Source organism: Hemiscyllium ocellatum, chromosome 33 (genome assembly GCF_020745735.1).
Source record: "Hemiscyllium ocellatum isolate sHemOce1 chromosome 33, sHemOce1.pat.X.cur, whole genome shotgun sequence".
Lineage (NCBI taxonomy): Eukaryota > Metazoa > Chordata > Chondrichthyes > Orectolobiformes > Hemiscylliidae > Hemiscyllium > Hemiscyllium ocellatum.
In genome coordinates this window covers 1,306,071-1,368,340 of record NC_083433.1, presented here as the reverse complement: position 1 = coordinate 1,368,340, position 62,270 = coordinate 1,306,071, and the positions used below count along the sequence as shown (strand labels likewise).

Sequence of the window (62,270 nt, the reverse complement as noted above, 5' to 3'; positions counted from 1 at the left end):
TTATGACCTATATTTCTGGGACATTACATACATTAATGATCTATAAGCTGTACATTATAATCCCTGGCGCCTGTTACTGACCGTGTAACGCCCCCCTCTGTGATATATGACCCTATCTTTACATTTTCTATACGATCAGTGAACCCTCGCACCTTCTCGGTTTTCCGCTAGGCCCTGGCCCCGCCTCCACCGTGACCTCACACGCACGATGCGGATTGACGTCATCACGGCACCCACCTTCACCGTGACCTCACACGCACGGTGCGGATTGATGTCATCGCGGCGCCCCGCCCCCCGGAAGTTAGTGACTGGGAAATGAGCTCCTGGGGAGAAAGTGTCTCTCCCTGAGCTGCAGGTCCCCATAGACCAGCGCCTGGACCCTTGCTCTCCCTGAAACCTCTCCCCTGGATCTTGCAGCGCACGATCCCAAAGTTTCCACAAGGAGACAACCTCCTCAGGCACAATTTTGAAGAAAACCATTTGTTCCCCGCAGCAGCTGGAGTTAGGAATGAACTGCCTGAGAGGGCTGCAGATAGATTCAATCAAAGTTATCAAGGCGGGATAGAATGATTAACTTAATGTAAATAATGTACCAGCATGTGCTTAAAAGGGAGGGGAATGGTAGCAATTGAATGCTCCATTCAATGGGCTGAATGGCCTCCTGTGCTGTCACATTTCTGTGATTCTGCCTCTGATCCAAGCTGATACCAGCAGTAATACTGAAGGAGCATCGCACAGCTCCAGGGTCTGTACTGCATTGTGAAGGGTCGGTGCTGAGGGAGTGCTGCACTGCCAGAGGGACAGTGCTGAGGGAGTGCTGCACTGCCAGAGGGACAGTGCTGAGGGAGTGCTGCACTGCCAGAGGGACAGTGCTGAGGGAGTGCTGCACTGCCAGAGGGACAGTGCTGAGGGAGTGCCGCACAGTCAGTGATTGTTATTTGAAGGCCATGTTCTTAGTCCTCTTACGTGGGAACAGTAATTTGGAGAATCATGGAACTCTTTTGATTGATTGGCCTCTCCAAAGATCTGTGAGATCTTGCTACGCGTAACTTTCCTGCTCTTTTTTGCATTACAAAAGCAGACAAAGGAACATCACCATAGGGTTGCTGTCTGGAGGAGGCTTCACCCGAGGATGATCATGTCCCAGTCAAGGGGAGGATTTGAGGAGAGGCCTTCACAGTTCCCTCAACCGATGTGTGAAGTGGACCCACGCCGCTGGTTCCTTTGTGCCGTAGACCCACCACCAGCCACATCCTTCATTACATTTCAATCTCATTTAATGGAATGTCTGAGAACTAAATTGAATTAGAAATGCACGTTGTTGTTAAATTCAGGTCTCGGTTTCCCTGCCATTGCTCGTTCATTTTAAAATATTCATGGAATAATACAATCCCTACAGTGTGGAAGCTGACCATTCGGCCCATCGAGTTCACACCAGACCCACCCGCTTAACCTATTCCTGTAACCCTGCATTTCCACATCCCTGGACACTGTGGACACTTTCCCATGGCAAGTCCATCTTTATTCATTCATTGTTAGACCGGGAAAAGTGGACGCTTCAAGGTCAAATCAAAAATATCGCCGCTTCGAGGGGTCGATATATATCATTGTGCAACTGAAATGGCGAAGCCCCGCTTTTAGTGGCGGTGCCGCTTTAAGAGGCTGGCTCCAGTGATGTCATCGATGGGCGTTCCATGCTTTGTGACGCCCGGTTGCCGCAGGAACCGATGGCCAATGGGAAGCCGCGGATCTGTTTGTGGCGCCGCCCCCGGAATGAAGCCGGAAGCGGCGGTGGAGCAGCATGTCCGCCTTGTACCTGAGCACCGGCACCATGGCCAGGTACCGGGGAGTGGGGTTACTGGGAGGTGAGGAGGACCGGGGGGAGGGGGAGGGGCATCGGGGGAGGGGGGTGAGGGGCATCGGGGGGAGGGGGCATCGGGGAAGGGGGTGAGGGGCATCGGGGAAGGGGGTGAGGGGCATCGGGGAAGGGGGTGAGGGGCATCGGGGGGGGGAGGGGCGGGAGGGGGGCTGAGGGGCATCGGGGGAGGGGGGTGAGGGGCATCAGGGGGAGGGGGGCATCGGGGAAGGGGGTGAGGGGCATCGGGGGGAGGGGGGGAGGGGGGCTGAGGGGCATCGGGGGAGGGGGGTGAGGGGCATCGGGGGAGGGGGGCTGAGGGGGGGCATCGGGGAAGGGGGGTGAGGGGCATCGGGGGGAGGGGGGCTGAGGGGCATCGGGGGGAGGGGGGCTGAGGGGCATCGGGGAGGGGGGTGAGGGGCATCGGGGGAGGGGGGCTGAGGGGCATCGGGGGGAGGGGGGGCTGAGGGGGGGGGGGGCATCGGGGAAGGGGGTGAGGGGCATCGGGGGAAGGGGGTGTGAGGGGCATCGGGGAGGTGGGGCATCGGGGGGAGGGGGTGTGAGGCATCGGGGGGAGGGGGCTGAGGGGGAGAGTGAGGGTGTTGAGGGAGGCGGATATGGGGTGGACTGAGGGGGAGCTGCAGGGGCGGGTGGGGGTTAAGGTGAAAGAGGGTGGGGTGGGGGAGGTGTGAGAGCCGCGGGAAGCGGATTGCCCCGGGATTGGGGAGTCAGCGTTTCCGGGGATTAGATCCTTGAGCAGCTCCTTCCCCGCCCTCAGCCCGTCCATTCGGCCCGAGCCGGGGCTGGAGGAGTCCGGGCGACAAGGTCCGAGGGTAGGAACGGGGCCGACAGGAGGGAGGGAGGGGGGGGAGACTGCCGGAGGGGCTGGGGTCTACCTCCCGAGGAGCTCTTTAACTGACCGGGGAAAGTGCCCCTAACCCAGTCCAGCTGAACCTCAGAGCTCCCCTTCTCTCAGGAGCTGAGCGTCTCTAATGGTGAACTTTTAAAATCAGAGTCCGATGTGTTCTAGAAAGATTTAAAGTCTGTTCGGTATCTCTCTGGACAAGTCCTGGATTCACTGAATCCGCGCAGTGTTGGGAACAGGCCATTCGGGCCATCAAGTCCTCACCGACCCTCGGAAGGGCATCCCACCCAGATCCACGCTCTCCCTGTATTTCCCATGACTAACACACCTCTCCTGTACAATGTGCCAGCCCCAGGCAGCTGGCGGAGGGTGGACTCGAACCCGCGACCCTAGAGCTGTGAGGCTGCAGCGCTAAAATAGCAAAAGCTTCAATCGGACTGGACAGCTCCCTCTGTTCCTGGCACCACAGATGCTGCCAGACTTGCTGAGTTAGTCTAGCGCCTTCTGTTTTGTTACTGGAGGGGTGGTGTTTACAGTGAACCATCAGCGAGGGTGAAACAAAACAACTGACAGGGCCTCTGAGAGTTTGAGGCCGGCGGCGCTGGTATTTGCAGCAGTTTTTCTTTGGGACTAAGATCCTGAGAGCTGACAGCTGCTGTAAGGGCTAATCTGCTTTCAGCTGCCTGCTCCAATCCATCAGCCTGACAGAGAGAGAGAGAGATTGTCCATCTTGGTACCTCTCCCCTGGGCAGGACAGGCTGCTGCATTTACAGCAGCTGCTCTGACCGACCAGCCACCACGAAGCCCATCAATCCTCACACTGAGAACAATGAGGCTCCTCCAGCATCTGGTCTTTATTAAAAGAATGATAGGAAAATAGCACAGCTTTTTTTTCTGTCTCATCTTGAGCATACTGTCACTCCAATGCACTAGTGCTGGTACTGCCTCTGGTCACTCTCACTGTGTATCCCCCATCCTCTGCGGCAGGTTCACAAATTGCCACCAATGAAAATATCAGGGAGTTTGAAACCAATGTCTTTGTCCCTGAAACTAAGCCCATTAGCTAGCGACTGACTCCAGCCCTTCCCCAGCTCAGGTACTTTGAGAAAGTCCAGCTCAGAGTCCACGAGACACATCAGGGAGAGGGAGAATGACCTGGGAGCTGTGTTTCAGGAGGCAGTCCCCGGCCGTTAGACTAACTATCCCACATTGGGTGAGTGGGAAGGGACAGGAGGGTGTGACTCTGAGTGAGGCAGGTAGAGGGATCCAGGAGGCAGTGCTGAGGGAGCCTCAGTCCTGCAGCATGTCCAACAGGTTGGAATTCTTACCCCCTGTGTGTGTGTGAGAGTGGGGGGATATAGGGAGGATGAACAAACTGACCACAGCATTGTGGGACAGGGAGGGAGGAGAAAAGAGAAGTGTAGTTGTAATTGTGGATAGTACGGTCAGGGCTCCCTGTGGCCAGGATTGAGAGTCCCCAGGGTATGGACAGCCTGATGCCTGAGTTCACGATATTTACACTGAAAGATCTGTTTACGTACTGTATGACTCTACGACTCTATCACATCTGGGCTGCAGAGGAACTCAGAGTGGGAGGGGAAAGATCCAGTCATTGTGGTCCATGTAGGACCCAGTGATACAGGTAGAAAGGGGAACGATGTTCTGCTGAGGGAATAGGAGCCACTAGGAGCCAAATTAAAGAGCAAAAACAATAAGGCGATAGTCTCTGAATTACTCCCTGAGCTGTGAGCATAGAGATAAAGAGAAGTGAAAGCAATAATTATAAAGAAGAATAATTGGAATGTGAGAAGATGACAGTCTCTTCAAAACCCAAATACTATGAAGGCACATTCTGTTAACACTGTATCTGAATATTTGTACTTTTCAGTTTCATAGAAAACTTTCTTTCCCCCCGAGTATGTCAGTTGGCCATTACAATGCTGTCAAAGAGTAAATGTTCAGTTGTGTTGGCCCAATGAATAACTGCTCTTTGGCATTCCATCAATAGATTTTTCTATCTTTAGAGATAATTGAAGTTATGTTTAAAAAAAGAACATCTCTCTCATCTTTTAGGAATCTAAAACACAACCTGGCATAGATAGAGGATTGGCTGACTGGCAGAAGGCAGAGAATGGGGAAAAATAAGTCTTTCTCGGGATGGCAGCCAGTACCTAGTGAAGTTCCACAGAGATCTGCATTGGGATCACAACTATTCACATACAGGATGATCTGGATAAAGGACCCCAGGGTATTGTTGCTGGATTTGCAGATGGCACAAAGATAGGTGGAGGGACAGGTAGTGCAAAGGACTTGGACAGGCTACCAGAGTGGGCAGGGACATGGCAGATGGAATACAATAATGGGCTTGTATTATGAGGAATGTTTGAGGATTCTGGGTTTGTACTGGATGGAGTTGATGTGGATGTGGGTGTGGAGTGGGTGTGGGTGTGGAGTGGGTGTGGAGTGGGTGTGGATGTGGGTGTGGGAGTGGGTGTGGAGTGGGTGTGGGAGTGGGTGTGGAGTGGGTGTGGAGTGGGTGTGGTGTGGGTGTGGATGTGGGTGTGGATGTGGGTGTGGAGTGGGTGTGGTGTGGATGTGGGTGTGGAGTGGGTGTGGATGTGGGTGTGGAGTGGGTGTGGGTGTGGATGTGGAGTGGGTGTGGGAGTGGGTGTGGAGTGGGTGTGGAGTGGGTGTGGAGTGGGTGTGGTGTGGGTGTGGATGTGGGTGTGGAGTGGGTGTGGATGTGGGTGTGGAGTGGGTGTGGGTGTGGGTGTGGAGTGGGTGTGGATGTGGGTGTGGAGTGGGTGTGGAGTGAGTGTGGAGTGGGTGTGGAGTGAGTGTGGAGTGGGTGTGGAGTGGGTGTGGATGTGGAGTGGGTGTGGAGTGAGTGTGGAGTGGGTGTGGAGTGGGTGTGGGTGTGGAGTGGGTGTGGAGTGGGTGTGGAGTGAGTGTGGAGTGGGTGTGGAGTGGGTGTGGAGTGAGTGTGGTGTGAGTGTGGAGTGGGTGTGGAGTGGGTGTGGAGTGAGTGTGGAGTGGGTGTGGAGTGGGTGTGGAGTGAGTGTGGAGTGGGTGTGGAGTGGGTGTGGAGTGGGTGTGGAGTGAGTGTGGAGTGAGTGTGGTGTGAGTGTGGAGTGGGTGTGGAGTGGGTGTGGGTGTGGAGTGAGTGTGGAGTGGGTGTGGAGGGGGTGTGGGTGTGGAGTGGGTGTGGGTGTGGAGTGGGTGTGGAGTGAGTGTGGAGTGGGTGTGGAGTGGGTGTGGAGTGAGTGTGGTGTGAGTGTGGGTGTGGATGTGGGTGTGGAGTGAGTGTGGTGTGGGTGTGGGTGTGGATGTGGAGTGGGTGTGGGAGTGGGTGTGGAGTGGGTGTGGGAGTGGGTGTGGGTGTGGGTGTGGAGTGGGTGTGGTGTGGGTGTGGATGTGGGTGTGGAGTGGATGTGGATGTGGGTGTGGAGTGGGTGTGGAGTGAGTGTGGAGTGGGTGTGGATGTGGGTGTGGATGTGGGTGTGGAGTGGGTGTGGAGTGGGTGTGGAGTGAGTGTGGAGTGGGTGTGGATGTGGGTGTGGAGTGAGTGTGGAGTGGGTGTGGAGTGGATGTGGAGTGGGTGTGGATGTGGATGTGGAGTGGGTGTGGAGTGAGTGTGGAGTGGGTGTGGAGTGGGTGTGGGAGTGGGTGTGGGTGTGGAGTGGGTGTGGGTGTGGAGTGGGTGTTGTGTGGGTGTGGAGTGAGTGTGGAGTGGGTGTGGAGTGGGTGTGGAGTGAGTGTGGTGTGAGTGTGGAGTGAGTGTGGAGTGGGTGTGGAGTGGGTGTGGAGTGGGTGTGGAGTGAGTGTGGTGTGGGTGTGGAGTGGGTGTGGAGTGGGTGTGGAGTGGGTGTGGAGTGAGTGTGGAGTGGGTGTGGAGTGGGTGTGGAGTGGGTGTGGGTGTGGAGTGGGTGTGGGTGTGGGTGTGGGTGTGGAGTGGGTGTGGAGTGGGTGTGGAGTGGGTGTGGAGTGAGTGTGGAGTGGGTGTGGAGTGGGTGTGGTGTGAGTGTGGGTGTGGATGTGGGTGTGGAGTGAGTGTGGTGTGGGTGTGGAGTGGGTGTGGAGTGGGTGTGGAGTGAGTGTGGAGTGGGTGTGGAGTGGGTGTGGAGTGGGTGTGGAGTGAGTGTGGAGTGGGTGTGGAGTGGGTGTGGAGTGAGTGTGGAGTGAGTGTGGGTGTGGATGTGGGTGTGGAATGAGTGTGGTGTGGGTGTGGAGTGGGTGTGGAGTGAGTGTGGAGTGGGTGTGGAGTGGGTGTGGAGTGAGTGTGGAGTGAGTGTGGGTGTGGATGTGGGTGTGGAGTGGGTGTGGAGTGGGTGTGGAGTGGGTGTGGAGTGGGTGTGGAGTGAGTGTGGAGTGAGTGTGGAGTGGGTGTGGAGTGAGTGTGGAGTGAGTGTGGAGTGGGTGTGGAGTGAGTGTGGAGTGAGTGTGGAGTGAGTGTGGAGTGGGTGTGGAGTGGGTGTGGAGTGGGTGTGGAGTGGGTGTGGAGTGGGTGTGGAGTGAGTGTGGAGTGAGTGTGGAGTGGGTGTGGAGTGGGTGTGGAGTGGGTGTGGAGTGGGTGTGGAGTGAGTGTGGAGTGAGTGTGGGTGTGGATGTGGGTGTGGAGTGGGTGTGGAGTGGGTGTGGAGTGTGTGTGGAGTGTGTGTGGAGTGAGTGTGGAGTGAGTGTGGAGTGTGTGTGGAGTGAGTGTGGAGTGGGTGTGGAGTGAGTGTGGAGTGAGTGTGGAGTGAGTGTGGAGTGGGTGTGGATGTGGATGTGGAGTGAGTGTGGAGTGGGTGTGGAGTGAGTGTGGAGTGAGTGTGGAGTGGGTGTGGAGTGAGTGTGGAGTGAGTGTGGAGTGGGTGTGGAGTGGGTGTGGGTGTGGAGTGGGTGTGGAGTGGGTGTGGAGTGAGTGTGGAGTGAGTGTGGAGTGGGTGTGGAGTGGGTGTGGAGTGGGTGTGGAGTGAGTGTGGAGTGAGTGTGGAGTGGGTGTGTGGAGTGGGTGTGGAGTGAGTGTGGAGTGGGTGTGGAGTGAGTGTGGAGTGGGTGTGGAGTGGGTGTGGAGTGAGTGTGGGTGTGGATGTGGGTGTGGAGTGGGTGTGGAGTGGGTGTGGAGTGGGTGTGGAGCGGGTGTGGAGTGTGTGTGGAGTGAGTGTGGAGTGTGTGTGGAGTGAGTGTGGAGTGGGTGTGGAGTGGGTGTGGAGTGAGTGTGGAGTGAGTGTGGAGTGGGTGTGGATGTGGATGTGGAGTGTGTGTGGAGTGAGTGTGGAGTGGGTGTGGAGTGGGTGTGGATGTGGATGTGGAGTGAGTGTGGAGTGAGTGCGGAGTGAGTGCAGAGTGAGTGCGGAGTGAGTGTGGAGTGAGTGCGGAGTGAGTGTGGAGTGGGTGCGGAGTGAGTGTGGAGTGGGTGTGGAGTGAGTGTGGAGTGAGTGCGGAGTGAGTGCGGAGTGAGTGCGGAGTGAGTGTGGAGTGGGTGTGGAGTGGGTGTGGGTGTGGTGTGAGTGTGGTGTGAGTGTGGAGTGAGTGCGGAGTGAGTGCGGAGTGAGTGTGGAGTGGGTGTGGTGTGAGTGTGGTGTGAGTGTGGAGTGAGTGTGGAGTGAGTGTGGAGTGGGTGTGGAGTGAGTGTGGAGTGAGTGCGGAGTGAGTGCGGAGTGAGTGCGGAGTGAGTGTGGAGTGGGTGTGGAGTGGGTGTGGGTGTGGTGTGAGTGTGGTGTGAGTGTGGAGTGAGTGTGGAGTGAGTGTGGAGTGAGTGTGGAGTGAGTGTGGAGTGGGTGTGGAGTGAGTGTGGAGTGGGTGTGGAGTGGGTGTGGAGTGAGTGTGGAGTGAGTGTGGAGTGGGTGTGGAGTGGGTGTGGAGTGAGTGTGGAGTGAGTGTGGATGTGGAGAAGATGTTTCCACGAGTCAGAGAATCTCGGCCCCGAGGGCACAGCCTCGGGAGGAAGGAATGTTCCTTCAGAACTGAGATGAGGAGGAATTTCTTCAACTAGAAGGTGGTTAATCTGTTAAACCCATTACTGCAGAGGGCTGGGGAGGCCAAGTCATTGAGTGTATTTGAGACAGAGATAGATAGATGCTTGATTGTTAAAGCAATCAAGTATTACAGGGAGAAGGTTGGAGAATAGGTTTTGATAAGGCTTTGCCATGCTTGATTGACTCAGAGGGCCGAATGGTCTGTTCCAGCTCCTATGTTTTATGGTCTTACTGTCTAATGGTCATGGCCTGAGTTTGAGCCAGGCAATTGGAATGCTGACTGCTATATTTCACTGTGAGCTAATCTGTCAGTTGTGTACAATCTCTCTCAGGAAGACTGCATTTGCAAAATCTTACGTCTCTACCCTGCCTCAGCTCAATGACTGCTATAACCCTCATCCATTGTCATTAATGCATCCACACTTGACTATTCCCACACTGTCCTGACCAACCCAATTTCACCCTCCTGAAATTTCAGTTGATCTATAATCCTGTGACCAATTCATCCCTCCTCACCTATCACTCCAGTGCTCACTAACATCAGCTCTTAGCCAATTATCTCCTCTCTGTTTCTAACTCCTCCATGTTCCTGTGCCTGGAACCATCTCTGAGCCTCTGGCCCTTCACCAACCTGGAGTTTAATTATTCACCATGGCACATCCTTCCTGTAGCAGTTTCAGCTTTAGGTTCTGGAATTCCCTCCCTAACCCTCCCCACTGTTCCCCCCACTGCCACCTCCTCTCTTCCCCATTCTGCTCCTGTCATCACCAAGATTGCAGCCACCTTCCCCACCTTCCCCACCTTCCCCACCTTCCCCTCCTTCCCCACCTTCCCCACCTTCCCCACCTTCCCCTCCTTCCCCACCTTCCCCACCTTCCCCACCTTCCCCTCCTTCCCCTCCTTCCCCACCTTCCCCACCTTCCCCACCTTCCCCTCCTTCCCCACCTTCCCCACCTTCCCCTCCTTCCCCACCTTCCCCACCTTCCCCACCTTCCCCTCCTTCCCCACCTTCCCCACCTTCCCCACCTTCCCCACCTTCCCCACCTTCCCCTCCTTCCCCACCTTCCCCTCCTTCCCCACCTTCCCCACCTTCCCCACCTTCCCCTCCTTCCCCACCTTCCCCACCTTCCCCTCCTTCCCCACCTTCCCCACCTTCCCCACCTTCCCCTCCTTCCCCACCTTCCCCACCTTCCCCTCCTTCCCCACCTTCCCCACCTTCCCCACCTTCCCCACCTTCCCCTCCTTCCCCACCTTCCCCTCCTTCCCCACCTTCCCCACCTTCCCCTCCTTCCCCACCTTCCCCACCTTCCCCACCTTCCCCTCCTTCCCCACCTGGAACATTGCTCAGACGCAGATTTTCTTGTCGATTTAAACTCCAGTGGAAGTGCTTCAGGACATTTACTGTGTGTAGGTTCCATCTAAATGCAAGTTCTTATTGGCATACTCTTGGTTTCTATGGGTTTTTGTACAAGCTAACGTGGCAGTAACTATGGTAACCCTCTGATACAGGAGGCAATGTAATGGTAGCAATCTGGCCAAGAGTTTGAATGAGCAGTGGGTGTTTTCCTTTGTTCATTTGTGGGATGTGGGTATTCCTGGCTGGTCCAGCATTTATTGCCCTGTCCCTAGTTGCCCCCTTGAGAAGGTGGGAATGAGCTGCCTTCTTGAACCGCTGCAGTCCATGTGGCAAGTGGCTTGGAAACTTGCAGGGACTGGTGTTGCCATGTATCTGCTGCTCCTGTCACTCCCATGTTACGCTCCACTCACAGAATTTTTATACCTTCTTACTTGATCTGTTTAATTGTCCATCAGTATTCATTGTATACCCAGAACAATTATTTACAGAATATTTATGGCACATTAACTAACTGTATTCTTTCTCCCTCTGGGTCCCAGGATTGACAATTCTTCCGTGTATTCCACAACACTCCCGGGGAGGTAACGTATCACCCTCCCTTTTCGCTGGAGCTTGGGGCACCGGCTGGGACTGACAATGGCAGGGGTGGGTGGGAGGTGTGGACAGGAGGAGGGGGAAATGAAGATAGAGGGGGTGTAGGGGTAGGGTGGGGGTGGAGGGGTGGGGTGGGGTGGGGGTGGGGCTGGGGGTGAGGATGGAGAGGGTGAAGAGGTAGGGAGGGGGGTGTGAGGGTGGAGTGGGGTGTGTCCCCCTCACCCCCTCGAGCTGCTTGCTGAGCTAGCTGGGAGTCTCTGCATGTCCAATAACAGCCCGTGTCTCTGTGCCAACCTGCAGTGTGATGGATGAAGATGGACAGAGCCTGCGCCGTCAGAAACTTGACAATCAGGTAGGAGCCTGGTGGCATCTGAGTGTCCCAGCTACCCCTCACTGAGACCTTTAATATTTACTCACTAGCTCCACAGCTCTTCAGATGGTGGCTGCAGAACACAGAGGAGTAAGGTCAATGTACAAAGGTGCAAAAGGAACTTTACACTCCATCTAACCTCGTCCCTTTCTAAGGGGTGTTTGATGGGGACAGCGTAGAGGAAGCTTCGCTCTGTAACTAATCCTGTGCTGTCCCTGTCCTGGGAGTGTTTGATGGGGGTCAGTGTAGAGGGAGTTTTACTCTGTATCTAACCCCGTGCAGCCCCATCATGGGAGTGTTTGATGGGACAGTGTAGAGGAAGCTTTACTCTGTATCTAACCCTGTGCTGTCTCTGTCCTGGGAGTGTTTGATGGGGGTCAGTGTAGAGGGAGTTTTACTCTGTATCTAACCTCGTGCAGTCCCTGTACTGGGAGTGTTTGATAGGGACAGTGTAGAGGAAGCTTTACTCTGTGTCTAACCTTGTGCTGTCCCTGTCTGGGAAGTGTTTGATGGGGGGTGCATAGAAGGAGCTTTACTCTGTATCTAACCCTGTGCTGGAAGTGTTTGATGGGAACAGTGTAGAGGGAGCTTTACTCTGTATCTAACCCCATGCTGTCCCTGTGCTGGGAGTGTTTGATGGGGACAGTATAGAGAGAGCTTTACTCTGTATCTAACCTTGAGCTGTCCCTATCTGGGAAGTGTTTGATAGGGGATGTGTAGAGGGAGCTTTACTCTGTATCTAATCCTGTGCTGTCCCTGTCCTGGGACTGTTTGATGGGGACAGTGTAGAGGGAGCTTTACTCTGTATCTAACCTTGTGCTGTCCCTGTCTGGGAAGTGTTTGATGGGGATGTATAGAGGGAGCTTTATTCTGTATCTAACCCTGTGCAGCCCCTGTCCTGGGACTGTTTGAGGGGGGAAAGTGCAGAGTGATCTTTACCCTGTATGGTAGGAGGTTAATGTGATTTGAGAGTATTTGCTTCTGGAATGCGGGATAAATTGTTTATTTTTCTCCCAGTGGAATCTTCTCAAACAGAAGCAGAGACGGAAGCGACAGGACATCCTGATGGTGCAGGCAAATCCAGAGGCGAAGGTGAAGCCCAGGCAGCCCCGGAAAGCTGAGGAGCAGGTCTCATTGTTCAAAACGCACAGCATCAGTCTGCTGTCAGGTACCTGGCCCTACCTCCTACAGGCATTTCCCTGATTGTGGAATGCTGTGTTCAGGTAGAGGACCCCACATTCCCAGATGATCTCAGATCGCTCAGGGTGTAAGATAAATCTGTTGGTTACTTCTAGGCTTCAGTGGGAGTGTTAGGGAAATGGATCGAGCAGTAGGATTTGATGGGGAGGAAGGTTACTTCCTGAAGTGATTACAAGTGGACTAGTGAAGTAAAGGAGGAAGGGCTTAATTAGGGGAGAGTCAGGGGGTGAAGCACATGTTATAATTCATAATTACTGGAATGATTTCTCTGGAAAACTGAGACCAGGGAACTGAGGGCTTTAAAGTCAGATTGCTGGCTGTTTTTGGCTAGTCCTGAGCAGCTGACTGTGTGATTAATAGACAGAAGGAGTGAGAGAAAAGGGGGTAGGGATTGCTGGTGACTGTGCGTCTCTCTAACACTCTCCTTTTCTCTGCCTCAAACCTGCCTCATGAAGATCTCTCCTGCAAGATTCCAGCGGAGGAAATTGCCATCTCTCATCTACAGTTAGAGTCCCTCGACAATGGGGATGGCTCGTTTCTTGACAGAGACATTTGCGAAGTGGCTAAAATCAACAGGGAACAAACGTGGGATCTGGGAAAAGGTAAAGGAGGAGGGAGACGGTGCAGTTGGGTCACAGAGACAAGACAAATGAGGGGAGATGATGGTAATAATATAATCCAGAGCTCCTGGGGACATGGATCCAAATTCCATGTATAGCTGGTGAAATGACTATTAATAAAATTAGGAGTTAAAAAATGATTCTATGGTGGCCAAAGCAAAAAACAGAAGTTGTTGGAAAAGCTCAACAGGTCTGGCAGCATTTGTGGAGAGAAATCAGAGTTAATATTTCAGGTTGAATGACCTTGTAAAAACCCATTTGGTTTGTGTTGAATGTTTAAAACACAATGTTGTTATTGGGAACTTGGGGACCAAAGTGGAGAAAAATGCATTTTAGCTTCAGATCTGTGAAATTTAGACTTTCTGAAAGAGCTCATAAAGTTATTTTGAAATTTATTTTTAAAAAAGTGTTTCCAGGAAATCACGTGACTCCAGATTAATCACATGACTCCAGATTAATGAGTAACTTACCGGGAGGGGGGGTCTCCCAGAAACAGGTTCATTCAGAGAGAAGAGGTCCTTTAAAAGCAGAGGTGTTGTTAATAGAAGTCCAAGTAGTCAGGGCTGTGGGGGGTGGGGTGCGGTACAGCCTTCAGTAACTTCACTGGGGAGGTGTCAGAGTGGAAGAGATCCTACAAAGCAGGTAAAGCCATGAGAGTGAGGAATTCTTCTGAAGTAGTAAGTCAGCTGAGTTATCAGCTGGTTTAAAGGTCTCAGGATGAAACATTAAGTAAAGAAGAAGCATCAGGTGAGGACAAACATTTGCTGAATAGAATCCAATATCATCAAAGGCAGCTGAGTGAGTAAAGACAGGTGATGCTTCTCTGAGGTTTGAGAGTATTTATACTGAGGTTATTGTTTTGGTAAACAGACTGAATTTTTCTTTCTGATATTTGTAATAAGACCATTTCAAATCATTCTTGTATAGTGTAATATAGTTGGTGCTTTTGTTTTGTGTAATAAACATTTATTTTTTCTTTTGTTAAAAGTACATTGATAGTCTCTTGTGAATATGTTCAGTGACTGACTTCCACAGTGAACAAATAGCAAAAATAAAAATCAGCTCTATTAAGCCAGATTTCACTCTGAGGTTTGACTTATTCAGTCTTACCATCAGCTGGTAGCATAGTAGATTCATTAATGTCATTGACAATCGGAGACCCTACCTGGTCTAACTCCACACCCAAACCGATGGAGATGATTAGATTCCCTACTGTGTGGAAACAGGCCCTTCAGCCCAAAAAGTCCAAACTGACCCCCTCCGAAGAATAACCCACTCAGACCCATTCCCCTACCCCATATTTACCCCTGACTTATGCCCTTGACACTATAGGCAATTTAACATGACCAATTCACTTGACCTGCACACCTTTGGATTGTGGGAGGAAATCGGAGCACCCGGAGGAAACCATCACAGACACAGGGAGAGTGTGCAAACTCCACACAGACAGTTGCCTGAGGCTGGAATCGAATCTGGGACCCTGGTGTTGTGCGGCAGCAGTGTTAACCACTGAGCTATCCGTGAGTTTTAACTGCCTTCTGAAATGCCGAGCAAGCCCTACTGTTAATATCGTCCATTACAAAGTCTAAATAAAAGAAAATCCCAGGCAAACAACCTGACATCAACTGAGGCATCAGAAACAACCCCAGCAGAAACAGCCCAGCCAACCCTGCAAAGTCCTCTCCACTAACCTCTGTGAGGTAGTGCCAACCCTGAGAGAACTGTCTCACTGACTAGTCAAGCAACAGCCTTTAAGGTATAATTCTGTGAGTATGACTGTCCCAGACCCCTGGATATGTCCTGTCCCATCAGCAGGACAGACCCAGCAGGGCTGGAGGCACCATGGGATACACTCAGGAGGGAGCTGCCCTGGGCTTCAGGTCAAACATGGGCAAGGGAACCTCCTGCTGATGCTCTGTGCTCCTCCATGTTGAAGAACACTTGCAGGAAGCACTGAGGGTGGCAAGGCCACAAATTCCCCTTGGGTGGAGGGTTTTCAAGGTCCACCTCCAAGAGTGACTCAGAAGCAGGGTAGCTGATTGAGCTGGCCAGATTCTAAGGACATGACTGCGAGACCTGGTCTGGAGGGGGAGATAAAGGAACCAACAAGAGGGAAAACCATACCTCACCTCATCCATACCAATCTGCAGATTCATCTGTCCATGACAATGTTGGTGAGAGTGATCACCGCACGGTCTTTGTGGAGACAAAATTCTGCCTTCATATTGAGAATACCCTCCATCATCTTGTATGGCACTATCACTGTGCTAAATGGGACAGGCTTTGAACAGATCTAGCAGCTCAAGACTGGGCATCGATGAGGTGCTGTGGGCCATCAACAGCAGCAGAACTGTACTCCAGCACAATCTGCAACCTCATGGCCCAGCATATTCCCCACTCAACCGTTACCACCAAACCAAGGTATGAACCCTGGTTCAATGGAGAATGCAGGAGGGCATGCCAGGAGCAGCATCAGGCATCCCTGAAGATGAGGTGTCAACCTGGTGAAGCCCCCAAACAGGACTGAAGCATTCACAGCAATTTTCACCAGGAGGTGCTGAGTAGATGATCCATCTCGGCCTCTTTCACTGGTCCCCAGTGATACAGATACCAGTCTTACATCTCAATTCATTCCATGTGATATCATATAACAGTTGGAGATACTGGATACTAAAAAGGCAATCAGCCGTGACAACATTCTGGCAATAGTACCGGAGACCTGTGTTCCAGAACTTGCCGCTCCCCTAGCCAAGCTGTTCCAGGACAGTTACAACACTGGCATTTACACAACAATGTGGAAAATTGCCCAGGTATGTCCTGTACATAAAAAGCAGGACAAATTCAATCCGGTCAATGACCACCCCATCAGCCTACTCTCGATCATCAGTAAAGGTGACGGATGGTGGCATCAATAGTGCTATCAAGCAGCACCTGCTCAGCAATAACCTGCTCAGTGATGCCCAGTTTGGGTTCTGCCAGGGTCACTCAGCTCCTGACCTCATTACAGCCTTGGGTCAAACATGGACAAAGAGCTGTATTCCAGAGGGGAGGGGAGAGGGACAGCCTTGACATCAAGGCCGCATTCGACCAAGTGTGGCATCAAAGAGCCTGAGCAAAAATTGGGACCAATGGGTATTGGGGAGCAAACTCCAGTTGTTGGAGTCATACCTGGCACATTGGTTGTGGATGTTGGAGGTCAGTCCATGGCATCTCTGCAGGAGTTCCTCAGGATGGTGTCCTGGGCCTAATCGTCTTCACCTGCTTCATCAATGACCTTCCCTCCATCATCAGGTCAGAATACGGGATGTTTGCTGATGATAATGCACAATGTTCAGCACCATTGTGACTCCTCAGATACTGAAACAGTCCATGTTTAAATGCAACAAGATCAGGACAATATCCAGGCATGGGCTGACAAGTGCAAGTAACATTTGTGGCACAGAAATGCCAGGCTATGACCATCTCTAACAAGAGAGAATCTAACCACCACTTGTTCTCCAATGACATTACCATCACTGAATTCGACAGAGTCAACTTACTGGGGGTTATCTTTGACCAGAAATTCACCTGGACTCCCCACATAAACACAGTAGTTACAAGAGCAGGTCAGAGGTTAGGGAATGCTGCACCTCCTGATACCCCAAAGCCTCTTGACCATCTACAAAAAACAAGTCAGGAGTGTGATGGAATACTGCCCATTTGCCGTGGCTAGATACAGCTCCAACTGCAGTCCAGAAGCTTGGCATCAGGCAAGACAAAGCCACCCACTTGATTGGCACCACATCTGCAAACATCCACACTCCCTCCCCCACTGACACTCAGCTGCAGCAGTGTGGACCATCTACAAGATGCACTGCAGAAACTCACCAAAGATCCTCAAACAGCACCTTCCAAACCCACGACCACTTCCATCTAGAAGGATAAAGCCAGCAGATACATGGGAACACCACCCGCTGCAAGTTCCCCACCAAGCCCCTCACAGTCCCGACTTGGAAATATATCCCGATTCTTCCATGGGGGCGCCGGGTCAAAATCCTGGAATCGCTTCCTGAACGACATTGTGGATTTTCCTGAACCAAATACCTTGTCAAAGACAATCTGGGATGGGCGATAAATTCCAGCCAACACCCTCCACTGAAGGACTAAAATCAAATGACAGCTGCTTTGGGGTGACACCATGTGGTACTGAGTTCAACAAGTGCTGCTGTATTAGATGTGATTCAGATGGGTTCTTGGTCATTCCCAGGAGAGAGTGGGCTGTCTGGTTTAGTTAGAGTGAGGTTTGCTCATTGACTGCAGTAAGTGTCAGTTTTGTTTATTCCAAAGTGGTTCTGACTGGTCCCAGGGCAGGCTGTAACTCCAGATTCCTGATGAAGGGCTTTTGCCCGAAATGTCGATTTCGCTGCTCCTTGGATGCTGCCTGAACTGCTGTGCTCTTCCAGCACCACTGATCCAGAGGCTGTAACTCTGGAGAGGCACAGAACCTCTCCCAGGAAACTGGGCAGAATGGTTGGAACAGTCTGGAAGCTCAGATCTGATACAAAGGTTCAGATGTGTGGGATCTTGCCCTCTATTGAGAGACTCTCGGGCTCTGAGAACAGCTAAATGTAGAAGGAATGAACAATTCTCAGGATGTCATAGACTCTGGAATCTACAGCCCAGAAAAAGTTCCTTCAGCCCATTGAGTCTGTGCCTGTCAAAACACAACCACTTTCTCATCCCATTTCACAGCGAGCGGCCCATTGCCTTCTATACCTTGGCATTGTAAGGGTACATTAAATACTTCTGAAATGTGACGACGGTTTCTGGCTCTCCCACCCTCACAGGCAGTGATTCTCAATTCCCCACCACCCTCAGGCTTACCCTTGGATTCTAGAGTTATTGTGCTGCAGTGTCACAGCCTCTGGATCAGGAGGACTGGATTCAAGTCCCACCTGCTCCAGGGCTGTTTAATGACATTCTGAACAGGGTGATTGGAAAGTACCTTTTGCTTGATTGTGGGGACAGGTTTTATCCTGGGATGTGAGGAACTGTGTAGGAATAGCAGGAACATTCTAAACAGAGGAAATGGTCAGAAATATTAATCTTCTCTCACCGTCCCTCAACTGCGTTTCATTTTGGTTGTTGCGTCTGTCCCTCTTTCCTGACCTAATGCTGCTGTTCACAGATATCCTGGAAGTGGACGTGGAGGAACTGGACGGGGATGGGACAGAGAATCTGAGTACTTGCTTGGAATTCAGAGAAACAACAACAAGGACCAAGAGAGCTGAGAGAGTGGGGAAAGGTCAGAGAGCGTCCGAACTAAATAACAAAAAGGAGGAATGATGATGAGTTCCTTCAAACAGTGGCTTCAGCTATAGCTTAAAATATAGACGTTTATATCAGAATTACTCAGCATAAAATAGTAACTTCTTAACTTCGATTAAATGGGCATTTAACAGTAGAATTTGTATTAAAACATCATGTGTTGTGAAAAAAATGAAATCCATCACAGGACCACTCTGAGCTGTTCAAAATTTTAAGATTCAAAAATTTAGAAATTAATTTATGAAATTAAATAGATGGCAAGGAATGGTGAAACCTTTCCTTTCATTGAGACAGTGAGGCATGTGTTCAAAATCCAGGATATCATTCACTGACACCTGTCCAAGAATCTGGAGAGGAATAGCACTGGGAGGGAACCCAGAGTGATCCGAGTCCCAGAGTGATCCGAGTCCCAGAGTGATCCGAGTCCCAGAGTGATCTTAGTCCCAGAGTGTCTGAGTCACTGAGTGATCAATCAGCCCATCCCTCTCTGACCCTTGAATTGTTTGTTAGTCTTTCTCACCTTTCTCTCTTTGTATTTCTATCTGTGCCCCAGTTTTCTGCCTCTGTCTCTCTCTCTCAGTCTCTCTCTCTCAGTCTCTCTCTCTCAGTCTCTCCCTCTCTGTCTCTCTCTCTGACTCTCTCTGTCTCTCTCTGTCTGTGTGTCTCTGACTCTCTCTCTCTGTCTCTGTGTATTTCTGTCTGTGTGTCTCTGTCTGACTCTCTCTCGCTGTCTGTCTCTCTGTCTCTCGCTGTCTATCTGTCTCTGTGTGTCTCTGTCTGACTCTCACACTCTCTCTATCTCTGTCTGTGGCTCTGTCTGACTCTCTGTCTCTGTCTAACTCTCTCGCTGTCTCCCTGTCTGTCAGTCTCTCTCTGTGTCTATCTCTGTCTGTGTGTCTCTGTCTGACTCTCTTGCTCTCTCTCTCTCTCTCTCTCTGTCTCTCTCTCTCTGTCTATCTCTCCCTGTCTCTCTCTCTCTCTCTCTGTCTATCTCTCTCTCTCTCTCTCACTGTCTGTCTCTCTCTGTCTCTCTCTTTCTGTCTATCTCTCTCTGTCTCTCTCTCTCACTGTCTGTCTGACTCTTTCTCTCTCGCTTTCTCTCTCTATTATTTGCTGATGCTGTTTTCTTCACTACGTACAGAAATGTTGGATGCCAATCCGAGAGAGCTCGATCAGACGGTCAAACTGCAAACTCCTTTGAAGGTGAAATCCCAACCAGGAGCAAATCGAGAGAAAAGGCCGAGATGGAAAGAAGGTGAGAGAAGGTTCCGGATCCAAGTGTGGGCCAGCTGGCAGCATTGACTGAATAATCGACTCTCCAGTCAGATCACAGCAACATGGCCCCTCGCGCCTGAGAGATCCACCTTTCAGTAAGATCATGGCTGACCTGGTTATGACCCTACTCCACAATCCAGCTGCACCCTCTGACCTTTCACTCTGTTATTGGTCAGAAAGTCTTTCTCACTTAGCCTGGAAAATATTCCCTGCTGTGGATTCCACTGCTCCCTGAGAAAGAGATTCCGTTTTAATTAAATTCTACTCAAAGTTATGGTGAATACCTCACTGATGGAGCTGCACAATCCCTCTGTACCTTCCAGCTTTGATTAGTGAGTCAGTAAGTTAGGAACAGGGATCCTGTGAGCATTAACTTGGAAAGGCTTCACCTGCCCCACACCAGAGGCTGTGATTCATGGCCCTAAACGTGACCCTCCAGCCAGGGACCCGATCCCAATCTCACTTGGTGCCCTCCCTCACAGGGTCAGATCCAGAAAAGGGTGCACCCTCACCTCCCAGTCTCTGTAATTAACACCTCACTCTCTGCCATTCCCATGGTCTTCAGGGAGATTCAACAACAGGAACATTCTCATCCAACCTCCCCTTTCAGCTGCGTTTCCCCCAATCTCACACCCAACCACCCCTCCCCTTCTGTGCAAGAATTGGTTGACCTATTTTTCTGATCAACCCGTTTGGTGATGTTATTACACACCTGTGGAGCATGTGGGACATGGACCCCAGCCTCCAGGTCCAGGGGTGGGGTCACTACTGCTGTAGGAGAAAGTGAGGACTGCAAATGCTGGAGATCAGAGCTGAAAATGTGTTGCTGGAAAAGCGCAGCAGGTCAGGCAGGGTCCAAGGAGCAGGAGAATCGACGTTTCGGGCATGAGCCCTTCTTCAGGAAGAAGGTCTCATTCCTGAAGAAGGGCTCATGTCCGAAACATCGATTCTCCTGCTCCTTGGATGCTGCCTGACCTGCTGCGCTTTTCCAGCAACACATTTTCAGCTCACTACTGCTGTAAGTCACATGCCCTTTCACTTGCTCCCATCTCACCAGCCAAGGGCAGAAACATTCCCTGTTCAAAGTGAAACGGTGACAGTTTGTGGTTTACTCTATTTACTGCAGACTCTCCCTTTTATTGTTGTTGCTTTTGGAAAGCAATTATTGATCATGATTCAGTTTTTCACATTTATACTTCTGGACAAAACTTTTGTTTTTTTGTGTCATCATTTTTTTTTGTTTAATCTCCTCTTTCGCACCTCATCCTGTCAGACTAAATTCATTGTATTTAATTTGTACACTTGTTTTATTTGTACACTTGTTTTATTTGTACACTTGTTGGATACAAACTAAGGCTCCACTTGTCCCCTATCGATAGGAACTGACTAAATGTGTGGTGGGTGGGTTAGGGGGTGTTTCTCTGTAAATAATTGTTGATACTTTTCTGAAAGATTGGCTCCAGTTCCATCCTTCACTATCCTGATTTCCTGGGGTGGAATCTTGCACACTTCCTCTTTGCTTCTGCCTCCTCTATCTGCATCTTTCTGCTTCTTTAAGCCTGTTACATCCTGAATGTTTCTTTTTATTAAACATTAAATCTGTTTCTTTTTCCACCTGCTGAACATTCCCAGCATTTTCCCAACAGTTTGTGGTTTCAATCTTCACAGGTTTTGGCTTTTGTTCCGCTTGGTCCCAATATTAAATTGTATTTTTTCCTGCTACCTCTGTCTCATTGCTCTGTGCTTCAGCATTCCCAGTGACAGAAACTCCGATTCCGGACTCTAACTCTGGCACAAACTCTTCACCGCTTGTTACCTCCCGGATGGTGAAGAAGAAGAAACCAAAAAGGACAGGTCAGTGACCGGGAACAAATGTTCCTCACCCTGTACCCAACTCAAACAGCAGTACGTTCCCCACACTTCCCTCCTGATCACCCCAACTTCTCAAATCACCAAGGAACAGGCTTCCCCACCCTCTCCCCCTCTCCCCCTCCCCCTTCACTTCCCCACCCTCTCCCCCCCACCCTCTCCCTCTCCCCTTCACCTCCCCCACCCTCTCCCCCTCCCCTTCACTTATCCCCTCCCCTCCCCTTCCCCACCCCTCCTCCCCCCTCCCTCCCTCCCCTCCGCCTCCCCCTCCCTCTCCCCCCCCTCTCTCTCCCTGGGGCACAGGCCCCACACACGCACTGACTCTCACTGGAGTCCATTCTCCGTGTGCGATGTTTTTGGTGGTGGTGTGCGTTCCTGCTTTCCCCTGTTTATCCAGACTCGGTGTCTCTGGGTAAAGTTGATGTCTTGAGATCAGAAGCAGGGTCCTGTCTGATTTCTCTGGGATCACACAGCCAGGTGGCTCCCTTTATCTCAGTAACAGAGTGGGATCACTCACAAAGCAGGGACCGGGGGCAGACAAAGGTGAAAGGGAGGAAGGACTGGATTGAAGTGGTCCTGAAGGAGGGAGTGTGAACCCACTGAGAGCTTACCCTGGTGTTGGTTTGTGACCTTGTGGTCAGTTATTTTTGAGACTGACCGTTTCTGCTGGTGCCCCATTGGGAGGTTAGGACTGAATCCGATTGGGAGGAAGGGAAACACGGGAGTGTGTTTGTGTGGCTGGCCTGCAGAGTTGACCTTCACAGCGCTGTGTCTCTCTGCAGGAGTCAATGACTGCACTGTCCAGGAAGAGCTGCAGGAGGTTGAGGAGAGGGTTGAGATTTTTACGGTGGAGGAATCGAGTGAAGACCAGGAGGAGGAGCTCACTGCCCTGACAGTCTCAGCAAAACGGAACAGAGGAACCAAGATAAGAGGTGCGAGGGATGCTACGTGTACGTAGTGGTGACGTTCCCCTCTCCTGATCTCCCTGACCCCACCCTCCACCCCCTGACTCAATCTTTTACTCCCGAGCTCTCCTTTCATCCCCACCCCACCACTCTCCAAGCCCTGAACCTACTCCCTGGATGGATTTACTAAGTTCAGTAAATACTGTCCTAACTGATCCAGTATTTCTCTGTACATCACTCCTCTCATCCTAGAGCTCCGTCTGGTGGACCTTTGCTGCACTCCCTCCATCACCAGAACATCCTTGCTCAGATGAAGAGATTAAAACTGCACATAGTTAGCGAGTTTTGAGAAGATTTGTAGCTCAGGTTGAGGTTCTGGGTGTAGATTTGCTCGCTGAGCCGGAAGGTTCATTTCCAGACGTTTCGTCACCCTACTAGGTAACATCTTCAGTGGACCTCAGGTGAAGCACTGCTCATAATTCCTGCTTTCTATTTATATGTTTGGGTTTCTTTGGGTTGGTGGTGTCATTTCCTGTGATGAAGTCACTTCCTGTTCCTTTTCTCAGGGGGTGGTAGATGTGTTTGTTGATAGACTTCCAGTTGGAATATCATGTGTCTAGGAACAGCCAATGGGGAACTCCAAACCAGCGTCTACAGGAAAACAACACCTACGGACCAAATATTGAAGTACAGAAGCAATCATCACAACACCCACAAACGAAGCTGCATCAGAACATTATTTCAACAAGCCACCACAAAACGTCTGGAAATGAACCTTCCAGCTCAGTGAGCAAACCTACATCCAAAACTGTACACAGTTCCCCAGGGATGGTCTCACCAAGGGCCTGGACCGTTGTAGCAAGATGTCCCTACATTTTGCAATCAGACTTGGAGAAGACTGTTCCCTGATCTGAAATTGTTCTTCAAAAAGGACAACTGATACCACCAAACCCGCTCCCCCCCACACTGACACAGATCCTAAACAGTACTTCCCCACCCCCAGAAACAGCCCCTCAATCCCCACCCCCTTCCCCTCCCTGGTACAGAGTGTGAGCACACCCTCCTGTCCTGACCCAGACCCTGGACTGGGGAGTGATCTCAGTTTCACACAATAGTTGGCCCTTGGCCCTTGTTTATTGATTGAAAGCTGCTCCATGTTTTACTTGAATGTTGTGAGCTCAGTGTGGGAAACACTGACCAAGATATCTATTCAGCACCTGCTGCCCAACATGGCCTGGAGATTTTAACATGAATCCCAGTTTTCATTAATCCCCAGCGCTCAGGAACTTCAGAGAGCAAACCCACCCACAGGAGCAGGTAATGACAGGGACTTAGTGAAAGGGACACATCTCCAGGACTGTGTTAGGGAGGGTGAGCGAGGGGTGAGGGTGATGGAGGGTGTGAGGGTGAGGAAGGACAGTGTGAGGGAGGGTGGGAGGGTGTGAGGGTGGAAGGGTTAGGGAGGGTGAGGGTGAGGGTGATGGAGGGTGTGAGGGTGAGGAGGGACAGTGTGAGGGAGGGTGGGAGGGTGTGAGGGTGGAAGGATTAGGGAGGGTGAGGGTGAGGGTGATGGAGGGTGTGAGGGTGAGGAGGGACAGTGTGAGGGAGGGTGGGAGGGTGTGAGGGTGGAAGGATTAGGGAGGGTGAGGGTGAGGGTGATGGAGGGTGTGAGGGTGAGGAGGGACAGTGTGAGGGAGGGTGGGAGGGTGTGAGGGTGGAAGAGTTAGGGAGGGTGAGGGTGAGGGTGGGGGATGCAGTGAGTGAGGGAATTCCTGACCTTTTACTAGTTACAAACACGGTGACTAAGACTGAAATGTTGGCTCTGTCCTGAAATATCAGAAAACAGTAAATATCAATTATCCGTTCAGCTCATTCACAAAAGACGCTCAGTGAGGATGAGACTGAGGATGAAAAGGAGACGGATGAGGATGGGAAAGAGACAGAGGAAACTGGAAGTGTCTGTCCATGGATTCATGGCTGTGAACAGCCAGACCCATCTTCAGGGAAAACTGTGAGTGAGTTTTCATCTTCCTCACGTGTCCTGTCTCTTACTTGATTATAAATGTAGAAAATATATGACCTTGATTATTTATATAGAAAATAGGGCTAGGAGGAGGCCATTCAGCCTCCCACGCCCACACAGCAGTTTACTGCAGTCACCGTTAATCTGCTTTAGTGCTGTTTCCCTCTGCTACTCCTTGATATCGGTGAGATGTCAGAACCTGTTAATCTGAGTTTTAAACAGACTCAGTGACTGAGGCTCCATACTCTCTGGGCAGAGAACTCCAACAATCTGTCCCTCTCGAAGTGAAGTCATTCCCCGTCATACCCTTACTAACTGGCCTGCTGCTGTTCTGAAGTGGGTACACTGACTGTTTTGCAGAGTCTATAGAGTTTAGAAAGACAACCAGCAACATTACACAATCTCCAGAGATCCCTCTTGCTGACGATAGATCGTCAGGTCCAGGGGTTTAACTACATTTAATTCCAATCATTTCTCTATGAATGCTTTTTTATTAATTAATATCATGCAGTCTTTTTGTTCACACTGGATTTTAGATTTTCTGTTATTTCTTGCAGGTTTTTAGTGCTTTTCAGACACAAAATATTCGTTCAGTTTCTCTGCCATTTCTTTCTAGAGTTGGGAGAACTTACACTGAGCCCACATTTGCTTGTTTTCCTCTAAACATAGGCTTCTCACATTCACACAAAACACTCTACACTTCTCATTAATTCTGGTGAATGATTTGAAATGTTGAGTGGGGGTTGAGCCCTGGGGGAAGGCTGGAGAAATGCAGGTTAATAATCTGAACTCTGGAAAGCCCCATCGCACTCTATTTCACTGCAGCTTGCTCTATGTGGAAGCAGTTTGTTCACTTTTCTCCACTAGTCCCGGGCTTGGGCTGTTTGTTTAATGTTTGCCAGTAACACCTTGTCCCTCCTTATTCAGGAAAATCCCAGAAGTGAAAGTGTCTCAGTTAAAGTGGGAAACCTGGAGGAATTTGCTTTCAGACCTGCTCCACAAGGAACGGTTATAAAATGTCGGATCACCAGAGACAAGAAGGGGATGGACAAGGGGATGTTTCCAACCTATTACCTGCACATGGAGAGAGAGGATGAGAAAAAGGTACCTGGTTCAATTCGACACCCAGAGTCATCAGCAGGAGGCTATCCCCTTCAGATCCCACCATAACCTCCACCGGACTGGGGTCAAATGGGCTGCATAGGAGGATCCCAGTGAGCCCTACCAGATTGGGCTCCCCAAACCTGATATCATCCAAACCTGTGACTAAAGGAGATGATAGTTTCACTCATCTGCTCCATTCTGGGAGTTTTCCAGTTTTATTTCCAAATTTGTTTGGATGTTGTATCTGTCTTTGAGCCTGCCTCTGAAAACCTTCCACAATTCAGGCAGCTCATTGGTCGCCAGGCAATGGAGGATGTGAGGTGACCTTTACTGGGGAAGCTGGGAAGGTGGGGAGTGTCGGGCCCCGGGGTAGAGGGTGGGGGGATATTGAGCCCATTTTGGGGGTAAGCATCAAATCCACAGATGTGGCAGATGAACCCAGAGGGGTGGTGGGTGATGGAGATCAAGGCCAGAGGAGTAGGGGTGGGGGTGAGTGGATCTTTCCCAGAGGGAGGAGGTGTCTAACATCCTGCTCCATCACAGCCACCTCCACCTAGAACAGGGATCAGACTTGGGTTTGTGTTCTCTGTTGCCTCTGGGTGAGTTGCTGAGTCACCCAGTGAGGGAAGGGTGGGTGATACTCCCAACGTTATCCAGGAAGGACATATACTCTGGATTGATCGGTGGGGGAGGTGTGTGATGTTGAGAGGGGGTGGTGGAAGGTTCAAATTCTTAATTCAGGCCCAGGTCAAATTCTGAGCATTGAACTATCTATCATGTGATGGGTTTTTTAGGTATTCTTGATGGCTGGGCGAAAACGCAAAAAGAGCAAAACATCGAATTATCTCATTTCGACTGACCCAACAAACCTGTCCCGCACAGGAGAGAGCTTCATCGGAAAGTTGAGGTGAGCTTCAGCTGTTGTCCCTTCCCCGGGATCAGGAGTTGGGAAGTTTCTGACGGTCTTTGCAGTGATTGTAACGAGGTCAGGCTGAAGAATTGTTTCTGGAAGATTCCCCACCCCCAAGGTTGGACTGATGAGTCTGTCATTGCCTGGCTTATCCTTCGATCATTTTGAACAAATGCACAATGTTTTCAATTCTCGAGTCCTCTGGCACCAAGGCTGAAAGTTTATACCTAACGTCTCCACTCCCTTCCTGCAACGGGCAGGTAATCCAGAGTCAAGTCTAATGCACAAGGGTCAGGGGTTCAATCCCCTCCTAATGTCATAAATGATTAAATAAATAACATCCTAAAAAAAAGGGGGAATACTGAGTTTAATGAGAAAGAGGTATTGAAAGAAGTTAATATTAGTAGTGAAATAGTATTGGAAGACGAACAGAATTGAAGGCAGATAAATCCCCAGGGTCTGTTATGCTTCATTCCAAAGTACTTAAGGAAGTGGCCAGAGAAATAGCAGAGGGGTGAGTAATCACCTTCCAAAATTCTATAGATCGTGGAAGGGTTCCTATGATTTGGAGAATGCCTAATGTAACCCCACTATTTAAGAAAGAAGGCAGAGAGAAAACAATTGTAGATCGGTTAGCTTGACATTGGTACTGGAAAAAAATGCTCGAGTTCATTAGAATGATATAATAGCAGAACAATTGGGAAAATAGTGACAAGATCAGAAAGAATCAGCATGGATTTAACAAGGGGAAGCCATGCTTTACAAATCTGCTGAAATCATTTGAGGGTGTGACTAGTGGAGTGGATAAGGGGGAGCCAATAGATGTGATCTACTTGGATTTTCAAAATACTTTTGATAAGGACCCACATAAGAGATTCCCACATAAGATTAAAGTGGATGGGATTGGAGGTCATGTATTGAAATGTGTAGACAACTGGCTGGCAGAGAGAGAAAAAACAGAGTAGGAATAAATGGGTCTTTTTCCAAAAGGCAGGCAGTGACTAGTGGGGGTACTGCAGGGATCATTGCTTGGGCCGTGGCTATTCACAATATCTATTAATGACTTTGATAAGGAAACCACATGTCATATCTGCAACTTTGCAAATGATACAAAGCTGGATGAGAGGGTGATTTGACAGCAAGATGCAGAGCTGCATCAGAGAGATGTGGGCAAGCTAAGTAGGCAAAATATCATCTGAATGGAGATATCTTGGGAAAGGGGGAGGTGCAACAAAACCTGGGTATCCTCACACACCAGTCACTGAAAGTAAACATGCAGGGGCAGCAGGTGATGAAGCCGAATTGTATGTTGGTTTCATCATGACAGGATTTAAGTACAAGAGCCAGGAAGTCTTGCTACAACTGCGCAGAGCCTTGATGAGACCACACCTGGAATACTGTGTGCAGGTTTGGCCTCCTTCTCTGAAAATGATATTCTGGGTAATGGGGCCGTATGATGACTTTACCAGACTGGGATGGCAGGAGTGACATTTGGAGAGAGACTGGATTGTTAGGATGATATTCTCGGGTTTAGAAGAAGCTAGAAAATTCTAACAGGGTAGACGCAGGAAGGATGTTCCTGAAGAGCAGGGAATCCAGAACCAAGGTCACAGTCAAAGGAGATGGGATTGGCTCTTCCTGACTGAGTTGAGGAGGAATGTCTTGGCCCAGAGAGTGGGAACCCTGTGGAATTCTCGACCACAGACAGTGGCTGATGCAAAAACATTAAATATTTTCAAGAAGGAGGTCGATGTGTTTCTCGGGGATAAAAGGATCAAAGGAAATGGAGGAGAAAGCAGGAACAGAGACTGAGTTGGATGATCATATTGACTGTTTGAACAGGAATGAAGGCTGAATGGCCTTCTCCTGCTAATTTCTAAGTTCAGGGTTCAGAAGTCTGCTGTTCTTACCCAGTCTCACCTCCATGTGGCTCCAGATCTACTGCAATAAGACAATAGACAATAGCTGCAGGAGTAGGCCATTCAGCCCTTCGAGCCTGCACCACCATTCAATATGATCATGGCTGATCATTCCTAATCAGTATAAGGTTGACTCTTCTCTGAAACTACTCCGTCCAAGGGCAGTTAGGGATGGATAACAGTGCTGGCCTTGTCAGAGACACTCATATCCTGGAAAAGCTTCCTTCAATTTCCTTGGATACATTTAATCCGATCTGGTGCCTTACTAACTCTAGGTGCAGGCAGGTTACTCGATGCATCTTCCTCATCAATTTAAATCCTTCTAGTCCTCCTCTGGCCCTATGGCTTTGGTGTCTCCTTCCTCAGTAAAAGCAGATACAATGTTCTCATGTAACATCTCCATCCACCCCCTACCTCCGGGTGAAAGTCCACCCTCTTTGGTCCCAAATCTGCCCTGTCTTTTTTTTTAATCCCCCTTTCACTGTTTCTGTGCTTTTAGAACACTTTGGAACTAACCTTAGTGTTAGCTGCCAACCTCCATTCATAATCCCTCTTTGCTTCTATTTTTTTAAATTTCTCCTCTGAACTTTCTGTTTTTCATCTGTATTTTTGACCTGACATTTGTTGTGAGCACATTTTCTTCGGTATCTTAATTTTTGCTTCTTGTGTCACCCCGAAGTGGATTTATTTGTCTTACATTTCCATTTTGAGGGAATATACCTCAACTGTTCCTGAGCTCTCTACTCTTTGAAGGTAGTTCATGGTTCAGTTATGGTTTATCCTGTGGAAGTAGGGTCTGGCAGAGCCTCCTTTCTCATTGGACGGATACATCCTGCTGCAGAAAACATTCCTGAACTCACTCTAGGAACTCTTAATCCCCACTGCCTTTTCCACTGCGGCTTTCCCAGACTATCGCCTATCCCTGGGGTCTGTAGTCTAGACCCACAGACTGAAACCTATTCCTGGGATCTGAATTAATCTGATAGACTTTCTCCAAACTGCTTCCCATGCATTAACATCCTTCTGTAAGTACAGCAATCAGAACAGTATACAATACTCCAGATGTGGTCACAACAGTACCCTGTATAAATGAAGAATTGTCTCCCTAATGTTGAGTCTAATTCCCCCTACTACAATACACAACATTCACTTAGGTTCTCTGGTTACTTCCTACACCTACACACAAATGTTTTGGGATTTATTCACCATGACACCAAGATCCCTCTGTATCTCAGAGCCGTGAAACCTCTCAGCATTCAGATAATATACCTTTCTTATTTGATGATTATCAGATGAAAGTATTTCCTCATCATATGTTACAATGTACCAACCAAAACTGCTGGAAGATACCTCCTTAACTCTCTCAGATTGCAGTCTATTCCCAAACTGAGCAGAGTCTCGCTATAATCCAAACATTCTCCTGTTGCTCATTGGCAGGTCCAATGTCCTTGGGACTAAGTTCACTGTGTTTGATAATGGAGTCAATCCAGAGAAGACGCCCATGGTGCCAGAGAATGTGACTCTTCGGGAAGAGATAGTAGCTGTATGTTATGTAAGTAACTCATTCTCATCAGTTCTCACATCTCAAAGACTGGGAGGAACAAGCTGACGAACAGAATACAATCATTCCACTATTCTTTCAGATGGAAATAATGTTTGTGATTGGAGAGTTGTCAGTACATAAAGCAGGTGAATACAGAGCTCGCTCACTCCAATATCAGCTTTTCAGACATTTCCAGGCACTATTTAACAAAGCGAGGTTCTTACTCTGGGAGTTTTACACAGTGCGGATTTATAAAACAGTGTGTTTTTAAACATTGGAGGAATGTTTTGAAGGATGTTTCGTGGACATGATGTACATGATTCCTGGCAACTGCATCATGAAGTTGGACAAGAAAGGAGCAGTGACAATTGATGGTTTGACATTGAGAAGGTAAACTGTGGTGTCTGTGGGGACTATGCTGGGAGAAGTACGGTTCTCAGTAATGTCTGAATCATGTTGACTTGGCTAAAGGAAACTCAAATAAACAGAAAATACAAAAGTTGCTGGAAAACTCAGCAGGTCTGGCAGCATCTGTGGAGAGAAAGCAGCGTTAATATTTCAGGTCCGGTGATTGCAGGGGAAGGTGCCATGAGGCTGGGGGGATGTGTTGGGAGGGAAGGAGGAGTGGACCAGGGTATCCTGGAGGGATGATCCCTGTGAAAGGCTATCAGGGGAGGGAGGGGAGGGAGGGGAGGGGAAAACGTGTCTGGTGGTGGTGTCTGACTGGAAGTGGCGGAATTGTTAGTTAATGATCCTCTGGGTGTGGATGCCGGTGAGCTGTGGGTGAGAACAGGGGAGACCCTATCACTGTTGTGAGAGGGAGTGAGGGCCCAAATGTGGGAGATGGACTCTGCAAGGGTCTCAGTTCCTCTCTCTGTGTCCCCACCGCAATGAATTTGGCCAAGACATGACATTGAGCTCTTCTTCCGGTACCTTCGGGCCTGTGAGCATTCCATTGGACAAGAGGCGTTTCTTTGTCACAGAGACCCCTTCACCCACCTTCAGCGCTCTCCCTCCCCCAGAGCCCTCCCTCTGGCCTTTGCCTGCACTTGGCCTGTTCATGAAGAACTGTCAACGTGACAGTGTTCACCTCAATTTCACTGCCGCCCCCCCCCCCCCCCAACTCATTTAAATCTATCTCCCTCTGAACTGACTGCACTCCATGCTTTCAGATCTAACCCTGACTTTATAAAGGAACCTGTTGACAAGGGTGACACACTGACCACTACATTACAGCTCCAGCTCTCAGGTACCTGCTGCTATCTCTCCCAGAACCATGACCCCATGCCATTTTAACAACGACACTCACTGACCTCATTTCATCTGGCGATCTCCCCCTCCCCACTACTGTGCCTCAAAGATCATAGCTTCCAAAGCCCACACACACTTCCACCTCCTTCCCAAAATCCACAAACAGACTGCCCAGGTAGATCCATTGTTTCTGCCTGACAGAACTGATCTCTTCCTACCTTGATTTGATTTTTTACTCCCCTTGTCCAGTCCCTTCCCATTTACATCTGCGATTCTTCTGATACTTCACATTAGTTTCAGAATTTCCAGTTTGTGGACTTAAGCTGCCTCCTCTTCACCATGAACATGCTGTCCCTTTACATGTCCAAACCCCCCACCCCAACAAGACAATGGTCCCAAGGCTCTCAGCTTCTTCCTGGAAAAAATACCTCAATGGTCCCAATCCACTACCACCCTCCTCTGCCTGACCAAGCTCATCCTCACCTTGAACACCTTCTCCTTTAACTCTTCTCATTTCCTTCAGGTCAAAGGTATGGCCATGGGTACCTACATGAGCCCCAGTTATGCCTGTCCCCCTGGGTACGTGGAACGTTCCTTGTTCCAGTCCTACTCCGGCCTTCACACACAACTCTTTCTCTGGTATATCAATGACATCATCAGTGTTGCTTCCCTCTCTCATCTGGATTTGTTAAGATTTTGCATCCAATTTCCACCCTGTTACCTGCCCTTCCTCGATATCTCTGTTTCCAGTTCTGGGGGGGAGTCTTGGACACTAATCTCCAACACGAACTCACTGACTCCCACAGTTACCTTGACTGGACATCCTCACACTCAGCTTCCTGTAAAGACTCTACAGGCAGGTCTTCCAGAACACGACAGTTACGTTCCTGTGCTATACAAATATTGCACAATACAAACTGCACTTAAATTGTTGGTGATCTAATTGTGTTATAGCCAACACACACTTTAAAAGTTTGTGCTTTAGAAATAGCTTTCCCTATTCACCCAATCTTGTTTCAGCCAATTCGTGCTAACCAAAAGAGACACACTATCGCAGTATTCCACTCTCCGAGTTCCTCTGTCTGTCATGTATGTTCCGATGATGATATATTGATAATATCATGGGTGCTGCTTCTGAAGTGGAATTGGAACTTTCACCTGCTCCACCTGACTCCTCCTCTCCTCGACATCTGTCTCTATTTCTGGGAATAGACTGGCCGCTATAAACCCACCGACTCCCACAGTCACCTGGACTTTATAGGAAGCAGGGTGTGAGGTTGTAGACGATTCCATGCTCCCAGTTCCTCTGTCTCCATCACATATGTTCCGATGATGTAAACTTTGACAAGCAGCCTCTGAAATGTCTATCTCCTTCCTCAACTGAGGATTCCCCAGTGCTGCTGTCAACAGAACCCTTAACTGGGTCCGACCCATCTGCCGAACTATGGTCTTCAGCTCTTCTCTTCCCTCCCACAACAGCGATAGGGTTCTCCTTGTCCCTACCTACATCCCAACAGCATTCACGTCCAGAAAAACATTAGTTGCCATTTCTGCAACTTCCCGTGAGATGCCACCACAAGACACACATTCCCTTCCCCTCCCTTGTCCACCGTCCGCAGTGACTGAGCCCCCGGGGATGCCCTGGTCCACTCTTCCTTCACTCCCACAACCCCGTACAATACCTTCCCCTGCACTGGCCAAAGGTGTAACACTTGCCCATTTCCCTTGACCCTCCTCAGTATCCAAGGGCCCAAACATACCTTCCAGGTGAAGCTGCACTTTTGTCGACTGCATTCACTGCTCACAGCGTAATCTTCTCCACACTGGGGAACTGAAATGTAGACTGGGTAACTGCTGATGGAACATCTACGTTCTGACTGTAAAAGTGACTGTACCTGTACAAAAGACCCAGAGCCTTCGGTTGGCCCACCCTGGTTCCGGACCAACGTTTCTGTCTCAGACTTGCTGTAGTGTTCCAGTGACACTCAGAGCAAGCTAAAAGAGCAGCATCTCATTTTACACTGGGGAATTCTGCAGACTTCTGGAATTAATATCAAGTTCAACAATCTTAGGGCGTGAGACACCTTCCCCCTTTTCTTTTCCACAACCCCTCACATACCAGGCCTTTTCATCCCAAGGGCTGCTCCCACACACTACGCATTGTCAGCCACGAATAGTGCCCATCAGCAGCTATTCACCCCCCCACTCCTCCTCCCCCTACTCTCCCCATTCTCTCCCACTCTCCCCCCCAATTTCCCCCCCACTCTCCCCCCACTCCCCCCCATTCTCATCCCTCACTCACCCCCCTCTACCCCCATTCTCCCCCCTTTCCACACTTCCCCCACTTCCCCCACTCCCCCCACTCCCCCCTTGCCCCCTACTCTTTCCCCCACTTTCCACATTCCCCCCACTCCCCCCACTCCCCCCCCCACTTCACCCCCATTCCTCCCCCAGCTGACCTTTAACAATTCCTGTGTCAGCCCAACTGTTTCTCTCTCTCTGTTGTTTGTCTGCATTTATTATTTACTCCTTCACCCTCCCCAACCCATCTACAGCTGATATACCATCCTCGCTTAAATCACTGCTGAAGAACAGTCACTGGACCTGAAATGTTAACTCTGCTGTCTCTCCGTAGATGTGCCAGATCTGCTGAGTTTCTCCAGCAGTTTCTGGTTTTGTTTCTGATTTCCAGCAGCCGCAGTTCTTTCATTTATTTTGTTTTCTAAATAAAAAAAAACATAGGCCACCTTAAATGCCAAAAGGTTTTACAGTTTAATCCTTTTGCAGTAAAGAACAAAGAACCTGGCAGCACAGGAACAGGCCCTTCGGCCCTCCAAGCCTGTGCTGATCCATATCCTCTATCTAAACCTGTTACCTATTTTCTAAGGCCCTGTATCCCTCTGTTCCCTGCCCATTCATGTATTTGTCTCGATACAAATTCTATCGTTCCCACCCCTATCACCTCCGCTGGCAACATGTTCCAGGCCCCCACCACCCTCTGCTTGAAGAGCTTTCCTCATGTATCTCCCCTAAACCTTTCCCCTCTCACTTTGAACTCATGACCCCTAGTAATTGAGTCTCCCACTCTGGGAAAAAGCTTCTTGCTATCCACCCTGTCTACACCTCTCATGATTTTGTAGACCTCAATCGGATTCCTCCCTCAACCTCCGTCTTTCTAATGAAAATAATCCTAATCTACTCCACCTCTCCTCATATCTAGCACCCTTCATACCAGGCAATATCCTGGTGAACTTCCTCTGCAACCTCTCCAAAGCAGCCACATCCTTTTGGTAATGTGGCAACCAGAACTGTACACTGTATTCCGAATGTGGCCGAACCAAAGTCCTATACAACTATAACAAGGCTTGCCAACTCTTGTACTCAATACCCTGTCTGATGAAGGAAAGCATGTTGTATGTCTTCCTGACCATTTTGCTGACCTGCATTGCCACCTTCAGGGTACAAAGGACCTGAACACCCAGATCCCTGTGAACATCAATTTTCCCCAGGACTTTACTATTTACTGTATAGTTCGTTCTTGAATTGGATCTTCCAAAATGCATCACCTCGCACTTGCCCAGATTGGACTCCACCTGCTATTTCTCTGCCCAACTCTCCAATCTATCTATATTCTGCTGTATTCTTTGACATTCCCCTTCACTATCTGTTTTTCCATTAATCTTGGTGTCATCTGCAAACTTGCTAATCAGACCACCTACACCTTCCTCCAGATCATTTATGTATATCACAAACAACAGTGATCGCAGCACAGATCCCTGTGGAACACCAATGGTCACAGGTCTCCATTTGGAGAAACTCGCTTCCACTACTAACTTTCTGTCTCCTGTTGCCCAGCCAGTTCTTTATCCATCTAGCTAGTACACCTGGATCCGATATGGCTTAAATTTCTCAACCAGCCTACTATAGGGAACCTTATCAAATGCCTTACTGAATCCATGTATATGACATCTACATCCCTTCCCTCATCAATCAACTTTGCCACTTTGTCAAAGAATTCTATTAAGTTGGTAAGACATGGCCTTCCCTGCACAAAACCATGTTGTCCATCACTGATAAGCCCATTTTCTTCCAAATGGGAATAGACATCAGGCTTACTAGTCTATACTTACTTGGACTATCCCTGCTACCCTTCTTAAACAAGGGGACAACATTAGCAATTCTCCAGTCCTGTGGGATCTCACCCATGTTCAAAGATGCTGAAAAGTTATCTGTTAAGACCCCATCTATTACCTCTCTCGCGTCCCTCAGTAACCTGGGGTAGATTCCATCTGGACCTGGGGACTTGTCCACCTTAATGCCTTTTAGAATGCACAACATTTCCTCCCTCTTTATGCTGACTTGACCTAGAGTACTCAAACATCTATCCCTAACCTCAACATCCATCATGTCCCTCTCCTCATTGAATACCGATATAAAGTACTCATTAAGAATCTCACCCATTTTCTTTGACTCCATGCATAACCCCTCTCCTTTGTCCTTGAGTGGGCCAATCGTTTCCCTAGTTACCCTCTTGCTCCTTCTATATGAATAAAAGGCTTTGGGATTTTCCTTAACCCTGTTTGCTAATGATATTTCATGACCACTTTTAGCCCTCTTAATTCCTCGTTTCAGATTGGTCCTCCATTCTTAATATTCTTCCAAAGCTTTGTCTGTCTTCAGTTGCCTCGACTTTATATACGTGTTCTTTTTCCTCTTAGCTAGTCTCACAATTTGACTTGTCATCCATGGTTCCCTAATCTTGCCATTTTTATCCCTCATTTTCACAGAAACATGTCTCTCCTGCACTCTAATCAATACCTCTTAAAAAGCCTCCCACATATCAAACGTGGATTTACCTTCAAACAGCTGCTCCCAATCCACATTCCCCAGCTCCTGCCGAAATTTGCTATAGTTGGCCTTCCCTCAATTTAGCACTCTTCCTTTAGGACCACTCTCATTTTTGACCATGAGTATTCTAAAACGTACAAAAATGTGATCACTATTCCCAAAGTGATCCCCTACTGAAGCTTCACCCGCCTTGAGTCACTGTTATACCATGAGATATATAGCAGCTAATGTACTCACAGAGAGCATCACAAGCAGCAATGAGTTAATGACCAGATAGTGTGTTTCTGTGATAAACAGTGACCCAGCACACCGGGGAAGTCTCTTCCCATTTAACTTTGAATCAATGTCTTCCAATCTTTTACATTTATCTGTAAGGGGCAATTTGAAGAGTTGGCATATGTACAGTGGGGTAAAAACAATGCTGGAAAGCAGATTCTGGATCAGTGGTGCTGGAAGAGCACAGCAGTTCAGGCAGCATCCGAGGAGCAGGAAAATCGACGTTTCGGGCAAAAGCCCTTCATCAGGAATAAAGGCAGTGAGCCTGAAGCGTGGAGAGATAAGCTAGAGGAGGGTGGGGTGGGGAGAAAGTAGCATAGAGTACAATGGGTGAGTGGGGGAGGGGACGAAGGTGATAGGTCAGGGAGGAGAGGGTGGAGTGGATAGGTTGTAAAGAAGATAGGCAGGTAGGACAAGTCCGGACAAGTCATGGGGACAGTGCTGAGCTGGAAGTTTGGAACTAGGATGAGGTGGGGGAAGGGGAAATGAGGAAACTGTTGAAGTCCACATTGATGCCCTGGGGTTGCAGTGTTCCGAGGCGGAAGATGAGGCGTTCTTCCTCCAGGCGTCTGGTGGTGAGGGAGCGGCAGTGAAGGAGGCCCAGGACCTCCATGTCCTCGGCAGAGTGGGAGGGAGAGTTGAAATGTTGAGCCACAGGGCGGTATGGTTGATTGGTGCGGGTGTCCCGGAGATGTTCCCTAAAGCGCTCTGCTAGGAGGCGCCCAGTGGCCCCAATGTAGAGGAGACCGCATCGAGAGCAACGGATACAATAAATGATAGTAGTGGATGTGCAGGTAAAACTTTGATGGATGTAGAAGGCTCCTTTAGGGCCTTGGATAGAGGTGAGGGAGGAGGTGTAGACGCAGGTTTTACAGTTCCTGCGGTGGCAGGGGAAAGTGCCAGGATGGGAGGGTGGGTTGTAAGGGGGTGTGGACCTGACCAGGTAGTCACGGAGGGAACGGTCTTTGTGGAAGGCGGAAAGGGGTGGGAAGGGAAAAAATATATCCCTGGTGGTGGGGTCTTTTTGTAGGTGGCGGAAATGTCGGCGGGTGATTTGGTTTATGTGAAGGTGAGCACCGTTCTGTCCTTCTTACGGTTGGAGGGGTGGGGCTGAGGATGGAGGTGCGGGATGTGGACGAGATGTGTTGGAGGGCACATGGGAAGGGAAATTGCGGTCTCTAAAGAAGGAGGCCATCTGGTGTGTTCTGTGGTGGAACTGGTCCTCCTGGGAGCAGATATGGCGGAGGCGGAGGAATTGGGAATACGGGATGGCATTTTTCAAGAGGTAGGGTGGGAAGAGGGGCTGAATGGCCTCCTGTACCATAATCATTTTGTGATTCTGTAACAAGGCCATTATTTATTGTTGCATTTGAAAGACAGTTCAGTGCTTTACTGAGGGAGTGCTACAAAGGGACTATCAGTTTCTGTACTGAGCTCTCGAGTGGGATTTGAACTCAGAATCATATGACTTACATGTGGACTGAGTCCCAGCTCTTGATGTTACCATGCACCAACAAGGTGAACATCCAGAGTGTGGAATTCTATGGCCTTGTGTGACCTTTGGGCCCATGTGACCCTTTGACACTGTGTGACCTTTGGGCCCATGTGACCCTTGGACCCTGTGTGACCTTTGGGGCTAAAGCAGACAGAATCACTGGAAGTTATTCAATCGGGTAAGTCGCCCTTTGCTATTCCTGTACGCCGTTCTCCCACCTCCTGAATTTGGGGATAAATGCCTCTGGGTTTAGGTAGAGAACAGGAAATGGTTGGAGACTGAAAACCAGGCAATTCTTATCCGAGAGACAAACGGAGAGATTGTCTCCATCCTTAACCCTATTTGCTAAAGATATTTCATGACCCCTTTTAGCCCTCTTAATTCCTCATTTCAGATTGGTCCTCCATTCTTAATATTCTTCCAAAGCTTTGTCTGTCTTCAGTCGCCTCGACTTTATGTACGCGTCCTTTTTCCTCTTAGCTAGTCTCATAATTTCACCTGTCATCCATGGTTCCCTAATCTTAAATCTACATTGACTTACTCTTCTCATTCTCCTCACAGGAAACCAACATTCTTGGATTTAAAGGACCACGGAAGATGACGGTGATTATCCCGGGAATGAATCTGGACGGTGAGAGAGTTTCCATTCGACCCAAGAATGTGAGTCTAGTCCTTTCAGGTTAGCACCTGGAATGGGAAAGGGGACAGAATCAGAACACCATGAGAGGATATTTGATGGGTTGAATGGCCTTTTGCTATTCCTATATGCCAACCTCATGCATTGGGGGTTTAATGTCCAAGGATATATGCACAGAAAAGCAAATGAGCTGAGATTACAAAGCGAGTTTTGAGAAGATTTGTACCTCCGTTTGAGGTTCGGATGTAGGTTTGCTCGCTGAGCTGGAAGGTTTGTTTTCAGATGTTTTGTCACCATACTAGGGAACATCTTCAGTGAGCCTCCGAATGAAGCACTGGTGGTGTAGCCCACTTTCTATTTATATGTTGGAGTTTCTAGGGTTAGTGATGTCATTTCCTGTGGTGACATGCACGAAAATTCAAAGTAGCATGGCATTTGAACCGGAACTCTATCAACAAACACATTGACTTAGATCTGATTTACCACCCCCTGAGAAAAAGAACAGGAAATGACATCACCAGAGGAAATGGTGATGGTGATGAAACGTCTGAAACGGAACTTCCAGCTCAGCGAGCAAACCTATATCCTGAAATTACAAAGATTGGTGGAGAACAAAGGGGACCTCAGAAAGGATCATGGAAAGCCTCACAAACGCAAAGCAATGACTATCTCCAACAAGAGAGAATCTAACCATCGCCACATGACATTCGATGATATTACCAGATTTGGAGATGCCGGTGTTGGACTGGGGTGGACAAAGTTAAAAATCACACAACACCAGGTTATAGTCCAACAGGTTTAATTGGAAGCACTAGCTTTCAGAGCGCTGCTCCTTCATCTCCACAATCACTTGATGAAGGAGCAGTGCACTGTGCGCGAGTGCTGACAAATAAACCTTTTGGACTATTGCCTGGTGTTGTGTGATTTTTAATAATGGCATTACCATCACTGAATTCCCTACTACCAACATCCTGGGGATGACCAGAAACTGAATTGAACTCACCATATAAACACAGTGGCTACAAGTCCAGGTCAGAGGCTGGGAATCCTGCAGCGAGTAACTCCCCTCCTGACTCCCCAAAGCCTGTCCACCATCTACAAGGCACAAGTCAGGAGTGTGAGGGAATACTCCCCACATGCCTGGATGGGGGCAGCCCCAACAGCACTCAAGAAGTTCAACACCATCCAGGACAAAGCAGCCCCCACTTGATTGGCACCACATCCAATCCCCTCCCTCCACCACTAACACTCAGCAGCAGCAGTGTGTACCATCTACAAGATGCTCTGCAGAAATTCACCAAAGATCCTCAGACAGCACCTTCCAAACCTACAGCCACTTACATCCAGAAGGACAATGGCAGCAGATACATGGGAACACCACCCCCTACAAGTTCCTCTCAAAGCCACTCAGCATCCTGACTTGGAAATATATCTCTGTTCCTCCGGTGTTGCTGGGTCAGTATCCAGGAATTCCATCCCTAAGGGCATTGTGGGTCAACCCAAAGCAGGTGAACTGCAGTGGATCAAGAAGACAGCTCACCCCCGCCCCCTCAACGGGCAACTTAGGCCGGGCAATCAATACTGACCCAGACAATATGGCCACAATGCTCTGAGTGAAGTCTTCAAAAAGGACCGGGATGTTTTAGGGCATTGTTTTAATTGGCTGGTAAGGAGTGAGACTGTGGAAAGTTCTCAAATATTCTGTTTATAATTGCACAGCAGATTTGTCCCAAGCTCTTAACATCCAAGACAGGGAGAGCAAACCAGGTAGAGAGGAATGACAAGCGATGCTTATCCCTACCTGCTGCCCCTCCGGCACAGAAATCCACTAACATTGTCAAACAGTGCTGAGGGAGTGGGCACTGTCGGAGGGTCAGTGCTGAGGGAGTGGGCACTGTCAGAGGGTCAGTGCTGAGGGAGTGGGCACTGTCGGAGGGTCAGTGCTGAGGGAGTGGGCACTGTCGGAGGGTCAGTGCTGAGGGAGTGGGCACTGTCGGAGGGTCAGTGCTGAGGGAGTGGGCACTATCGGAGGGTCAGAACTGAGGGAGTGCCACACTGTCGGAGGGTCAGTGCTGAGGGAGTGGGCACTGTCGGAGGGTCAGTGCTGAGGGAGTGGGCACTGTCGGAGGGTCAGTGCTGAGGGAGTGGGCACTGTTGGAGGGTCAGTGCTGAGGAAGTGGGCACTGTTGGAGGGTCAGTGCTGAGGGAGAACCTCCCTGTTGAAGGTGACATCATTTGGATGAGATGTTAAATGAATTTTCCCTGCCCCCGTGGTGGGTGTGAATAGCTTCCAATGGCTCTATTTGAGGAGGAACAGAATTGTTTTCTTCAGTGTCCTAGAAAATTTATTCCCTTGACAAATTTCACTTAAACCAGCTAGCTACTTTTTTTATCATTTGACTGTTGTGGCAGCTTTCTGAGTACAATTTGGATTCTGTGTTTCTGATAAGCCTTTAGGAAAGGGGATCGTGGCTGGTCTGGCCTACATGTGACTCCACTCCTGCAGCCTAATTGCTCTCTGTAAAGGCCTGCGAGGGAGGTCAGTTCAAGGGCACGTTGGTATCAGCATCCAGTGCTTAACCACCATTACCCTCACCCACCACCCACCACCCCACATCCCACATCCCACATCCCACATCCCACTGATGAATAAAGCAAAATATTCCAAATATTTCCACTGGGACCGGATTGGTTATAAAGTGCTCTGAAGTAATCAGAGATGTTCTAAGTGTTTTCATCCAAATCTGAATTGTTTGTTTCTTGTCATGATCCTTTCTGGGTGTTGCTGTGGATGCTGTCCACCCCAGCTCTGTGTTCTCAGCCGGAGATACAGGAATTGTCTCACAATAAAACCAGGGTCACACCTTTCACTCTGGGCACTGACCCCACAGCTAATGCCCATCCTGTCTGCACTCCATGTTCCCACTGGGACCTTGCTCCTGGACATGTCCCTGACCTGGGTCCTCTTGCCCAAGGCTTTGTCATTGTCTGTTCAGGATTGGAATTGTTGCAGGATGTAGCTGTAAGAATCTCTAAGGTGTATTTTCATGGCACCAGGAACATGAGACTTTGCTGACACGATGGCAGAATAAAAACATGGAAAATATAATCGAGTTGCACAACAAATCTCCCACCTGGAATGAAGACACTCAGTCTTATGTCCTGAACTTCCATGGTCGTGTGACACAGGCTTCTGTGAAGAATTTCCAGATTATCCATTCTAATGACCGTAAGTAACAGTCGCAGCACTCTGGCATCACCTGACATCTTTACCTTTAGACAATGAAAGCTGGGTGAAAGGTCAGTGGTCTGGGTGAAAGGTCAGTGGTCTGGGTGATGGGTCAGTGGTCTGGGTGATGGGTCAGTGGCCTGGGTAATGTGTCAGTGGCCTGGGTGAAGGGTCAGTGGTCTGGGTGATGGGTCAGTGGTCTGCATGATGGGTCAGTAGTCTGGGTGAAAGGTTAGTGGTCTGGGTGAAGGGTCAGTGGTCTGGGTGAAAATTTAGTGGTCTGGGTGAAGGGTCAGTGGTCTGGGTGATGGGTCAGTGGCCTGTGTGATGGGTCAGTGGTCTGGGTGATGGGTCAGTGGTCTGCATGATGGGTCAGTGGTCTGGGTGATGGGTCAGTGGGCTGGGTGATGGGTCAGTGGTCTGCATGATGGGTCAGTGGTCTGGGTGATGGGTCAGTGGGCTGGGTGAGGCCTACTCTGGGCAATTGAGCTTCAAGGCTTCAGTGTCGAATGAGCAAGCAACTGCTTTCTGGGGCTTTGGTTCTGGGTTCAAGATGGTTTGAAGATTTCAGGGAATGGGGGAGGGAAAACATATTTTCTAATCGACCTGTTCAGAGATATTATGACACATGTCTCTGGAGAAGGTGGGACTTGAATCTAGGACTCCAATCTCAGAGGCAGGGACACTACACCTGCACCAAAGTTGACGCCAATTACAATGTTTATAGATGAATGCACTGAATGAACAAAATGACTCCTCTCTTTCTCTCTCTCTCTCTCTCTCTCTCTGTGTCTGTCTGTCTTTCAGCTGATTACATTATTATGCAGTTTGGCCGGGTCGCTGATGATGTCTTCACTATGGATTATAACTACCCGATGTGTCCCATTCAGGCGTTTGCAGTGGCCCTATCCAGTTTTGACAGTAAACTGGCATGTGAGTAATCCTCACAAACTGCCAGCAGACAGGAACTGGACAAAATCAGTCCTTGAATTTTCCAAGACCAGGAACGTAGGAGAAGATACAAGCACCAGGAGCTGTGTAATACAGAGATCCAGGAATATGCTGCAGATTTTTCAGAATCTCTGACTCTAAATCTGAGACAATGTTTGAAAAACGGTGTCAGAAATTGGGGCAAGTTTAATGAATATTCATGTGAAACACTTGTACTGTGATCCTCTGTGTATCTCATCTATGGCAATGCCCAAATGTTTGTACAGTGTTTCTCTCACAATCAGCCATTACTGAGATCATCTCCTGCAGTACGCAATAACTATGCAGGTGAGAAATATTTAATCAGGAATGTGATGGCAGGGTCAAAATAGAAAGAGAAGCTGCATCAAGTAAATGCAGTAAAGTCTTCAGTACGTTTCTCCAAAACTTAGGATGTGGAAGCCAGGCACTAGCACTTGCACACAGCTTAGACTCCCACAGTGATAAAGCACAGAGGCCATTCAGCCCATAATGTCAGTTCTGAAACCAGCCAGAATATCTTTTCTGCTGCTTGCTATGGTGTTTTATATCAGCTTGAGAAAAGGCTACATTTTGCCATTTATTTAATCCTGTCCTCTAGATTCTCAAATCCACGCCTGGTCGCTGCTGTCTCGAAAACAATTGAAGCATTTTCTGCTGTTCAAAAAGATCACAGTGGGCGGCCAGTAGTGAAATTGTTTACAGTCTCAGGTCAAAGCTTTCGGGCACCTCACTCTAATAGTGACTGCTCAGAGGTTGATGAGGTAACAATGATTACTCTGTGGCCCAGACCTAGCATCACGGGAATGTTCCCCAATCCTCACCTTTTAAAGGCTGACCACAAGAAGCAGAATCAGATCTAAAAGTTGAAGTTCTAAATTGGAGAAAGGCCAATTTTGACGGTATTAGGCAAGAACTTTCAAAAGCTGATTGGAGGCAGATGTTCGCAGGTAAAGGGACGGCTGGTAAATGGGAAGCCTTCAGAAATGAGATAACGAGAATCCAGAGAAAGTATATTCCTGTCAGGGTGAAAGGGAAGGCTGGTAGGTAGAGGGAATGCTGGATGACTAAAGAAATTGAGGAGAAAGTGAGGACTGCAGATGCTGGAGATCAGAGCTGAAAATGTGTTACTGGAAAAGCGCAGCAGGTCAGGCAGCATCCGAGGAGCAGGAGAGTCGACATTTCGGGCATGAGCCCTTCTTCATAAGCCCTTTCCTGAAGAAGGGCTTATGCCCGAAACGTCGATTCTCCTGTTCCTCAGATGCTGCCTGACCTGCTGCGCTTTAAAGAAATTGAGGGTTTGGTTAAGAAAAAGAAAGAATCATATGTCAGGTAGAGACAGGATAGATCAAGTGAATCCTTAGAAGAATATAAAGAAAGTAGGAGTATACTTAAGAGGGAAATCAGGAGGGCAAAACGGGGACATGAGATAGCTTTGGCAAATAGAATTAAGGAGAATCCAAAGGGTTTTTACAAATACATTAAGGACAAAAGGGTAACTAGGGAGAGAATAGGGCCCCTCAAAGATCAGCAAGGCGGCCTTTGTGTGCAGCCACAGAAAATGGGGGAGACACTAAATGAATATTTTGCATCAGTATTTACTGTGGAAAAGGATATGGAAGATATAGACTGCAGGGAAATAGATGGTGACATCTTGCAACATATCCAGATTACAGAGGAGGAAGTGCTAGATGTCTTGAAACGGTTAAAGGTGGATAAATCCCCAGGACCTGTTCTGGTGTACTTTAGAACTCTGTGGGAAGCTAGGGAAGTGATTGTTGGGCCTCTTGCTGAGATATTTGTATCATCGATAGTCACAGGTGAGGTGCCAGAAGACTGGAGATTGGCTAACGTGGTGCCACTGTTTAAGAAAGGTGGTAAGGACAAGCCAGCGAACTATAGACCGGTGAGCTGAAAATGTGTTGCTGGAAAAACGCAGCAGGTCAGACAGCATCCAAGGAGCAAGAGAATCGCGTTTCGGGCATGAGCCCTTCTTCAGGAATGAGGAAAGTGTGTCCAGCAGGCTAGGATAAAAGGTAGGGAGGAGGGACTTGGGGGAGGGGCGTTGGAAATGTGATAGGTGGAAGGAGGTCAAGGTGAGGGTGATAGGCCGGAGTGGGGTGGGGGCGGAGAGGTCAGGAAGAAGATTGCAGGTTAGGAAGGTGGTGCTGAGTTCGAGGAATTTGACTGAGACAAGGTGGGGGGAGGCGAAATGAGGAAACTGGAGAAATCTAAGTTCATCCCTTGTGGTTGGAGGGTTCCTAGATGGAAGATGAGGCGCTCTTCCTCCAGCCGTCGTGTTGCTATGGTCTGGTGATGGAGGAAGCCAAGGACATGCATGTCCTTGGCGGAGTGGGAGGGGGAGTTAAATTGTTCAGCCACGGGGTGGTTGGGTTGGTTGGTCCGGGTGTCCCAGAGGTGTTCTCTGAAACGTTCCGCAAGTAGGCGGCCTGTCTCCCCAATGTATAGGAGGCCACATCGGGTGCAGTGGATGCAGTAAATGATGTGTGTGGAGGTGCAGATGAATTTGTGGCGGATATGGAAGGATCCCTTGGGGCCTTGGAGGGAAGTAAGGGAGGAGGTGGGGGCGCAAGTTTTGCATTTCCTGCGGTTGCAGGGGAAGGTGCAGGGAGTGGAGGTTGGGTTGGTGGGGGGTGTGGACCTGACGAGGGAGTCACGGAGGGAGTGGTCTTTTCGGAACACTGATAGGGGAGGGGAGGGAAATATATCTCTGGTGGTGGGGTCCGTTTGGAGGTGGCGGAAATGACGGCGGATGATACGATGTATCTGGAGGTTGGTGGGGTGGTAGGTGAGGACCAGTGGGGTTCTGTCCTGGTGGCGGTTGGAGGGGCAGGGCTCAAGGGCGGAGGAGCGGGAAGTGGAGGAGATGCGGTGGAGGGCATCGTCGATCACGTCTGGGGGGAAATTGCAGTCTTTGACGAAGGAGGCCATCTGGGCTGTACGGTATTGGAACTGGTCCTCCCGGGAGCAGATGCGGCGGAGATGAAGGAATTGGAAATATGGGATGGCGTTTTTACAGGGGGCAGGGTGGGAGGAAGTTAGTCTAGGTAGCTGTGGGAGTCGGTCAGTTTATAGTAAATGTCCGTGTTGATAGAAATGGAAAGGTCTAGGAAGGGGAGAGAGGAGTCTGAGACGGTCCAGGTGAATTTGAGGTCGGGGTGGGAGGTGTTGGTAAAGTGGATGAACTGTTCAACCTCCTCGTGGGAGCACGAGGCAGCGCCGATACAGTCATCGATGTAGCGGAGGAAAAGGTGGGGGGTGGTGCCAGTGTAGTTGCGGAAGATGGACTGTTCCACATATCCTACGAAGAGACAGGCATAGCTGGGGCCCATGCGGGTGCCCATGGCAACTCCTTTAGTTTGGAGGAAGTGGGAGGATTGGAAAGAGAAGTTGTTCAGAGTGAGGACCAGTTCAGTCAGTCGAAGGAGGGTGTCAGTGGAAGGGTACTGGTTGGTGCGGCGGGAAAGGAAGAAGCGGAGGGCTTTGAGTCCTTCGTGATGGGGGATGGAGGTGTACAGGGACTGGATGTCCATCGTGAAAATAAGGCGTTGGGGACCGGGGAAGCGAAAATCATGGAGGAGGTGGAGGGCGTGGGTGGTGTCCCGAACGTAGGTGGGGAGTTCTTGGACTAAGGGGGACAGGACTGTGTCAAGATATGCGGAGATGAGTTCGGTGGGGCAGGAGCAGGCTGAGACAATGGGTCGGCCGGGGCAGTCAGGTTTGTGGATTTTGTGCAGGAGGTAGAAACAGGCGGTGCGGGGTTGTGGGACTATGAGGTTGGAGGCGGTGGATGGGAGATCTCCTGAGTTGATGAGGTTATGGATGGTCTGGGAGTTGATGGTTTGGTGGTGGGAGGTGGGGTCATGGTCAAAAGGGGGCAATAGGAGGAGGCGTCCGCGAGCTGGCGTTTAGCCTCAGCAGTGTAAAGGTCGGTGCGCCAAACTACTACCGCGCCTCCCTTGTCTGCCGGTTTGATGGTGAGGTTGGGGTTGGAGCGGAGGGAGTGGAGGGCTGCACATTCCGAGGGTAAGAGTTTGGAGTGGGTGAGAGGGGTGGACAGGTTGAGGCGGTTAATGTCGCGACGGCAGTTGTCTATGAAGAGATCAAGGGTAGGTAAGAGGCCAGCACGGGATGTCCAAGTGGATGGGGCAGAGAGGCATGCGGCGTGGTGGTTGAGCAGGTTAGTGATGTATCGACGAATGTGTCTCTGCCCCTACACCGATCTCCATCCCCGCCCCCACTCCCAGCTCCAGCCCCACCCCAGGTCCTAGCTCCCAGCCCTGCCGTGTTTTCACCATCCCTCCAGACCTCCCCCTCTCTGAGGATGAAAGATCAGTCCTCAGCAGAGGCCTCACCTTCATTCCCCTACGCCCTCGGATTAATGAGTTCAACACACAGCGAGATATTGAACAATTCTTCCGCCGCCTTCGCCTCCGTGCCTACTTCTTCAACCAGGATTCTCACCCACCCTCGGACGACCCCTTCTCCTGCCTCCAACACACCCCATCCACCTAGACACCCCGTGCTGGCCTCTTACCTGCCCTCGATCTCTTTATAGCCAACTGCCACCGCGACATTAACTGCCTCAACCTGTCCACCCCTCTTACCCACTCCAACCTCTCACCCTCGGAACGTGCAGCCCTCCACTCCCTCCGCTCCAACCCCAACCTCACCATCAAACCGGCAGACAAGGGAGGCGCGGTAGTAGTTTGGCGCACCGACCTTTACACCGCTGAGGCTAAACGCCAGCTTGCGGGCACCTCCTCCTATTGCCCCCTTGACCATGACCCCACCTCCCACCACCAAACCATCATCTCCCAGACCATCCATAACCTCATCACCTCAGGGGATCTCCCATCCACCGCCTCCAACCTCATAGTCCCACAACCCCGCACCGCCCGTTTCTACCTCCTGCCCAAAATCCACAAACCTGACTGCCCCGGCCGACCCATTGTCTCAGCCTGCTCCTGCCCCACCGAACTCATCTCTGCATATCTCGACACGGTCCTGTCCCCCTTAGTCCAAGAACTACCCACCTACATTCGGGACACCACCCACGCCCTCCACCTCCTCCATGATTTGCACTTACCTGGTCCCCAACGCCTTATCTTCACGATGGACATCCAGTCCCTATACACCTCCATCCCCCATCACGAAGGACTCAAAGCCCTCCGCTTCTTCCTTTCCTGCCGTACCAACCAGTACCCTTCCACTGACACCCTCCTTCAACTGACTGAACTGGTCCTCACCCTGAACAACTTCTCTTTCCAATCCTCCCACTTCCTCCAAACTAAAGGAGTAGCCATAGGCACCCGCATGGGCCCCAGCTATGCCTGCCTCTTCGTAGGATATGTGGAACAGTCCATCTTCCGCAACTACACTGGCACCACCCCCCACCTTTTCCTCCGCTACATCGATGACTGTATCGGCGCTGCCTCATGCTCCCACGAGGAGGTTGAACAGTTCATCCACTTTACCAACACCTCCCACCCCGACCTCAAATTCACCTGGACCGTCTCAGACTCCTCCCTTCCCTTCCTAGACCTTTCCATTTCTATCTCGGGCGACCGACTCAACACAGACATCTATTATAAACCGACTGACTCCCACAGCTACCTAGACTACACTCCTCCCACCCTGCCCCCTGTAAAAACGTCATCCCATATTCCCAATTCCTTCGTCTCCGCCGCATCTGCTCCCGGGAGGACCAGTTCCAATACCATACAGCCCAGATGGCCTCCTTCTTCAAAGACTGCAATCTCCCCCCAGACGTGATCGACGATGCCCTCCACCGCATCTCCTCCACTTCCCGCTCCTCTGCCCTTGAGCCCCGCTCCTCCAATCGCCACCAGGACAGAACCCCACTGGTCCTCACCTACCACCCCACCAACCTCCAGATACATCGTATCATCCGTCATCATTTCCTCCACCTCCAAACGGACCCCACCACCAGAGATATATTTCCCTCCCCTCCCCTATCAGCGTTCCGAAAAGACCACTCCCTCCGTGACTCCCTCGTCAGGTCCACACCCCCCACCAACCCAACCTCCACTCCCGGCACCTTCCCCTGCAACCGCAAGAAATGCAAAACTTGCGCCCCCACCTCCTCCCTTACTTTCCTCCAAGGCCCCAAGGGATCCTTCCATATCCGCCACAAATTCACCTGCACCTCCACACACATCATTTACTGCATCCACTGCACCCGATGTGGCCTCCTCTATATCGAGGAGACAGGCCGCCTACTTGCGGAACGTTTCAGAGAACACCTCTGGGACGCCCGGACCAACCAACCCAACCACCCCGTGGCTCAACACTTTAACTCCCCCTCCCACTCCACCAAGGACATGCAGGTCCTTGGACTCCTCCATCGCCAGAACATAACAACATGACGGCTGGAGGAAGAGCGCCTCATCTTCCGCCTAGGAACCCTCCAACCACAAGGGATGAACTCAGATTTCTCCAGTTTCCTCATTTCCCCTCCCCCCACCTTGTCTCTGTCAAATCCATCAAACTCAGCACCTCCTTCCTAACCTGCAATCGTCTTCCTGACCTCTCCGACCCCACCCCCCACTCCAGCCTATCACCCTCACCTTGACCTCCTTCCACCTATCACATTTCCAACACCCCTCCCCCAAGTCCCTCCTCCCTACCTTTTATCCTAGCCTGTTGGACACACTTTCCTCATTCCTGAAGAAGGGCTCATGCCCGAAACGTCGATTCTCCTGTTCCTTGGATGCTGCCTGACCTGCTGTGCTTTTCCAGCAACACATTTTCAGCTCTGATCTCCAACATCTGCAGTCCTCACTTTCTCCTATAGACCAGTGAGCCTGACCTCAGTGGTGGGCAAGTTGTTGGAGGGAATCCTGAGGGACAGGATGTACATGTATTTTGAAAGGTAAGGACCGATTAGGGATAGTCAACATGGCTTTGTGCGTGGGAAATCATGTCTCACAAACATGGTTGAGTTTTTTGAACAAGTAACAAAGAAGATTGAGGAGGGCAGAGCAGTAGATGTGATCTATATGGACTTCAGTAAGGCGTTCAACAAGGTTCCCCATGAGAGACTGATTAGCAGGTTAGATCTCATAGAATACAGGGGGAAGTGGGTATATGAATAGGAAGGGTTTGGAGGGATATGGGCTAGGTGCTTACAGATGGGATTAGGTTGGGTTGGGATATCGGGTCGGCATGGATGGGTTGGAGCGAAGGGCCTGTTTTGTGCTGTACATCTCTATAACTCTAAATGTCTTCAACCGAATCCAACCAAATCAGCGTTAACTACAATCCCCAACTAAACCTCCTTCATCCGAACCACACTGTGATTAACCCAGCTCCAGGTATGGGGTAAGTGAGAATGGGAGAGGGGTGCAGGATGGGTGAAGGGTGGTGGTGGGGGATGGGAAGGAGGAGACGGCAAGTAATACAGAGGAGGGAAGGAGTAAGGGATGGGGGGGTGGTGTAGTGGGAATGGGAGTGGCCTGGGAGGGGGAAGTGGGCACATGGGATGGGGAGATAGAATATGAGGAAATGGGGGGATAAGGGAAATGGGGAGAAGTGATGGTGGGGGTTGGCTGAAAGATTAGAGAGGGGGGAGAGGAGGATAAGAGTGGGAAAGTATGCAAGGTGGACAAGAGGGATAGTGGGGATGGGAGAGGAGAGGAATTGAGACTGGGTGAGAGGAGAATGGAGAAATGGGGAGAGTGAGAGGGGATGGAGTATGGGGGATAGGAAGGGTAGAGTGGAAGGGAAGGGAGTGTGGGGGATGGGAAGGTGGGGGAGAATGACATCACCAAGCTCCTACCAACCATCACCAAAACCATTGACAACTTTAGGGTGAAAATGTGCCTGGCTAATCGAAATGTTTCTCGAAAGCAGTTTACAGGTTCATTAATTTATTAACCCCACTCAGTGTTTAGTCTAATCTGCTCTTAAACTCTCCACCTTCTCTGCTTTTCCCTCAGTCCAACAGCTTATCGTCTCGAGATGATGCTGTTAGTGGAGACCAGCTGATTGTAACGGTCCATTAGCCTCACCTCCTGTTACAGTCAGGAAGAAGATGATTCAGATACAAAACCGTCCACCTCTCCAGTGACCCATGACCTCAGCGATAGGTTCCTGATTGTGCTGTTTGGTACCTGTCGCTTCTCATCAACCCACTGAGGAATAATAATCAGGTTGTGATAAGTCGGTGAACTTGTGTCGTGTTTCAACATTGTCCAAAGGACCAGGGCCAATCTGTCCCAGAAACAGGAACTCGTCCCAACAATAGGGACAACAGGGGGCAGAGATAGGTTAGGATGGGGTTTGTGTGGGTGGTGGGTGAAGGGGGTAGGTGTGTGGGTGGGGTATTGTATGGGTGGGGGATTGTGTGGGTGGGGGATTGTGTGGGTGGAGGTGGTGTGGGTGGGAAATTGTGTGGGTGAGGGGGTGGGTGGGGGATTGTGTGGGTGGAGGTGGTGTGGGTGGGGTATTGTGTGGGTGAGGGGGTGGGTGGGGGATTGTGTGGGTGGGGTATTGTGTGGGTGAGGGGGTGGGTGGGGGATTGTGTGGGTGGGGTGGTGGGTGGGGGATTGTGTAGGTGAGGGATTGTGTGGGTGGGGTATTGTGTGGTGAGGGGGTGGGTGGGGGATTGTATGGATGGGGTATTGTGTGGGTGGGTTGGTGGGTGGGGGATTGTGTGGGTGAGGGGTTGTGTGGGGGGGTGATTGTGTGGGTGGGGGATTGTGTGGGTGGGTTGGTGGGTGGGGGATTGTGTGGGTGAGGGGGGTGGGTGGGGTATTGTGTGGGTGAGGGGAGTGGGTGGGGGATTGTGCGGGATTGTGTGGGTGAGGGGAGTGGGTGGGGGATGGGGTTGGTCAGAGTTTCAGGATGTAGCCTCAGGGGGTAGCAGTGAGTCAGTTGCATTATTGTGGGTGCTTCGCCCCATTCCGGATTTCGGGCACAGCCTCTGTCCCTGTGTTTGATCTCTCAGCCAGTTCCTGGAGGGTGGTGCCCTGACACTGGTTCAGGTGAAATTGATGGTGAGGCCTCAGGGAGTTGGGTCCTCACACCCTCCACCAGCTGGCCCCTGACCAACCATCAAACCCCTGAACATGGGAGATAACTCCTCTTTTAAAAAATCCATTTAACTGAGGGATGTAAATGGTGGCAGAAACTGAGCAACATGTCGCAAGAAAAACAACTCAGACACAAGGACTCAGAGGGAGGTAGCTGTTTCAATTCCTGAACTTGGAGTTTAAACTTATCCAACATTTCATACATGAGATGTCTCGATGGAGCAGGATGCGATTCCCCAGGATTGAGGTGATCTTCTCTACCTTCATTAGAATATTACGTTATTCAATATAAATTCATTTAATACTTTCACAACTACCAGCTCTCACCGATCAACAGTTGGCCTAGAGTGAATATCTGCATTTGAAGGTTAAGTGAAATTAAACTAAGATGAATTGAGTCTTAAGCCTCCTTAAAAGGTACCAACTTTAGAATTGTACAAACTGAAATACCTAGAACATGGAACAGTACAGCACAGTACAGGCCATTCGGCCCTCTATGTTGCGCCAAACTTTGCAACCAATCTGAAGCTTGTCTATCCTACACCATTCCATTTCCATCCATATGTTCATCCAATGATCATTCAAATGCCCTTCAAATTGGCGAGTCTATTACAGTTGCACACCTCTACTACTCTCTGAGTAAAGAAAATACCTCTGACATCTGTCCTTTATCTATTACCCCTCAATTTAAAGCTATGTCCCCTCGTGCTAGCCATCACCATCCGAGGAAAAAGGCTCTCACTCTCCACCCTATCTGACCCTCTGATTATATGTCCCTATTAAGTCACCTCTCAACCTTCTTCTCTCCAACAAAAACAGCCTCAAGTCCCTCAGCCTTTCCTTGTAACACCTTCCTTCCGTACCAGGCAACATCCTGGTAAATCTCCTCTGCCCCCTTTCCAAAGCTCCCACATTCTTCCTATAATTTGATGACCAGAACTGTACACAATACTCCAAGTGCGGCCACATCAGAGTTTTGTACAGCTGCACCTTGTGGCTTCGAAATTCAATCCCTCTACCAATAAAAGCTAACACACCGTATGCCTTCTTAACAACCTTATCAACCTAGATGGCAACTTTCAGGGATCTATGTACATGGACACTGAGATCTCTCTGCTCATCTACACTACCAAGAATCTTACCATTAGCCCAGGACTCTTTATTCCTGCTGCTCCTTCCAAAGTGAATTACCTCACACTTTTCCACATTAAACTCCATTTGCCACCTCTCAGCCCAGCTCTGCAGTTTATCAATGTCCCTCTGTAACCTGCAACATCCTTCAGCACTATCCACAACTCCACCAATCTTAGTGTCATCCGCGTATGTGCTGACCCATTCTTCTACACCAACATCCAGATCATTTATAAAAATGATAAACAGCAGTGGCCTCAAAACAGATCCTTGTGCCACACCATTCGTAACTGAGCTCCAGGACGAACATTTCCCATCAACCATCACCTTCTTTCAGCTAGCCAATTTCTGATCCAAACCGCTAAATCACCCCCAATCCCATGCTTCTGTATTTTGTGCAATAGCCTACTGTGGGGAACCTGATCAAACACTCTACTGAAATCCACATACACCACATCAACCACTTTACCCTCATCCACCTGGTCACCTTCTCAAAGAACTCAATAAGGTTTGTGAGGCATGACCTACCCTTCATAAAACCATGTTGACTATCTTTAATCAATTTATTCCTCTCTAGATGATTAAAAATCCTATCTCTTATAATCCCTTCCAATACTTTACCCACAACCGAAGTAAGGCCTACCGTAATTACCAGGGTTATCTCTATGCCCTTTCTTGAACAAGGGACAACATTTACATTCCTCCAGTCTTCTGACATTATTCCCATAGACAATGACAACATAAAGATCAAAGCCAAAGGCTCTGCAATCTCCTCCCTGGCTTCCCAGAGAATCCTCGGATAAATCCCATCCGGCCCAAGGGACCTATCTATTTTCACACTTTCCAGTAATGCTTTCTAGCATTACATTTAGCACTTCCCCTATCTCCTCGGACTCTGCGCACAACTTCCCACTACTGTCCATGATTGGCCCTAATCTTACTCTAGTCATTCTTTTAGTCCTGACACACCTATAGAAAGCCTTAGGGTTTTCTTTGATCCCATCTGCCAACAACTTCTCATGTCCCCTCCTGGCTGTTCTTAGCTCCCCCTTTAAGCCTATTAGACAAACTACAATAAACTACATGTCTGTGTCACTTGTGCAATAGGACCTGCGACAGAATGAAGACCTCCCACTGGCTTTTTCGACGACTGCTTGCATTGGCGGGGTATTGACCTGTAAACCAGACTGAGAGAAACCTCACTGCTACCATCCCCAAAACAATCTGAACAACCGCACTGCCAGTGCATTAATGAGTCAGGAATTTACTTTAAATATTCTGTGTGAAGTTATTTACAGGGAGGTCCATGGCCTGGGACAGTGGTGCCCAGGACAGGGGCAAGGGGAACAAGCTGGTGATTCTGATGCTCACACTCGCTGTGGTCAGGACTGGGCACTGACATTTTCCTTCTTCAGCTTTCTCTGTTCTCGGTGTTTCTTCTCTTCCTCCTCAGCCTTTCTCATCCACAGAATGATCTCAGCTCTCCTTTGCTCCTCTGAGTGTTTTGGCATCAGGTTGGCTGTATCTTTCAGTCTCGTCCTTTTTGTTATAGTCTGCTCTTTGAAACATTTCTCGTCTTGTACAGGTGGACTCTTCCCTTTCTTTGAATTCTTTCGTCCATCCTTCTCTTTCCGCTTCTCCTTTCCCTGTTTCGGAGTTTCCTGAGGAAGGTTCTGGGTGTTGGACACTGAGTGACAATCTGCCCCGGTCACTCCTGCCTCCTGCTGCCTCTGCCCAGCGGGTGAGATGTCCACTTGTGTCAAATTCTCAGGCTCTGTTCAGAGACAGATAATTAGATGCACAAACTATTTTTCACATTATTCTACACAAAGCTCACATTCTGATGGAGTAAAATATCTAAAACATTTCTAAGGAGTTATTATTAAAGAGAAATTGGTGCTGAGGACGTTCATGTGAAACTCTGAGAGATCAGTCAGGAAATGGGAGGTGGTTTAAGAAATCGCAATGAGGGAGGACAGGGGAAGGAAGGGGAGGGGAAGGGAGGGGAGGGGGAGGGAAAGGGAGGGGGGATGGAGGGGAAGTGGGGGAAGAGGGAAGGGAAAGACAGGGAAAGGGAAAGGAAGGAAGGGGAGAGGAAGAGGGAGAAGAAAGGGGAAGGGTTGGGAAAGGAAGGGGAGGGGAGATGAAAGACTGAACAGCAATCCAGGTTTGTTCAATAGATCATTTCAGTTGCATGACACTGTGACCTTTTGCTATAAATTCTGCATCTTATGATCTTGCTCCGTGGTTACCTCTTGATGAAGGAGCAGTGTTCTGAAAGCTAGAGCTTCCAAATAAACCTGTGTGATCTTTAACTTTGTCCAACCCAGTCTAACGCCAGGACCCCTACATCAGGGATGAACAAAGTCATGGTTGAAGTTTTCTGCAGCAGATGAGCTGAGACAAACAAGATGGTTGACAGAGTTGAGTGAGGGAGGTGGAGGCGGAGGCGGAGGAGGCGGAGGTGGAGGTGGAGGAGGCGGAGGTGGAGGAAGAGGAGGAGGTGGAGGCGGAGGAGGCGGAGGAGGTGGAGGAGGAGGCAGATTTGGAGGTGGAGGAGGAGGCAGATTTGGAGGTGGAGGAGGAGGAGGAGGAGGTGGAGGAGGAGGTGGAGGAGGAGGAGGAGGAGGAGGCGGAGGCGGAGGAGGAGGTGGAGGCAGAGGCGGAGGTGGAGGCGGAGGAGGCGGAGGCGGAGGAGGAGGAGGTGGAGGTGGAGGAGGTGGAGGCGGAGGAGGTGGAGGCGGAGGCGGAGGAGGTGGAGGCGGAGGCGGAGGCAGAGGAGGAGGAGGTGGAGGTGGAGGAGGAGGTGGAGGCGGAGGAGGTGGAGGAGGAGGAGGCGGAGGCGGATTTGGAGGTGGAGGAGGAGGAGGAGGAGGTGGAGGAGGAGGTGGAGGCGGAGGAGGTGGAGGTGGAGGCGGAGGAGGTGGAGGAGGAGGAGGAGGTGGAGGCGGAGGAGGCGGAGGAGGTGGAGGAGGAGGAGGAGGTGGAGGAGGAGGAGGAGGTGGAGGCGGAGGAGGCGGAGGAGGTGGAGGAGGAGGAGGAGGCGGAGGCGGAGGAGGTGGAGGCGGAGGTGGAGGCGGATTTGGAGGTGGAGGAGGAGGAGGAGGAGGTGGAGGAGGAGGAGGTGGAGGTGGAGGTGGAGGAGGAGGCGGAGGTGGAGGCAGATTTGGAGGTGGAGGAGGAGGAGGAGGTGGAGGAGGAGGTGGAGGAGGAGGAGGAGGAGGAGGTGGAGGAGGAGGTGGAGGAGGAGGAGGAGGAGGAGGTGGAGGAGGAGGAGGAGGAGGTGGAGGGAGCGGCAGAAACATAATCGTGAGCTCAAATGAAACAGAGATCCTCAACTGTCTGCTTATTCTTCAGAATTTTGTGACTGTTATGGACTAGGCCAGATCCCTCCAAACCTCTGTCAGCAGGGAGCCCCGACCGTTCACAAGGTGTAGTGAATATTCCTGGTGAGAAATAGCTGGGCCAACTGTCACGTTTTAAACAAACAAAGTTTATTTACAAAGTTATGGAATGAAACACAAAAAACAGAAAATAGAATACGGATAACTTATCCTATCCAAACCCGACATAACAACGCTATTCCAGAAACACACACATCCCTGATCACAAACAATAAAACACAGCACAGGCCATTTGCAGTTCGAAGTCAGAAGGGCAGGAGGAGAGAGAGTACCCAGCCTCTCTTAACACACACAGCTACCGAACTGAACCAAAACATCTCAGCTACCAGGACTGGCCGCTCCCCTTTCATTATTCAAGTTATTCCTACACCATGAAAACCTTTGACCTGAGGTATCCTCTGTTTAGGGGGAAACAAAAAGGGCCCCAATAAACCATTCATCTCTGCATCACCGCAGCCACCTGGAGCCGGGGCTGTTTTATGGCCCCACTGTAAAACATCAAGGACACAGTAACTTTGAGAAAAAGGACCAGCTTTGTGACACTGGGTCCAGTATTTATTGCCTGTCCCTAATTGCCCCCTTAAGAAGGGGGGGGGGGGTGTGAGCTGCCTTCTTGAACCGCTGCAGTCCATGTGCACAGTATCCTCAGGGAGGGAATTCCAGGATTTTGATCCAGCGATACTAAAGGAACAGCAATATATTTCCAGTCAGGATGGTGAGTGGCTTGGAGGGGAACTTGCAGCAAGTGGTGTTCCCATGTATCTGCTGCCCTTGTCATTCTCAATGGACGCGGCTGGGGTTTGGAAGGTGCTGTCTGAGGATCTTTGGTGAATTTCTGCAGAGTATCTTGTAGATGGCACACACTGCAAGATGTGCATTGGTGATGGAGGGAGTGGATGTGGTGCCAATCACGCGCGGGCTGCTTTGCTCCTGGATGGTGTTGAGCTTCTTGAGTGTTGTTGGAGCTGCCCCCATCCAGGGCAAGTGGGGAGTATTCCCTCACACTCCTGACTTGTGCCTTGTAGATAGTGGACAGGCTTTGGGGAGTCAGGAGGGAAGTTACTCGCTGCAGCCTCTGACCTGCTCTGGAAGCCACAGCATTTAAATGGTTAATCCCTTCAGTCCTGATTAATAGTAGCCCTCTATTTTGGGATATTGAGATTGTGTCGGGGGTTGGTGGACGCTTGGACCCAGAAACAGAAATGAACTCAGTTTCTCGTTTGGAAGCAGCTTTCCTTCACCAATGTTTTAAAATAAGTTGATGGTGATTTGAGATTTCACTAAGAGATGCTTTCTGATGGTCCCAGTGCTAATTAATTGAGACTGTGATTCCCATCAGGATTTCTTCAATTCTCCAATTTAAGCAGGAAATCATTTTATCAGTAATAACACAATCAGAAAACATAGAGACAAAAGATGTTAAATGTACAGAGGCACAGGCTACCTTCTAAGTAGAAGACTCTGGAATCAATACAGGTGGAGAAGGGTGGCCTGGTATCTGTTGGAGAATATTGACAGGTTACTGTGACGGGGAGCTGCGGCAATGATCCTCGGCTGAAAATCAATCCCTCCACTTCCAGAAGGCAAGTTTCAAACATAAAAATATTGAAAATAATTAACAGTGCAAATTAATATATCATACAACAGATGTTAAATGACTTTAATACCGACAAATCCATTCTCCAGTTTTGCGTTAACAGTTAAGCTCTTAAATCTAACAGGGCAAAACATTCATCTGAGCTGAGCTTGGAAAATGGAAAATGCACAATGAGTGAGCACAATAGCTGACAAAAATGATGATAAAATTGAACAACGGCAAATTTCAGTCAGTTTGGGGCTCCAGGGAGAAATGGGAACTTATTTATGTTGGCTTTACACTATAATCACTCCTGGGGAGTTAGAGATTCATTTCCTGACTGTCACCACCCCACCCACCAGGGGAGGGATCGTGTCCTGCTCAAGTCATTGAGTCAAGCCTCACTCATTGTTGAGTAGGTTAGGTTTATTTTCATTAGAAAAAAGGGGATTGAGGGGGGACCTGATTGAGGTTTACAAAACCATGAAGGGTATAGACAGGGTGGATAGAGACAAGCTTTTTCCCAGGGTGAGGGATTCAATAACGAGAGGTCACACTTTCAAAGTGAGAGATGGAAAGTTTAAGGGGGATACATGCAGAAAGTACTTCACACAGAGAGTGGTAGGTACCTGGAACACGTTGCCAGCAGAGGTGGTAGAAGCAGGCACGGCAGATTCATTTAAGATGTGCCTGGACAGATGCATGAGTAGGTGGGGAGCAGGGGGATACAGATGCTTAGGAATTGACCGACAGGTTTAGACAGGGGATTTGGATCGGCTCAGGCTTGGAGGGCCTTTCCTTTTCAATCTCTCCTGTCTGTCTGTCTGTCTAGCTGCCACACCCTCTACATCAGCTGTTTCTTTGTTCCCCTGACTGTCCTCCTCCTGCTCCTATTTCTGATAACCTTTGGTATTTCTGCAGGATGGGGAAGATGGTCTTTGTTGTACTTTCCTGGACAAGGTGAAATGAGCTCACCCTCACTGCCTTCCCACAAGCTCTTCTCCGTCAAAACATTCAGAATGTTTCCTCCTTTGGGATCCTTCTTCCAATCTCCACATTCCCATTCGTCTCTCTCTGGAGAACCTGTCTCTCTCTGTGATCCTTTCTGAATATGGGAATAAAAAATCCTTTCCATTTATTTTACAAACCGTTCTGTACGATTCTGCATTGATGTTCTTATGAACTATTTACATCTCATTTCTAAACAACTTCATTAGCTGTTCAGTAACTTTGAAATCAAAACAGAAACTGCTGGTGAAACTCCACAGGTCAGGCAGCATTGTTGGAGAGAGAAACAGTTAATGACTGATCCAGTGACTCTTCTTCAGAAAGGAAGTATGTTTGGATGTCTGGAGATGGAAAAGGCGTTAACGAAATGCAAACCTTCCTTAATGCCAAACACACTGACATAACCAGAAACAGAATTGTAACTCAGTGATTACCTGTTAGAATAACTCAGTAAAGGTTTTCAAAAACAAAAACAGACATTGCTGAAAAAATGAAAGGTTACACCCAAAACATTGACTTCTCCACCTCCTGACGCTGCCTGCCTTGCTGTGTTCCTCCAGCTTCCTGCCTGTCCCTCCTGACGCTGCCTGCCTTGCTGTGTTCCTCCAGCTTCCTGCCTGTCCCTCCTGATGCTGCCTGCCTTGCTGTGTTCCTCCAGCTTCCTGCCTGTCCCTCCTGATGCTGCCTGCCTTGCTGTGTTCCTCCAGCTTCCTGCCTGTCCCTCCTGACGCTGCCTGTCTACTTTGGATTCCAGCATTTGTAGGTTTTTTTTTGTCTCGAAGAAACTAATCAGGTCTGGCAGCAGCTTTGGAAAGAAAGTGGAATTAACGTTTCAGGTCACTGAAACCCAAAACAGTGACTCTGTTTCTCTGTGCACAGATGGTGCCAGACCCATTGCTCCTTCCTTTCTGAAGAAGAGTCACTGGATCAGTCATTAACTGTTTCTCTCTCCAACAATGATGCCTGACCTGTGAAGTTTCACCAGCAATTTCTGTTTTTGTGTTTGTTTTCCAGAAATTTTAGTTATGTAAAGGTAATAATTCCCCAAAAATGTCCTCATAGAGTCATTCAGCACAGAAACAGCCCCTTCAGTCCAACCAGTCCATGCCGAACATAATCCCAAACTGACCTAGTCCCACCTGCCAGCACCAAGGGAGGGTCAGAGACACAAACCCACTTCCCCACCCACCCCCATCACAGATTGAAAGGAGGAGTTTTGGCTGGTTATTTCAGTCTGAACTTTGACTTAAACTCCTTCTCACTCTATCCAGGAATATAGGAACAGGCCAGTCAGCTCCTCAAGGCTGTCCCATCATTCCATCAAGGCTGATCTGGGGCCTATACCTGCCTTTGGCCCATATTCTTTAATACCTTCACTAAACAAAAGATTATCAAGCTCAGTTTTAAAATGAACAACCGATCCAGCATCCACTGCTGTTTGTGGGAGGGGGTTCCAAACCCTTTCCAACATTGTGGGCATGCAAGTTTTCCGAACATCTCTCTTGGTGCTAATTCTCAGGTTCTGCCCCCTTTTTGTATGCCCCCTTGTCTTTTCCTGTTAACGCTCCCTGGATACACCACACCCTCCTCCCACACTGCCCAGGAAGTGTGTGATAAAGGGATGAAAGGATTACTGAAGTCTTCAGGTGGGCGCTGGATCTCTGGAGTTCAGCCAGCTCCCGGCCCGGACAGCGTTTGCGATATGCTTCCTCCTGGAGCAGGTGAACAATCTTCACCCACTGCTGAAAGACTTCCTGCTCACAGTCCGGCTGCACATACAGCTGCAGGTAAAAGCTGCGCCCACTGGCCAGGGTCACTTTTAACCTGTGCTTCTGTTTGTGAAATACGGAAAGTTTCACCAGCTTGAGAGGAAGGAGGCTGTTGGTAAACAATGTAAGAAGTTACTGTCACTTATTACTGGAAGGTTAAACACTGCATTCTCTAATCTCTAGCTATTGTAAACTGTTCTGGAAATTAACTTCTCCCCACAGTTCTGTCAGTCAGGGTGAGAGGAGCAACACTGTAAAAACACCATCAGCTCCTAGCTCCATCTACAACACAACACCATCCCAGCGTGGGACACGGTCCATTAGCAGTCCCCCAGTGGCGTCAGATTCTGTCCCTTTTGTGGTGTCACCCTCAGCTGACGGGGCAGAGCGGGTTAAGGAGCGGGTCATTGTTATTTCCTGAAGGCAGCTCAGGATGGTAATTCAGAAAAGCTGAAAGAGCCCAATGCTGTCCAAATGAACCTACATCCAAGAACCTCAACCTGAGCTACAAATCTTCTCAAAACTCGCTGTTCTGAATAAATTCTCACCCTTTCAGCTCCAGGCGGTGTTCTGGAGTAACATCAGTATCTGAGGGTGATGATTGCGATTGAGCAGTTTCCGAACACCAGGAATTCATTGGGGATGGGGCTGAAGACAGTGGAAGAACCACTGAGCTCTTTCCAAACAGAGGATCCGAGGACAAGGAGGAATCCTGGCTGCTTAACTCCCCGGTAGTTGGCTGTTCGCTGGGTCTAGCTAAGAGCATCACATCAGGGAGCTGGAGATCAGGGTTAGTAGATGTCAGTCCAATGGTCACAATGGACACTTGGTTGTGAATGTTGATTACTTGACCTTTTTTTGTGATCTGCCAAACAGAGAAAGTTGCAGGTGAGTGAGTGTAGGACACTAACATTCACTAACAGTCTCTCAGCCTCCAAGTCACAGAGGAACACAGACTCTGGGTTCAATGTAATCCACCCTGACAGTTGCAGCACTCTTTGTCCCATGACATTTGCCTTTGTCTGTAACTGGGAGTGTCTCAGTCAATATCCGAACAACTGTGTCAATGCAGACACTTCCCAGGCGAGGGGAGAAATTCAAATCAACAGAAATGGAGAAAAAGATGAAAGGCAGAAACAACCTCTAACTCCATCAGAAAAACCACAAGGTGAAGTGACAGCAGCAAAAGGAAAGGGAAAAGAGAACTTTAAAACATATTTTCTAATCAATTTGCTCAGGGATGCTATGACCCACCTCTGGAGCAGGTGAGAATTGAATTCAGGTTGCCTAGCTCAGAGGTAGGGACACTACGACGGCACCAAATACTTGGTTGATGTGAGGGAGAATGTGAACAGTTGAATACTGACTTAGAAAAACAGAAGGAAGAAACTAGAGCCAATTGATGGGCAGTTTTCATGGAGCAAGGAGTCACTGTTTTGACTCGTTCAGAGTTGATTGACTTGGTGGGGGGTGAATATTTCTGTTTGTTAAAACATTTACATTTGTTGTCTTCTGTAGAGATTTGATTCACATGATTTTAAAATCAGGGCATATAGTGGCTGAGAACTTTATTATGTAACGTTGAGGAAGTGGGAGGAATTAGCATCCCTACAGTGAGAAAGCAGACCATTTGGCCCATCAAGTCCACACTGACCCTCCAGACAGCATCCCACCCAGACTCACTGTCTACACTATAACCCCACATTTCCCATGGCCAATCCACCGAACCTGCACATCTTTGAACTCTGGGAGGAAACTGGGGGAAATCCCCACAGACACAAACTCCAGACGCACAGTGACCCAAGGCTGGAGTCGATCCCAGGTCCCTGATGCTGGGAGACAGCGGTGCTAACCACCTGGTGTCCCCAAGATGCCATCGATGCCATACAGATGGACATTTGAAAGTCACATGGTCAACGAATTG

The 62,270-nt window shown here is 49.6% G+C and overlaps 2 protein-coding genes across 4 annotated transcripts in view; one reads left to right on the top strand and one right to left on the bottom strand.

The window, feature by feature from the left end:
• LOC132831512 (nucleobindin-2-like) overlaps nucleotides 1–238 on the bottom strand; it is a 10,194-nt gene extending 9,956 nt beyond the window's left edge. The window contains exon 1 of one of the 3 annotated variants that reach the window (XM_060849704.1): nucleotides 153–238. Coding sequence is in view for 1 of the 3 variants with exons in the window: in XM_060849703.1 (XP_060705686.1) it covers nucleotides 123–124 (2 nt within the window). In the remaining 2 variants the exon portion in view is untranslated. Of the gene's footprint in view, nucleotides 1–81 lie in introns of all 3 variants that reach the window. The other 2 variants (XM_060849705.1, XM_060849703.1) reach the window with 2 other exon arrangements.
• Nucleotides 239–1,674: 1,436 nt separating this feature from the next.
• Nucleotides 1,675–42,539, top strand: LOC132831170 (tubby protein homolog). Its single transcript, XM_060849180.1, has 15 exons — nucleotides 1,675–1,865; nucleotides 10,932–10,983; nucleotides 12,019–12,169; nucleotides 12,657–12,803; nucleotides 17,989–18,105; nucleotides 19,270–19,383; nucleotides 21,153–21,257; nucleotides 22,055–22,204; nucleotides 24,046–24,188; nucleotides 25,128–25,304; nucleotides 26,099–26,211; nucleotides 29,571–29,685; nucleotides 38,108–38,206; nucleotides 41,241–41,412; nucleotides 42,220–42,539. Exons 1-15 carry the CDS (start codon nucleotides 1,675–1,677, stop codon nucleotides 42,351–42,353), a joined length of 1,980 nt encoding a protein of 659 aa, XP_060705163.1. The 3' UTR covers nucleotides 42,354–42,539.
• Nucleotides 42,540–62,270: the final 19,731 nt, after the last annotated feature.

Coding starts and splice junctions, on each gene's coding strand:
- LOC132831170 (XM_060849180.1), top strand. CDS start 1,675: ATGTCATCGATGGGCGTTCCATGCTTTGTGACGCCCGGTTGCCGCAGG. Junction 21,258..22,054: donor GAAGAAACCAAAAAGGACAG/GTCAGTGACCGG, acceptor GTCTCTCTGCAG/GAGTCAATGACTGCACTGTC. Junction 25,305..26,098: donor AGAGAGAGGATGAGAAAAAG/GTACCTGGTTCA, acceptor TGGGTTTTTTAG/GTATTCTTGATGGCTGGGCG.